A 59,968-nucleotide genomic window follows, 5' to 3' on the forward strand; every position below is an offset into this window, starting at 1 on the left:
AATGACAAAAATGACGAAAACGACAAAAATGACAAAAATGACAAAAATGACAAAAATGACAAAAATGACAAAAATGACAAAAATGACAAAAATGACAAAAATGACAAAAATGACAAAAATGACAAAAATGACAAAAATGACAAAAATGACAAAAATGACAAAAATGACAAAAATGACAAAAATGACAAAAATGACAAAAATGACAAAAATGACAAAAATGACAAAAATGACAAAAATGACAAAAATGACAAAAATGACAAAAATGACAAAAATGACAAAAATGACATAAATGACAAAAATGACAAAAATGACAAAAATGACAAAAATGACCAAAATGACAAAAATGACAAAAATGACAAAAATGACAAAAATGACAAAAATGACAAAAATGACAAAAATGACAAAAATGACAAAAATGACAAAAATGACAAAAATGACAAAAATGACAAAAATGACAAAAATGACAAAAATGACAAAAATGACAAAAATGACAAAAATGACAAAAATGACAAAAATGACAAAAATGACAAAAATGACAAAAATGACAAAAATGACAAAAATGACAAAAATGACAAAAATGACAAAAATGACAAAAATGACAAAAATGACAAAAATGACAAAAATGACAAAAATGACAAAAATGACAAAAATGACAAAAATGACAAAAATGACAAAATTGACAAAAATGACAAAAATGACAAAAATGACAAAAATGACAAAAATGACAAAAATGACAAAAATGACAAAAATGACAAAAATGACAAAAATGACAAAAATGACAAAAATGACAAAAATGACAAAAATGACAAAAATGACAAAAATGACAAAAATGACAAAAATGACAAAAATGACAAAAATGACAAAAATGACAAAAATGACAAAAATGACAAAAATGACAAAAATGACAAAAATGACAAAAATGACAAAAATGACAAAAATGACAAAAATGACAAAAATGACAAAAATGACAAAAATGACAAAAATGACAAAAATGACATAAATGACAAAAATGACAAAAATGACAAAAATGACAAAAATGACCAAAATGACAAAAAAATGACAAAAATGACAAAAATGACAAAAATGACAAAAATGACAAAAATGACAAAAATGACAAAAATGACAAAAATGACAAAAATGACAAAAATGACAAAAATGACAAAAATGACAAAAATGACAAAAATGACAAAAATGACAAAAATGACAAAAATGACAAAAATGACAAAAATGACAAAAATGACAAAAATGACAAAAATGACAAAAATGACAAAAATGACAAAAAAGGACAAAAATGACAAAAATGACAAAAATGACAAAAATGACAAAAATGACAAAAATAACAAAAATGACAAAAATGACAAAAATGACAAAAATGACAAAAATGACAAAAATGACAAAAATGACAAAAATGACAAAAATGACAAAAATGACAAAAATGACAAAAATGACAAAAATGACAGAAATGACAAAAATGACAAAAATGACAAAAATGACAAAAATGACAAAAATGACAAAAATTACAAAAATGACAAAAATGACAAAAATGACAAAAATGAAAAAAATGAGAAAAAATGACAAAAATGGCAAAAATGACAAAAATGACAAACTTTAATTTAACATCAAATTTTACTCACATCATGTATGTAGAATTTGAGCCTCAAATATGAATCTTCAACCAAAACCAAGACAAAGATTGTTTATTCTTAATGCGTCAAATTTTTATTCAAAAGAAAATTGGATTTTCTAATCTGATGAAAAATTGTATAAATGTTTCATTAAATACAGGAGAATTTCGTTAAATTTAAAAACAATTATTTTTTTTATTCATTTTGATTTTGTTTCATTTTGATTGAAGCAATTTAGATGCTTTTTAAGATGAAAAATTTGATCCCTTAGGATCGAATGAAGTTTGGAATCTTGAACCGGATATCGATCTTTTTCTTTATTTTTTAAAACTTCATGCTTTCTTGCATAATTTCTGATTTCGAACCACATCTTATTCATGACCCTGGATTTTTCAGTATCTCGCCCACAAATCATTTATACATATTATCGTCACAAAGTTTTGCTCATGTAAGCATTACTTTTTTTTGTTTATTTGTGACACTTTACGAACACTTTGGCATTCGTGTCAAATGTAAACATTACGTTTCTGAGTAGTTTCACTGAAAATTTCAAAAAAAAATCTAAATAAGAATAGATTTTTAGGAGTCAAATCATAATGTATAAGCAAAACAAGTTATAAATGAGAAAATCCAACTTCCAGGCACACCTAGGTACCCGAAAATGCTCTAAAAAGGCTTCAATTTAATTTGTGATCGATATTTCTGACAGTTTGGTAACGGTGCGATAAAATGTGATCCGTTCGTTTGTCATTGTTTGCAAACAGCTATTGGGAAACAAATCCTTCTCAAAATGTATTCGGCTCGTGGCAGGTGCCTTCATTTGCTCTAACGATTTTATTCGTGTTTTCGGTTTGGTGTTTTGGTGTTGGTTTTTATCGCAAGATTTTATCAAAAAATTTAAAAGCATAAACAATGCGATCCCTTAGCTATAACGTTTTGATTATATTTGTCGTAATCAATGCACTTTTTGGCTGTTTCGAGGCCAGATTTCTCCCATCGCCTTGCCCTGATACGTTCAGCTATCAGATTGATCCGAGAACCAATGCTGTTTACGGACTCATAGAGGTAAAAAATCTTCAGATGGGCAAAGTTGCCAAACTCATCGTTGATCTATCGATCGCCATGCATTTGCCTAAGGTACGTCGAATTTCTCCGTCATCTCTTAAATGTTCAAGAAATACTTTAAAACCAAGCTTCTCATTTCAGACGAATGTTGGATCGATCGCGCTGGTGAAGTCACGTGAGTCCACCTTCAACGATATCATCCAAGGTCTGCCGATCCAGTACCGGGTAAACTTTCCCGTTCAACATATTTTGCCGGCAGTGGTTTCGATTTCTCTGAACGGGCAAACCATCTGCAGCGGCTATCGAACGTCCCAGGGCCGAGTGATAACGACGATCAATCTCGAGCACACCCTGTACTCGCAGCTGCAGTCGCAGAAACTTTCCCAGGTTGCCGGAGAGTTTCTCTACCCGGATCTCGTGGCGGATGGTGGAGTCGAGATGGATCTATCGATGCCCTCGAAGTTTGCCCCGATACAGACCAGATTTGATGGCCCGAAAACGCTGCTGAGACCTCCGCTGTTCGCGACCTTCAAACCCTCGAGACCAGGGCTTGTTAGTCCCGTTCGAAGTACTGCCTCGCCACCGACTTCAAACTAGTGAGTATTCTTCTTCAAAATATCCAGGAATCAGAAATTCTACTGTTTCTGCTTTTCTAACAAAAAAAAAAAAAAACATATGTTTACACGTCAAAAAGATAAATTACAAACATAGCAAATATGATAAAGAAGACAACTCATATGTTATTATGTGTATAGCACTAATCCGAATAGCGACAGTTTTACTAGCGACACTTTTTACTAGCGAAATTTCTGTCATTTGCAATTTGTTATTCTTTTTTTCGGTCCAGTAGGCGATTTCAATATAGTACACAAACATTATTTATGTTATTTACTGTTCATTTTCCTTAGGCCATCAATCGCATGCTTCAGATCTACTAGGAAGCAATGCGTACTTATGATTTTTAACGTCGCGACGTATGGACGTATCGCTAGTAGGTAAAGCTGCTATGATTATTAGGGCTCATATTTTGGTTTTTATCTGCATGTATAATAATACAAAAAGCAATTTCCGTTTGTTTGCTGTGTTTGATTTCAAAAGGCTCAGCTTTCTTAAGACCTAGAGAGCAGAAATTTGGCATGGGTGCTCATTAGGACCAGAAATGATGAAATTTATTTTTAGATTTCGGATGAACTTTTTTTAAGGGGGTCGTCCATACAACACAAATAATGTTCTAGTGATATTGACGTTATAGAGTTCCTAAGATTGAGATAAAAATTACCTGTTCACTATTTTTGTAATATAGACGTTTTTGTACATTGGATTGGAACGGAAATTTGCGCATGTGGGCTTAAAGAGACGGCCACTTATATCTATGCAATGAAAAACGATTATTCTCAGTCACTGTTTTTGCGACAATTTTGTGAAAATGAAACAGGTAAATGTACGTATTGAAGAACGAGTCAAGGAAAGAAACAGTTACTTTGCTTTTTAGGGGGTGGGGTTTCAACTTTTTAACAAGAATACTCTTACTGTTAAGGTTTTTTTTTTATTCAGTGTAAGGAATATCGAGATTTTGTTTGTTTGAAAAACATCATTTCATTTTTTCACATTTTCATAGTTGCTAGCGAAACGAAGTTTGTACAGCAAATATTGAATAAAATGACGAAAATTTAAAAAAAAAAATGACATAAATTGAAAAGCTGAAACAGCATTAAAAAAGCTATCAAAATGAAAAACTATGAATATAATGAGTATAAAACAAAATGAAATCATAAAGAACAATAATGATTGACAATAATGAATTACAGAAAAATAAAAAAAATCGCCAGAGATGAAGAAAAAAACATGAAAAACAGACCAAAACGTTAACAATGATAAGCATAAAAGGCATTCACAAAGGCATAAACAAGTTAAAAAAAAAATATAAAATGATCAAAAGTGATAACAAGAGACAAAAATGGCGCAACAGAAAACAAAAAACAAAACAAACCAAACGATAAAAAAATGACGAAAAAGGCAAAAAGTAACTTAAAGATAAAAAAAATAACGAAATGTCAAAATTGGCTTAGTAGACATAAATGATAAAAATGGAAAGAATGATAAAAATGTTAAATATGACAAAAAATAAAAGATGAAAATGACAAAAAAAAAAGTAAAGACAAAAATTTAAAATGGTGGAAAAACAAATATGAAAAAAAACATTAGAATCAGAAAAACTACTTAAATTGAAAAATAACAAAAATTGCAATATGGTGGAAATGGTAAGAAAGAAATAGACACAGTTAAACGAAAAAAAATACAAACTAAAATGTTGAAACACACAATTTTGTAGAATATTTCAAATACATATTTCAACTAAGAAAGGAGATACTACATACTACAAAATATCCAAAATAATGACTTTTTTCAGTAAGTTATAACCTTAAGAGTTCGGACGAGTTCGTATAATTATTTGAGTGGGTTTTGTAGATCAAGTTATTGGCTTACCATTGATATATAAATTTAACATTAGTGTCGGATAGATTTTCTGCAAACTAGCAATCAATAATGCGCTTTTTCCTCTAGAAACACTTAAAATTCGACGAGAAAACCCTCAATTTTTCCTGGAAAAAGCTCATTTTTGATTGCTAGTTTGTAAAAAATCTATCCAAAACTAATGTTAAATTTATATATCAATGGGAAGCCAATAACTTGACCAACAAAACCCACTCAAAAAATTATACGAACTCGTCCGAACTCTTAAGGTTATAACTTACTGAAAAAAGGCATTATGTTACAGTGAGCGAAATAAGAATAGCACCACTATGTGTTTTGCTTGTAAAAATATGAATGATTGAAAATTACGAAAATGTTCTTCCACAGTTTGTTCTGAATTGCTTAACGGATAAATCAAGCATAAGTTTACTTTTTTTGAAAGTAGCAATTGGCGTTGAGGACCAAACATGTGAAAAAAGGGTGCGAAATAAGAATAGCACCACTTGAGTTTTTCAATAAAAACAAGATGATTTTTAAAAATTTACTGTGTAAAAGTGAATAATAAAGCTTCTACGAATTATTTGAATAGATAACTGCATTTTAATGGGTTTTCCAGAATTCCAAAGGGTTTCAAAGGTATTCAAAAGGGGTTTTAAGAGATGCTTTTCTAGCGTTAAGGAATTTGATATTTGAGCTGTAATTCTTTACCAAACTACTTACTTTCTTCATTTAAATGGCGTGAAATGATGAAACAAACATTCGGGATTAACTTTGAATCAGAAAAAAAATAGGTAGGAAATAAAAAACTTTTATTTTGTTAAGTAAACCACACTTTTTTCCAGTTTCAAGTCGTAGATGGCAGCACTATCTTGCAGTTAAAACCAAATTTAGTCTCGATATTGATTTTCCAGGTTTAGTTAGGCCCATATCCATCATTTTGAGGTATTTTCGCATCACAGCTTTGTGGAAGTTCACGCTGCAGAAAGCTTTTCCGGATTTGCAAAAGAATCACCAGCACAAAAATGTACAACCGCCAAAATTCCTGCTCATCTCAACTTCCGATTCAATTGCAAATAATACCAAGAATACTGTTAGCCGTCTGGTCCATCAAGTTCCATCGCAAAGTATAACTTTATTCTGATAACCGGTCCAAAAAAACCACTTTTAGTTACCTTTATGCAATTCTTATTTTTTTTTGGATTTAGTGATCTTAGAATTTCCGAAGCGTTCACAAGGTACATGTATTTATTTCTTGACCAAAATCATCCAGCACTCCTAGATTAATCCCGGATATTCGAAAATGGGCATGAATTTGGTTAAATGGCAAGATAGTGCTGCCATCTATGACTTAATACTTGAGAAATAGTGTTTGACTATTAAAAAACATTAGTATTTTTGAATTTCAACCTGCTTTTTGAATTTAAACTCAGCCCCAAATTTATGTTTCATCATTTTGCATCATACTATTGAATGTTAATGAAGAAATAAAGCAGTATGATAAAGTTTAATAGCTCAAATATCAAATTCCTTAAAGCTAAAGGAGGATCTCTTAAAACCCCCTTATAATACCTTTGAAAACCTTTGGAATTCTGGAAAACTCCTTAAAATGCAGTTATTTATTCAAATCATTCGTAGAAGCTTTATTATTCACTTTTAAACAGTAATTTTTTAAAAATAATCATGTTTTTATTGAAAAACTCAAGTGGTGCTATTCTTATTTCGCACCCCTTTTTCACATTTTTGGTCCTCAACGCCAATTGCTACTTCCAAAAAAAGTAAACTTATGCTTGATTTATCCGTTAAGCAATTCAGAACAAACCGTGGAAGAAAATTTTCGTAATTTTCAATCATTCATATTTTTACAAGCAAAACACATAGTGGTACTATTCTTAATATTCTTTATTTATAACATAACTTTGTCAAAAATCTAGCTATGTCAAAAAAATTACTGCAAAATGATGGCAGAAAAGCCATCTTGTAAGCATGATATAAGTTTTATAACAGTTGCTGTAAGTTTACGCTCTAGAATCATTGATAAAGGTATCTATTTTTAAGCGTTGTGACGTCACGAAAATTCTACTGATTTTAAATTTATGATTTACTGAAATTTCACATATTGTCAAAAATTGGAGGTCTCTTCAAACTTTTTGAGTGGAATTTAATGCAATTTTTAGATTGAAAATCGGTTTAGCAGGTTGTGAGTTGCACCCGGGTAAAGAATGCGTTGTGACGTCACGAAAATGTATTTCCTTTTTTTTCGAAAACGTTCAAGACATTTTACTTCAACACTATGATAGTATTTCTTCTATTCAAGTTCAACACAACAATGTGCTTCAATAAACGAATTATTTTATCAGGTTTTAAAAAAAAAATTTTTTTTTGCATTAACTTAGTTGTTTTTAAACATTTCTAATAAAACATATAAAACAGCGCTTAAAAACGCTTGATTCAAGAATAAACAAACTATCAAACAAATGAAAATCTCATCGATTTTGAAAAACATTATTTGTGAATCATAAAACAGGTAGTGATCTGTGATTTGAATAAAAATCTTGCAAAAGATCAAGTTCTTCATATATCTATGTTAGAATAAAAATCACCACTAGTAGCTCCTATTTCTTTCTGGCATTATGTTCAAACAAAATAAGTTCCATGAAATAAATGTAATGAGATTCAAAAAATCTTTTAACATGGTAAACTTTAAAGATTAACTTTTTTATTAAAAAACTAATAGATTTTCATAGAAAATTGATTAATAAAATCAATTAAATTATTTTAATAGAAAACTGCCCTTAATGAAATGTCTACCTCAAAGAATGTCACTAGAAAATCCAAATTGAACCCCATGTTCACATAAAATCTCACAAAAGAGACTTTGAACTGAATTACAAAATTAAATAAATTGAAATATGTACTAGCACATGGTCTCATGCAAAATTTGGGTCAGATTATTCTAAGGGAAGGGGTTGCGCAACGCACCTGAAGTTTGTATGGAATTATGAAGATTTTGTTCGGCATATAATATTCGGATAAAAAAAACCGTTTTTCGTCAATAATTTAGGTCTTTATCAACCAATTTTTCTTTCAATTTGAGTATTTTAAAGCTTTGATTATGACAAAGTTTTGTGAATGACTATAATTAAAACAAATCAGCCGATAGGGACTTCAGAAATGGGTGCATTACTTGGTTTGAATGTCCTTCCAAACCCAATTTCTCATAATTCCATACAAATTTTAGGCTCATTGTGCCCTTTATTTCCGTGGGCCAATCCCCAAATTTGGCACTGGACTTTGTGTTAGGCCTAGGATCTATTTAAGCTTGCAACTTAAATGATTTTCATTAGATGGCTGATTTAGGCACTCTAGTGTCGATTAACTATCTTTGAAAAGATCGAAGGCTTTGAATTTATCATTTATTTTCCTTTCCTTTGCAATTAAAGATTAAAAAGATTCAGAAACACATTTCAACGCTTTTACGAATAAATATTTCCTAGTTTTAGTTTTGTCTTAAATAATATTCACATGATCGCACAAAAAAACTTCGAATAAAATTGATGTGAGCAGTGTTGCAAACCTTATCTGCTTATATGGGCCTTTGAGATTTAATTCCTTTTAATTTTTGGGAATAGATGGATCGATTTCATCACCAAATCACATTATTTATTAAGTTTTTAAGCATTTTAAGTAAATTAAGCATTCATTTTAAGATTGTTCTTTGATTTATTTCATGTAGCTAACCATAAAATTTCGTGACGTCACAACGCTTTGCAAAACCCTGCTTTAAAAAAATGGTGCGTTGTGACGTCACGAAACTGAATCGCTCTAAAATAAATTGAAATCCAAATTTGAAAAAATCAAAAACAGCGATTTGTTGGTTGTAATGAATCGATACTTTCCTGAAATTTTCATAAAATTTGATCAAATAGAAGAGCAGAAAATTGCGGCGTTGTAAAAAAAACTGAAAAGTGGGAAAAGAGGCGCGTTGTGACGTCACGATTCCTTTGGCTTATATTTTGTTAAATATTTTGTCTATACAAATAATTTTGGTTTCAAATTGTAGAGAATTAAATTTTGACCTTATAATGTACAATTTTTAACAATGTGCGATATGACCTGTAAAACTTACATACAATATACCAAAAAATTGTTTTGCAAACGTTGTGACGTCACGCTGGAATGGGTCATGTATATATAAAAATGAATGTTTGTCTGTCTGTTCCTTATAGACTCGGAAATCACAGATCATCTTAAAATTTGGCATATGACCGTTTTCAGGACCGGGGATGGTTTCTATAAAAGTTTTAAAACCCCCCGACTTAAGGGAGAGGGGGAGGGGGGGGGGGGGGTTCTGATACAAAATTATCATATTATAAGGCACAACTTATTCAATTTTCAAGCAATATCCATCAAATTTTCTACAAAACAAATTGAACACCATAAAATGATTTATTGTATTGTTGAACATGTTTCGACACATTCAAATGATTTGTTATATGAAACCCGCTTGACATTTTTGAAGTAGGGGGGGAGGGGGGGGGGGTCCCATGTAAAATTCATATAAAACGTGAAAGAACTCGAACAATTTTTTAATTATTTTGATCAAATTTGACACGCATCCAAGTTTTAAATTTATTTAAATTCTTGTGAACGGGGGCTCCCATACAAAATGAACAAAAATATGACAAAACTCGAATTATTTTCAAGAGACCGTTGCTCATAAAAGTTTATACATGATGAGATAATTGATTGAATATTCAAAAACGGTTTGGTTTTGGCTCCCATATAAAAATACCGTAAATTATATCGATACCCGAAAAGTTATAAGATATTTGCATAAAACTTGCTACTTAATTAAATTTGACGTAATGACATGATTTTTCACAATGATTAACAAGTCATGATATAATTTGACAAATTATTGTACTATAAGAGCACTTCTTTCTAATAAAAAGGGAGGAGGACAACCTCCTATACAACTATGAAGTAATATATGACAAAACTAGAACAAATTTCATATGGATCCGATCAAATCCAATACACATGCGAGTCTTGATGTAATGAAATGATTTACCAATTTCAAATTCTCTTCCAACTTTTGTGGATGCTTCCATACATAACCAATAATGTACACACTAAGATTGCATTTATCCCGCTCGAGACCATGATTCTCCGTATCACAGGAACACTGCTCAATTTAAACGAAGTTCGAATGAGAACTCACCCGAATCGCGGGACGTCTCATCTCTTCTGAAATCCGAGACAAATTTGCTACGAGAGCACAGGAACTCTGACCAACCCCGTGAACTCAGGACAGTGTTCTCCTGAATCGCTGTAGACACATTTCTTGTCAAATTTCCCATCTCTTTCTATCTTGTTTAAAAAAAAACAATCGGATTTCTGTTTCTTTCTCACCAGTGCACAAAATAAAAACCCGCCAAAGGGTTCAGTTTGCCATTTTTCCTTGCGGTATCTGTTCGTTGCTGTTAATCAGAAATAGTGGACTCAAAGTGAAAATTTTCGTTGACTGCATGGTTGGGTCGGCATATTCGGGTGCAAGATTTTTCAACGCGTTTGCTGGCATGGACCGAATAAGGATAAGGCGCATCGGTAAGTTTCGATGTCAGGCGGCGTTTTACTTAAAGTAATAGAAATCTTTTCTTTTTGTTTTTCAGATTGACAGTCTTGTCTGTATTATAGTGAAAATACCACCTTACAAAATAGGACAAATGAAAAAAAAAATGGTAAAATGTGAGAAATAAATTTAAATACTTTAAACAATCATTGTGTTTTTTTTTTGTTTTCGTGGGGAAAATAAAAAATTTAGAACCAGGGGAAAACGAAAGCTAATTTCACTACAAACCACAGGAGGAACACGTTTCGAGCCCGTAGGAACATTTCAAATCTCCTGCAAATTACAGGAGAAAACCGTTTCGATCCTACAGGCGAGTTTGACAGTTGTTTTCCTGAGCGGTTTTTCTGTCCTGAAGTCGTCCTGTAATTTCAGCTGTTGAAAATGCAGGACGAAATCGTTCCGATCACAGGAGAAAAGATTAAGTTTGTAAGACTTTTCATAAATTGTCAAAATTTCAAGTGGTTTGCACCAAGTTGGTCGTGGTTTTTATTGATAGATATTGATTAAATATTTTTTTCTGTGTTCTAACATATTATCTACTTCAACAATCTCTAAGTAACTTCACTTTGTTTGGTGTACAAGTCAGATTTGATAACGAGATGATTCAATTGAGAAAAAAAATTATTCCCACTTTCACCTAGGGTGATTTGCCAATCGTTGTCCCCTAACCCATTGTTGCACAGCATGACTTAAATTGTCAATATTTCAGCTGTTTTTTCAACATTTCTTCAAAAATAATTCTGAATCATGCACACTTAATCTTTTCTCCTGTGATCGGAACGATTTCGTCCTGTATTTTCAACAGCTGAAATTACAGGACGACTTCAGGACAGAAAAACCGCTCAGGAAAACAACTGTCAAACTCGCCTGTAGGATCGAAACGGTTTTCTCCTGTAATTTGCAGGAGATTTGAAATGTTCCTACGGGCTCGAAACGTGTTCCTCCTGTGGTTTGTAGTGAAATTAGCTTTCGTTTTCCCCTGGTTCTAAATTTTTTATTTTCCCCATGAAAACAAAAAAAAAACACAATGATTGTTTAAAGTATTTAAATTTATTTCTCACATTTTACCATTTTTTTTTTTCATTTGTCCTATTTTGTAAGGTGGTATTTTCACTATAATACAGACAAGACTGTCAATCTGAAAAACAAAAAGAAAAGATTTCTATTACTTTAAGTAAAACGCCGCCTGACATCGAAACTTAGCGATGCGCCTTATCCTTATCCGGCCCATGCCAGCAAACGCGTTGAAAAATCTTGCACCCGAATATGCCGACCCAACCATGCAGTCAACGAAAATTTTCACTTTGAGTCCACTATTTCTGATTAACAGCAACGAACAGATACCGCAAGGAAAAATGGCAAACTGAACCCTTTGGCGGGTTTTTATTTTGTGCACTGGTGAGAAAGAAACAGAAATCCGATTGTTTTTTTTAAACAAGATAGAAAGAGATGGGAAATTTGACAAGAAATGTGTCTACAGCGATTCAGGAGAACACTGTCCTGAGTTCACGGGGTTGGTCAGAGTTCCTGTGCTCTCGTAGCAAATTTGTCTCGGATTTCAGAAGAGATGAGACGTCCCGCGATTCGGGTGAGTTCTCATTCGAACTTCGTTTAAATTGAGCAGTGTTCCTGTGATACGGAGAATCATGGTCTCGAGCGGGATAAATGCAATCTTAGTGTGTGTAATTCGGAATGTTTTCTGATGAAATGAGGCTTTTGTGATATTTTCTGCTGGTAAGTGTGTATCCTACGACAGTTTTAATTTTTCTTGTTTTTTTCGCGCGGTTTTTGTGCTCATTGTTAACAAAAACCTTAGCATTCCTTCTACGGCAAATAAGATTTTACGTCAGAACAAAACATTTTTCGTATCAGTTTTCTATACGAAACGTTTGTTAGACAATTTTAACACCATGATTTTGGAAAAAAAATTATGATCCATACTTAACCAGAAAATATGTTGGATCGTGCAACAATTGGTCCGCTCAATCTCCTCCTGCCCCACTGTTGTACATAATTCCGTTGCAAAATTTGTTTGGAAATTTCAAAATTATAAATTCGTATACCTCCAATAACTTTGTTTGGATGTTTTTACAGCTAAAAATAGCAATAAAAGTTTTTGAAACGATTGATTAAATCCTGAATTATAGCAACGTGTTTTGAATTAGTAAGGAGGCTTGTACGGAAAAATCCAAATTTTCATTCAAAAACCATCAGAGATGTACTGAAAGTTCAAAAAACATAATTTTGTATTTTTAAAATATTTCTTGGTTCTTGAAATACATTGCATGTGAACAAAAACTAAACCTTACTTGTACCCCAGAAATGATAATCGTTGCCATACAAAAAATTGAAAATAGGTAAATGTTTTTTAATTTTAGTGTTTTGCCAGCTAATTTGAAAGCTGGTTAACCGGATGAAAATAAGAATCGCATTATACTGCTTTGCATAGCCAATAAGTGTAATGATTTAAAACTTTCGCAAAAACATGTCGTGAAATTATTGAAAGCTTCAGAAAGCAAATCCTGCAATTTTTCAATACTTTTCAATAGATTACGATTTTTTATTGCGAAATGGTTATAACTTTTTTCATGAAATAATTAGCTCCTTCTCATGCTGGCAAACAATTAATCTTAAGAATGGGCAAAATCAAGAATTTAAAACAAAATTCATTTCAAACTTATTTGAATTTCTTGTATATGCGAAAAGTTCTTCTTGCATACAAATTGTCATACAAAATTGAACTCGTTCATTGACTACATGAAACTAAAACAACTCGAATTGTCTATTGGTATGACATGTTTTTTTCTGAATAAGTGGATATTTACGTTTAACTAGTAATTTTTGTAAATTCTGGGTTTAATTAATTATTTTCCACTCAGAATTATCACATTTTTTTGCACTCAATGTTGATTTTTAATATTTAATTCAATAATTCAATGACACTTTATATATCCATAAGTTTATTTTTTCTACCGTCAAATCTTAAAAATGAAGTTTTGAAATTATTAAACTCGTTGAAAAAACTTATGTATGTATGAAAGTCGGGCAATTGCATTGTCAGAAAAGTGTCAAAGTCAACTCAACTACATTGGCTTTGAGAGATTACCTTTTTATCAGAATTATTTAAAAATCCTTTATCCCGACCATCCACTCAACATTTTATGCAAAGAATCTAAAAGCTGTTCTGAAAAAATCTGTTTCTCTAATTTCGTGACGACAAATCTAAAAAAAAAATATTCCATGTCAACAACGATCCCCTTGATATTGATATTAATATTGTCAGAATATTGTACAGGAGGAAAACTACGACCCTTATTAATCCCAAAAACTAGAAGTCGAAGGTCGGAAGATCCGAAATATTATTTATCTGACGTGCAATTTTCTCAGGAATTCGAATCTGCCGTCGAGTTGCCGTCACTGGAGACATCTATGTCAAGCTTTATTTGACCCTTATCATCCAGAAAAATAAACAGTCATAGCTTTGTGAAACTTAATTTGACCCAAAACAGTTTTTCAGACTGAAAACTCTTGGGAAGTATTTCATGTGATGTGATTGTTTCCTCAAGATTGATGAAATGCAATAGAGGTTACATTAATTACAAATAAACCCACTTATATGAAAAAGATATTCAAATCAATTAATCAATTAAAAATTCTTATACAAAATTGTATATCATGAGCATAAATCAGTCAAACGATCGGAAATTTTGGGCGTGGTTGTGTCCATTTTCAAGTTTTAGATTGAGATTCATTATGTATTCGATCGACTTCCAAGTGAGTCCTGAAACATTTGTTTTATATAATCGCATCTTCTTCATAGAGGTAAAAGGGGGCAAAACAGATCACGTTCTCTAATCTTTTCACCTGTTAATAGCTACTGTTAAATACCTTTCACTTCATTCTATGGGATTTTAAAGACATAAAATTTTATGTTGAAAGGACACATAAAGAAAAAGGCTCAACACTGGGCAAATTAGGTTAAATAACACTCCACTCATATGGCTTCGGGTAAATTAAGAGGTGGATTTGAGTTTCTGAGAAAACACGGGTGATAAATGCTATTCCAGACACTCAAACCGGCGGCTTTGTGTTTTTTTGGGGCCGAATTGGAATTTGAAAGTGCATTGAACGGTTTATATGGAAGACCCCCCCCCCCCCCCCTCCTTCATAGGGGGCCGTCTAAAATTTAGATTGCATTTGAACTAGAAGTTCTCATAATAAGCTTCCGTAATAAATATCAGCCTATTCGATCTCATATTGATTGATTTTTTAAATGTGCAACCATTGGAAAAAATCGGACAACATTATACACGACACAAAATTTGCCTGTGCAACTATTGGGCACAGACAAGCTGTTTTAAATGATTTTTTAAATTTTCATGTCACTTTTTTCAAACACTTGAACTTTTGGATCTTGTTGACCAAGCCTGTATGAGTGCAATCGACAAAAAAAAATCGAGTGAATTTGGTTGATATGACTAAAATACAGAATAAACACCAAAATCATGTGCTTAGCTGTGCAACAATTGGCAAATCACCCTTCTTCTAATTTATTTTAAAGGACGGGAGACTGATCAGAAAAAAAATAAAAAAAGACATCGGAAACAAAAATGAAAAAAAAATTGTAGTAGGTTTTAGCTTAGCTTAGCTTAGCTTAGCTTGTTTGACTACTCATATCCACCTTAAATCATTGAACTCGAAATGCTATTTGATTGTTTCATAGGATTTTTATAAATTCATGCGCATTTCGAATTCCATGATCGCTGGCGTGGCTAAGCAGAACAAGTTCCACGTCGCCAATGGTTGCTATTCCGTGATTAATCGAGGCCATCAATTTTGCACAAAGTCCAAAAGAATGGTGCTTGGGATTAGCAGTTCATTCTCAATGTACAAAACTCACGCTCTCCGTTTTTTAAATGATTAATAACGGCGCCGGCCACGTCCTAGTAGTCAATGGGGGAAAAGGAATGAATGTTAGTTTGATACTCTTTAGGTTCAACTAGCAACTTCATGCTCCTGCATACTCCAAAAATAATTTTGAAATAGTCAGAACCAGACATAAGTAAGTATCACCAACTATGGAAACCGTCTGTACGTCTGCGAATCTATATTCAAGTATCAAAGGAAGGGGTTGTGTTAGTTAGAAAAAGGTAAAGATCAGGATCCATTTTGGTTAATGGTGCGATCGTATTTTCCTACACCTTCTATGCTCCTAGACATTTCATAAGGAAACTCCTACTTCTACGAGGCATTCGATAAAAGTTAAATAAATATATATTGAGTTAAGTATTGAAAGAAAATTATTACCATCCACATTTCATCCCTATCAAACTAGCTTTTTTCCCTAACAGTGATCCCTGTTAAATCAAAGAATTATCAAAAGGCTTTTATGGTTGAAAAAAAAAACAATATTTTGAACTGAATGTATTTTTCATGGTATGCCGACAAAAACTTCTCAAACTATTTTTCGTGATTAATACCATTTTGAAAATTTTTCAATTCTTTCTTCTCTTTGCCTCTTTTTGAGCTTCATTGCATGTACAAAATAATGTTCAATTTTTTGTTCATTTTTTTAAAAATAAAAAGTAGTTTTGCATCATGAATCAACTTAGAGAAACCTTATTTTGAAAACTTTAATTTGATACTGAGGTATCAACAATGTTAGTTTAAAATAAAATCGGGAAATCTTTAAGATACACTTAATTTAAATACGAATGTTGCATTGTTTCCAAAATAAAACTGAAAATTAAACAGCAATAAAAACAAAAGTGAAAAATGGAACGGGCTCACCAAAAATGTTATAAAAGATGCTAATTGTTGATCTGTCCTGAATTGTCCTCCTGGAAACACTGGTCCTTAAATCCACGAAGGAGTCCACTTTTTGAAGCTCCGAAGGTGATGGTGGTCACTGAACTGGTTCCATCCGTCTAGATTAACCTATCACTTGATCAATTTCAATCTTCCGGATTTTAAAATTTGTTAACACTTTTTCAGTTAAGCTTAGCAGGCCACAAAAAAAATCACTCCCACCGGGCGCTGGAATTTGAGTTTTTTTTTTCTCTCCTACCACATGTTTCTTTCTGTCACAAAACGCACAATCAGGGAACTTTTCAATAATAAGTGGAAAGTTTCCCTTTTTATCACTATTTGAAAAGAAATTCAACTGGATCCGCGATTCAAATCGACTGAAATTCGTATAATTTTCACAATTGCAGAACGTGCATTTTCTTCTCAGATCTACACCTGTACTGTTTCTTTATTAATTGTGACGATTTTCGAAAAAAAAATTGTAGTAGGTTTTAAGAGAAATACTCAAAGATTCAGAACAATCTAAGAAAATAGCAATGACAAATCTTGAAGGTCAATTCTTGAATTCTCACAACAAAATGATTGATTTCTAAATTATATGAATTAAAGTTCAATGACTTTTTTCATCAAATGAAATTCATAAACTCATATCTATACTGAGAAATCTTCTTTTTTGTGGAAATTCAAGAAATATGAAATTTAAGATTGAAAACAGAACTCAAGAAACAAAGCCAAATATTCAGATTTGAATATGAAACGAAAAAAAAACTTCAAAATCAAATTTACTTTTAAGGAACAAATATTATTTGGAAGGTGTTGCAAAGCACACCGGTTCAGCTAGTTCGTCTAGAAAATTTTTTTAATCTTAAGATGTCCCTACTAAAAAGGACATCACCTTTCACCGATAAGGCCGATAAAATTAAGAACAAAACATAAATAACAGTGATTAATGTCTTCGAAAATTTTAATTTTCAGCGCATGTGGTAAGCCGTCGAGTTCCTTCGCCCAGCGGCTGACCATCAATGGCGAGCTGGTTGACAAGGGACAGTTCCCGTGGAACGTTCCGCTATTCGATCGGGACCATCCGCACAGTCCCAAGTTTGTCTGCGGCAGCACGATCATCACCCGGCGGCATTTGATCACGGCTGCGCACTGTGTGTTCGATATTGACGATTTCATCCGGCCAGAACGGATTCTGGCGATACCGGGAATGTACAACATCGACAACTTCTTCGAGGAGAACGCCAAACTGGCCGACGTCGAAGCAATCATAGCGCACGACGAGTATGTCCCCGATGACGATCTGAACGATGCGGACGTGGCCGTGCTGAGGTTGGTGGACCCCTTGGAGTACTCGGACTATATCATTCCGATCTGTCCGTGGCAGGGTGAGAACGATCTCAACAAAATCGTCGGCCAAGAGGGGTATGTGGCTGGCTGGGGATTGGTCGATACGGGAAGTACCTCGGTTCCGACCTACATCCGTACGACGATCGTTGACCGCAGACAGTGCAACTTGAATCTGCTGCGAATGTATCCACGCAACGCGAGGCTTTTCTGTGCCGACGGTCGTGGATCGGCTCCGTGTAATGGAGATTCCGGCAGTGGATTGGTGCTGAAACGAGGAAATCAATACTTCCTGCGGGGTGTGGTATCGAAGGGTCTGATCGATCCTAACACGCTGAAATGTGACGCCAGCAAGTTCGCCATCTACACCGACATAGCTCTGTTTCGGTTCTGGCTCAAGAAGGTTACACGGTAGCCTTTTTGAGGGGAGGCCACAGAGCCGCTCAGGCGCCTACATAATTTTATGCATTTTACAGCGTTTCAGCGAAATTTTTAAAACTGAGTAATAAATTGTTGCAGGACCAGAAAAAAACTGTGTATTAATGTCTTAAATTTAAGAAAAATAGAGAAGACGAAAAAAGATGAAAGAGTATCAAGGCCGACATACATTACACAAATGGCGTGTGCAAATTTGATGATTCTACGATGACTGTTTGATTCTATGCTCGCTCATACGCAATACAAACAAATTTCGCACGAACACAAACGATCGCAGGTGAAAACAGCAACTAAAACAGAAAAAAAGCACTTCCACCCCGGCTGGGGCTGAGTAAATGGCCTGAAATTTGAACAGACAGTACCTTACACCATGCCACAGAGGTTGTTTGTACAAAAAAATTTCAATCCGTATGCGTTCAAACAGTTCCATACACGATGTAAATCGTATTCAGAGCACAGCGACAGGGTTTCGTCGAATTCCATGGCATTTGTACAAATTTAATTTATTTTACTTATTTGGTGTATATAGGGTAAATTGTAACGGACACTCTAAACTAGTTTCAATGAAAGTTTCACAAATTTTTATTTTTAACCGTGTATTGAAAGTTTTACACAAGAGAATGTGTTGCTTTTTCGAATTGCTTTTACAATACTAATAGCTGAGAAAAATAAAGTCTGTTTCAAATAGAATCTGGTCGGATAAAATTGATCATTTCTTCGCAAAGAAATAACGTACAACAAAAGTAAAAATGTAATTTTGTAGAGTTATGCAATTTATGTAATTGCACTTTAAGGAAAAAAAATACATCAAAATCATTCGTCAGCTTTTCGGATGAATTTTCGAACTTTTTTTGTGATACCACTCATCATTTTCTGCACAGTACTGCTGGTAACCTCATTCGCCATCTTGTTCCACCACTTTTCCATTTGAGCTGGTTTTTTCATGGTTCTGCCACATTTCTTCAGTTTGCCCTTAACTATTGCCCAATATTTCTCGATGGGACGAAAATCCGGACTGTTTGGTGGATTGATACTTTTTTCAACAAAATCGATCTTGTTCTCCTTATATCACTTAACGACATCCCGGCTGTAGTGGCAGCTTGCCAGGTCCGGCCAGAACTTCACTGGACCTTTGTGGGACCGAATGAATGGCAAACATCTCTTCTGGAGACATTCCATTTCCAACATTTCCATTCATTGTGTCCCCAGTGATGAAAATCTCAGTCTTCTTCCCACAACTACAGATCCCTTGCCAAATCATCAACTTACGAACAAATTTATCTGCGAAAACAAACTTGAATCTACCCGTAACATTCCCTTTACGCTTCGCAAGGTAAAATTTTATTACCGAGTATTTGTCAAAAATCCATTTTGACGAAAGTTTCGTCGTCCATCAAAATGCATCCGTTGTACTTGGTCAACACTTTTTCGTACAACTTTCTTGCCCTGGTTTTGGCAACCAAGTTTTGTTTCAGCGTCCTGTTGGGGTGTTTGCTTGCATGATACGACTGCAAGCCTTCTCGCAAACGAATTCGTCGTGCTGTACTGTGGTTCGTCTTGAACTTAATCGCCAAATCACGCAAGGAGATTCCAGGATTATTGTGAACTGATCGAATTACGTTTGCCCACAGCTTCCTGTCATATGTTCCACTTTTACGCCTGGTTTGTTTTGCTCGATCCACCGTAAGGGTCTTCCGGTAACGTTGCAGCACCGAATTTACAGTCGATTTTGGATATTTCAGGAATTTCGCAATCTTTACCCCTGACCACGTCGGTTTCTCTACGTGAGTGTGCAGAATTTTCTCTCGCCTTTCGCGTTCCATCGTCGATAACCTTTGACTGACTGCAATGTTGATGAAATTTTCACCACTTAGTAAACCAACCAACCGGATCAAAACATTGTCAATAGATTCGCGATGTGACAACTTGGGGCGCTGCAGTAAATGAAAAGGCCAGATTCTATGTGAAATAGACGTTATACTCGATCAGAAGGTACATTCTTCTTATTTCCGTTTATAAAAAAATATTTTTTCCAGGATTTTGATTGGCCCATGGTATGATCCAATGTGCAAAAATTCCAATTGGACTTCGAGAATGCCAAAACATGCAATAAATTGATAAGCACGTAAACTTCGAAGCAGCATCCTTTCAGCTCAGAGGGGCACATGTAATCAGTTTGAATCGCGCAATCGTCCCGATGGGGTTTCTGCTCCCAGTTAACAAAATGTACGTCGGCTTGAAGATTGCTTCCGTTCTGGCGGCTGTTCTCGGTGTGATCGCTGGGTCACCCTGTCCCAAAATATTCACCTATGAGCAACATCCCACCGGACAATACTATGGCTATCTTACGATTCCCAACCTGCGGACTGCTGGCTCGACGGCGCAATTGGCGGTTCAACTATCAACAGCAGCAAACCTGGTAAGTAGAAAATAAGCTCATTATAAGTAGCAAGTGAGAGTCTAATACATACACACAACCATAAAAAATTAAGTTTCTTAAAACTTATAAAGAATGTCAACAAATAGCATTATGCGTCAAAGCCTACTTCAACGCAGTTTTCCGACAGTCAGTTTTTGATGCATAAAAGATGAAAAGCACTGAAAATAATTTTCAATCATAGTATTGTTTATAACCCATCTTATTCTAAAAGCTATGATAAAGAATTCGAAAAAATGAGCATAAGCTGCAAAAACTGAACAAATGAAAACGATCATTCATCACAACAAAACAACCAGGGAATTCCTGTTTTTGGAATATGTAATCATTCTACATCGGCGCGTCATCGTAGAGATGTCTCACATCTTATCAGCTCAATGTGAGGAAAAATGTAGTATTTTTTTTACATTTGAATAAAACCAGCGCTGATGAGGCGTCGAACACGATTTGATAGTCGCAAGTAAATGTGTAGAAGAATTTCACTTCAAATCTGCATATGCAGAATTCACAGTTTTCATCCGATTGCCACCAAATCTTCAAAATGTAATGACAAACAAAAGAGAGCTTATCTTGGCATCATTCACTTATTTCATGCCATCCAATCAACCGAATGTTCGAACTTTGGTGTTAACCTCAACCATAATATGCTGCTAGACTTCAGACTTAAGTGTTTTCAGTGTAATAAGCCATTGCCAGGCTCTCTTCATTTTTCCGATATTTTTCACAACTTTAGGTCGTTTTATTTTTTTTCCACGATTTTCATCCTTAAGGATGATTCATCCCTTTTAGGTCTTTTTTATGTTTTGAAAAGGTTAATACCGATTGAAGATTGCGCAGTATCGCGCGCGTAGTATGAGAGTTATCGATTCCGGAAAACCGAAGGCAACTTACTCGACAACCAAGTCACCGATCAAATGTACCGGTGAAGATAAGAGTTGTAAAATAATTCGTTCGTACGTTTTTCCGCAGGGTTCCCGCTCCGGCAACTTGCAGCCGATGCGTCCGATGACCGAAATAATGACGCACATTGCCGAAGGATATGATGCAGAATTTATGATAAATTTTCCGAGCCAAAATCCGCTGCCCTATCTGTTGAGTGTCAGCGTCAATGGGTTACAAATTTGTCGTGGCTCCCCTGCTAAGGGATCTTACGTGACCACCTCTAATTTGTTTTACACTCTGAATATCTGGGTTCCCCCAGGTGTAAGCCATTCGATCTCGAACACTGGCATCGTAAATGGAGTAGAAGGGCACAGTGTACAGAGATTTAGCGAAAGCAGCAGGTGGACTGACGATGGATTCGGTGGCGTCTACTCGAGTTCGTACAATGTTACAAGAACAATCAGTTCTGGACCGCTGATTGAGATTAGTGAAGAAGAAACTGACGAGGACTCCTTCCGGAACGTAAGACCAACACCCCGAAGTACCACCAGGTAATTGAGTCTCAGTCATGCAATTTCAGCGTAACATCTCTAAGTTTGCTTTAAGTGGATCAAATTTACACGCAGTGTTTTTAATACATTGATTCATTTTTAAGTGTTCCCCGTCCTGTTCGCCCAACCTCAAGGGTTCGTACGACCGTACCAAACCTCAGGCCTACAAAAGGAACAACAACTACTACAACGCCGACGACGACAACATCAACAACAGCGAAACCGACTAGAGCTGTCGTCAAACAATAGTAAGTAGCTAAACATAAACAATATCTCTAAACAGACAACCTGAACTACGATTTTCGTTGTGAAATGAACTTTGCTGTTGTTGGAAGCATGAGACGGTTTCAGTGTCTTCTGAATAAAATGGGAGACATTGAGACTTTCTCAAGATAAACTGTTTCATAGTGTGGACGAGCCTTAAGTCTGTATTTAAATCTAGAGAAAAAAGTTTTCTTATTGTTGAACTCGAAGCAAAATTATGCAATTTCATATAACTTTATGTGGCAGACATGTTTTTTTATTAATTCATTTATTTGAAACGGCTCTCGTTATTGTATTTACAATACATAACTTTAAACTAACATAGTTGAGGAAACAAAAAAAGGAAATAGAAGAAAATTATACACGAAGATCAATAGCTTTAAGGAAAGAGTATAACTTAAACATGTAGTCTAGGTAAACTGCAGCAAACACATCCCTCACAGGAACGTTAGATGGTTTCCCTCGGGCCCGAAGGGAGTCAATTAAATCTGTTCTGGCGATAAGGTGGTCCTCACTCGATATCGTGGTAACCTTGGCCGCAATGACACAATTTTCTGCTAGTAAGATTCACACGATATAGTAACGCGTTTAAGGAACAATATTTGGACATGAGACGAGAAAACGTTCGGATAAAATCCCGACTCAAGTCAAACCTATTGAACCAGGGTTTGAGGCTTACCTTTGGGACAATCGAGTGGAGCCACCGACCCAACTCATCCTCGTCCCATTTACGCTGCCAGTTGACAAGGGAGTTTTTACGGACTATAAAATAAAATTCGCTGAAGGCGATTTGACGCTGATAAATGTGGCTGACATGTTTGTAGAAAAAAATCTTAGCTACCGTCAACTGGAGCGATTTGCAAAAATTTTCAACTTCAATGGCTTCTAAAAAACTCACGTCCACAGATAATCATACCCTTCATGCCTCAAAAGTTTTAAGGTTAGCGGGACATCAAACCAACGTAGTCAGAAAAATTATTGGTTTCTTCGGTTATTTTCAATGTTTTAAAAACATGCGGTTTTCATTATAAATAATTAGAAAACGGGGTAACTTGCAACAAACTTTGATTTTAATTAAAAATCTTATGAACACGTTTGTAAATAGGGTGATTTGCCAATCGTTGAATAGCTAAGCACATGATTTTGGTTTCTATGCAATATTTCGGTCCTATAAATAGAATTCGTTCATTTTTTTTGTCAAAGGTACTCATACAGGTTTGGTCAACAAGATCCAAAAGTTGAAATGCTCGAAAATAGTGACATCGAAATTTAAAAAATCAGTTAAAACATGCTGTTTTTGTCCAATAGTTGCACAGGCAAATCTGATGTCGTTCCTAATGTTGTCCGATTTTTTCCAATGGTTGCACATCTTAAAAGGCTTTCAAAGGCTCAGCCACCATGTAGTCTAAGTAGCTGATATTTGAAACGAAAGCTATTTATGAGAACTTCTAGTTCAAATGCAATCCAATTTGGAGATGGCCCCTTTTGAAGAAGGTCGTCCATAAGAACCGTCCGATGCCCACTGGGGAAATTTAGACCCATAATCCCGAAAAAAAAAATCGAAGCCAAGAGTTTCAGAGCCCGGAATAGTACCATCTTACGTGAAATTTTCTCAAAAACTCAAATCTGCCGTCAGACTAGACCGTACCTATCTGAGTAGAGTGTTATTTGACCTTGTTTGCCCAGTAATTAGCTATTTCTTTATATGTTCTTGCACCATGAAATTTTAAATCATTCCATAAAACGAACTAAAAGGTTTTGAACGCGTAATATATTTTAAAGGGACTATTTGTTGATGAAAGGATAAAAGGACAAGATCTATTTTGCCCCCCTTTACCCTCATGAAGAAGATGTATTTTTTTTAATAATTGCTTTTTATCTCACTAAGAAGTAGATTTATTTCAACATACTGAATATCAATTTAAAGCTTAGAAATGCTCTCAGCAACGCCCAAAGCTTCAAACCATTCGACTGATTTATGACTAAGAGTTTGCAGTTTTGTATAAGAAAAAATTATTTGATTAAAATATTTATTTAAAATATTTAAAATATTTATAACGCGAAAATGGGATAATTTGTAATGAATGTAACTCCTGTAGCATTTCATCAATCTTCATAAAACACTAACTGACCCGGAAAAACTTCGTTTCACCTTGAAATAAACCAACGTAATAAATATTTTATTTTCATTTACACGTCCTTAACTTCATCGTGCTCGCGAATCGGTTTTTATGAAATCGTAACAAAATTTTATGTCTTCTGTCCCACTTAAAATTGATTTTATTTTGTCCCCTGCCATAAAAAGTGAGATTCTTGAAACTATTATACCAACCATCGCTGACCCTAAAAAGCCCCGGATACCAAAATTCACTTCATTCCGGCCGACCGTTTATACATGGTGGCGTTACAAAGAAAACGCCTCCAAGAGAGATGTGAAGAAGAGATAATTTTGTATGGGGACCCCCCTTCCGTAAAAAGTGAGATTGTTAAAACTATTTTACAAACCATCTCTGATCCGAAAAACTTTTACTTCATTCCGACCGACCGTTTATACGTGATGGTGTTACAAAGAAAACGCCTTCATTTTTATATATAAGATGTACATCACATTGAAATGTTTCCCAATAACATTTCAGCTGAAAAACAGTTTTGATCAAATTCAGTTTCTCGAAGTTATGACTGTGTTTTTGAGTAGTGAGTCTATCCCGATGACAGATTTAAACTTCAAAGAAAACATTCCATGAGATGAAAAGGTATTTCAGATCTTCCAATCTGTAGATGCAGCAGACAGTCTCAAATTGTGAGAAAAATTGGTTATGCAGAACAATCTTTAAATTATTTGCATGAAATTTTGAGTTAACGGTAGAGACGAAGAGCTTCAAAATAAATCTGATGTAAAAGTGGTCCCTCAAAACCAAGGCAGTTTAATTGCTTTGAGGCTACTTTTAAATTTTTCATGTAATTTAATAAACTCAATACTTCCAATTGAAGATTTTACGATAAGCAAAATATAGTTTTTGAACTATGAAGAAATATTCGTCATGATTAATTTTAAAATAAAAGAATTTGTAAAATATCATTGGTTTTTTTTAAATCGTATTGAAAGTGTCTTTTAGTAAAGTTAAGTTATTGTAAATGTTATGAAAATAATATGAAAATTCTGAGGGAAAAACGGTTGAGCAGAGCACGGAAATCACTAAAATCACTTCTTAAACGTAGTTTTCAACTTATTTAGCAGAAAAAGAAAACATGTCATATTAAGGTAGGGTTGCCATCCGTCCCGCAAAAGCGGGACATGTCCCGCTTTTTTGGTAAATGTCCCGCCGTCCCGCTTTTTACTCGAAATGTCCCGCTTTTTTCAACAAAGTTTTGAAATACAAAAACAAGTTTGCCTACGGTTTTTTAATTGCTTTATCAAAACTGCACATCAAACAAATAAGATGCTTGCTTTTTCTTTGATTCCTTACTTCTTTGGAAATGTTTTTTTTATGCTATTCTTATCAATATCAGATTTCAATCTATCAAACAAGACATTGCATTTAAAGTTGTAAGCAAAACTGTTTTTTATTTATTTGTTATACATTTTTTCTTTTTCATGCTCTATTTAAGTATGTGACAATGTCACATTGTGACACGACACGTCATACTATTTTCCTATTTTTGAAACTGGTAGAAATCAGTGTTAAAAAGCATTACCTCCATTCAGAATAACGTTTATACAATTCAGTGTTGAAAAGGGAAAATTTGAACACTGAAAACAGTATTGAAATGCTACATTTCAGCACTGAATTCAGTGTCGAAAAGTACACTCCATGACCTATTTTCAATCGTTGGCATGGTCGACCACATATTGTTATTTGTTGAGATGCGCTTCTTGTTGGTTAATAAAAGAATTTTTAAGGAACATTTTCGAATTTGCATGAAATTGTTTCTGCAACTCGTTGCAAAACTCGAGTGCTGAAAAAATAAACACTTTTTGCAACTTGACGAAACTTATAGCTTTTCAGTATTTAAAAAAAATGATACAAAAAAGATCTTATTTTGGGAAACGCTAGTGGTAGATTAACGACTACATAATGACACACTGATTTCACACTTGAATGGTTTATTTGATTTTCATAATTTTGAAATTTTCTCAAAATCCCTGAATCTTTTCAGTGAACAAAAATTAAACTAATTAATAAATTGAAACTCTTTTTGCAAACCATAAATTTCAAGCTTAAGAACATTCCATAAAAAATCAGTGAATACCTACATTGTACATAAAAATTAAATATGTTTCAAACAAAATTGATTTATTAGTTAAAAATGTAAGCTGAATGGGAGCCTTATTCAAGCATTTGTTTAGTCATGACATTCAATCGCAAGTATGGTAAGAATCAAGAAAATATCTTGACATTTAAAAAACGAAAACACCCTTTATAATTCTGATAATTTTTTTATCATTGGTTTAATTTTGGTTTCAATCAATGTTGTTTCAACATCTTTGTGTCATTCGCACTTTTTTCCCAACGGAAGGGTATTAAAAGCGTCAACTTTATTGGATGTTTTTTTCCTGGATTTGAAAGCATAGACTCGGAATGCAGATGTTGTATCAACTGAACTATGATCCAATTACCGATTAGTAGAATTTTATACTCAAAAAAAAGGAACCGCACAAAAAAACCATACTTACGTTCATGTGAACATACATTTCTTGATTTTATCAAACGAATTTTTATAATGTCCCGCTTTTTTCGGCTGTGTCCCGCTTTTTTTTCTCAAAATGTCCCGCTTTTTTTTAAAAGCATCTGGCAAGCCTATATTAAGGGGCTGTATTACGTAACGCAATCCTTGAACATTTTCGATCCCCTTCCTACCTACGTTACGCATCCGTATGAGATTTTATAACCAAAATCAACAAATAGTAACAAGCTATTCACGTTACCTCCAACAAAACCCCCCCCCCCCCCCCCCCCCTTTGAAGTGTTACCTTTTAAATGGATCTAATACGAATTTTATCAGAAGCATGTAAGAAGTCAATTATTGCAAGCGTAGGTATTAGTTATGCAGCCAGCTAGAGAATGAAGTGATGTACAATAATTGGACAAGAGAAGATTGAGCGGACCAATTGTTGCACAATCCGATATTTTCTCTATTTCTATAGGGATCGTGATTTTTTTTTTTTAAATCATGGCTTTAAAATAGTCCAACAAACGATTCATAAAGAAAACCGATACGAAAAAAGTTTTGTTCTGACGTAAAACCTTATTTGCCATTGAAGGAATCTTAAGGTTTTGGTTAACAATTTGCACAAAAACCCCGCGAAAAAAACAAGAAAAAGTAAAACTGCCTTTATTTGCCTAATTTTCAGCAGAAAATATCGTAAAAAGCCTCATTTTATAAGTAAACATTCCAATAATCATGATTCAGTATTATTTTTGGGTAAAATTTGAAAGACGGCTGAAATATTGACAATTTAAGTCATCCTGTGCAACGATGGGGTAGAGGACAACGATTGGCAAATCACCCTATATAGTTTTTGATAAATTGTTAATGCCATAAAAGCCATTACGCACAAAAACATCAATTGCATTGATACTGTTGAAACTAATTTCAAATTTTTTCTGAACATAAGGTTATTGCATACATTTAGGGGTAAAAAATACTTCTAAAATTTCTACTAGTTGAAAACGTAAAAATAAATGTTGACATGAATGAAATTTCAAAGTTCACAAATGCGATTTGCAAAACAATCATATTCCAGCATATGGAAACGAGATTTACAAGGTTTCTCTTTGATTTGCATTTTGTTAGTTCTTACCCCAGGCAGGTAACTGAATTATAAAAATATTTATTGAAAAAAATTAGGTGATTGTTCTAAAAATATTTTTACACCAACAGTGTTTGAATAGTAAACCAGTTAAAAGTTTGTTAGAGTTATATCATTAAGCCAATCCTTAAGCATCGAAAAATATTAAAATTTGTGCATAAATTGATGGTTTTTGAAAATTTAGAATAAAAATGAAAACCTTAAAATACTAGCTTAAGATGTGAGAAACTATGTCATCATCATTTTGTATTCGTTAAAAGATAACTCGATTACGTTTTATAAAATTAAAAGTTATATCAGTGCTGGGTTATACAAATGTTGCATTTAACCCCGTTGTTGCTTGATTCTCCGCCGTTTGACGGTATATCTTTTGAAAACTGTGCTCCGCCAGCCTGAGCGTCTTATGAACCGGAGCCAAAATAATTTCAAAACATTCAACCAGTCCAATCAACCGAGACAATTAAAAATTAAAGAGAGAATTATTTAATGCAACGAATACCAAATTAAAACTGGTGAATTTATTCTATTAAATTCAGGTTTTTTGAATAATATGAAAATATTCAGTACATTCAATTTCAATCTGCGAATGTATAACGCTTTATGCAGGAAGATGTTTCCAAAAAATAATTTTCGTAATCAGTGGGGCTGAGATAACAAAAATCTGTTGAGAAGATCTTTGAAGAATCTGAACGTCGTTTTTAGCATAGGTAGGGTCAAGTGGGGTAATTATGAACACGGGGTAATTCCGAACAAGTGCCATACGCGGCGCTGGTGTGGGGGATGAATGAACACAAAAAGTTCCAAAAGTGGTAGTTTAACATCCGATTGATAGCTTTAAGCTGTTTCCGATCTATTTTGAAATCCTAATGATATCATTTCAGATGTTTTAAAAAAGCATTACCTCGTGAAACGGAAATCGTTTCGGACAATGTTTATTGTTTTGAATATCTGATCATAGGAAATCCAGCTGGAATCTTGTTATCACATGTTTTACATCCAGTTTATGATGCTCTGTCTAGATTTTGAAGAAATTTTGAAAAAAATTATTCGCACTGATTCACAGATGAGTGTTCATATTTACCCCATAGATTTCGTCCTATGGGGTAATTATGAACACACATTTCCTGACATTTCTTTGGCTTTTTGATGGTCAAATGTTTTATCATCTACTTAGGGGGCCATCAATTTATTACCCAAGCATTTCCAGACCCCCTTCCCCCTCCTCCCCTTGTAAGAAATTTCTCACAAAACTACCCCCCCCCCCTTCCCCTTCTGTATGATCTTAACACAGGACCGTGAAGAAATCTTAGCCAGGAAACATCATCACTCGGCATTCTATATTCAAGGAACTTACTGGACCAATTTTTATAAATTTCATAATTAAATTAAGTCCGCAATGTGTTAAGTTTTGAATTTTTGAGAAATTGATTGTTTTTCTTCCCAAAATAAGATTCGGATTTAGAAGAAAAGCTATGCCAGTTCTTTTCAGCCTTTGAAAAAAAGTTTTGAACACAATTTTATCTTAACTTAATAAAACTTCAAGAGTGAAAAAAGTTTATAAAACAGAAATTTTGAAAAAAGCTAAATCAGCATTCAAACGAGTCTTAATTTTGTATAAAAAATAATGCGAAAAACAAATTAATTGAAATACATTGCACGGAAGGTTGTATGCAACCAAAATTGCATACTATATCGTTGCAAAAAACCTATGAATCAAGTAATTTTTTATCGAATAATTCAATTACATCAAGAAAACAAATGATGAAATAACTCTCATCTTCTAAAATTTGTTTTTTGGTCATGTAATCTTTCAGATATTAGATTTTTTATCGTAATTTACATAAATTACTTCAAACTTTATTTTTCCCCCCTTCGGGTTTTTTGGAAATTTCGAGGGGGGGGTGACAAAAGAAGAAATTGATATTTGATTCAGCCTGATTGAAGTTATAAATCCAACCTAAATCTGAAAGTTTCGTTATTTCAATTGCAATTGATTAGAACTTGTCATGAAATATAGTATAAGCTACAAGAAATGAACCCTTTATTCATTTTTTTTTTTAATTTTAAATTATACAATAAGTTTTAAAATATTGAGTGCATGAAGCAAGACTACAATTTTTTACTTTTTTTACTAAATCATTCGTTTCAAATTTGTAACTATTTCTTTCGATTCAGTTCCAATAAATTTTAAAATTTAAGAGAGCTTAAAATTTAAGAGAAACCAAAAAAAATTAAGAAAGCAGCATACCTAAGAATTTTATTTTAATGATTTTGATTTAGAATAAAATTTATATTTAGAAATTGAAGCAACAAAGGTTTATATTAATATTTTTTTTTCGAATCACAGTTCAGCAATATATTTCAGAAAAATAATAAAATATTCAGTTTAAAATTCATAGCTATTGTTAACACTTTCTCAAATAAATGTTTGGATTTCCAAAGGTATTGTTGCATAATGAGAATCACTAAAACTCTGGTGGGAGTTTTGCGGTGATATATAGATACTCAAGAAAAATATTGTAGATAACTTTAGATTTTTTTCACATTTTTTCTATAAAAAAATTTTTATTTGTAAAATTACATTTATATCGAAAGATTCTTCGAAGAGTTCTTAAATTGATAACTTTTGAACTGCTCAATATAAAAATGATGAAAATTATCTTTTTATCTACAATTGTTCGCAGTGAACATTAAAGATTCGCAGATTGTTTTACAATAGGATGTATAAACTGTTTAAACGAATATCAAAATAAGTATTTAGAGAAAGTTTGAAAAACTTCTCTTATTTCAAATTTTTAAAATACAAACCTCTAGTTCAGTTAAATGAAATTTGATGGGAAGAGAAGCAGTGTGCATCATGATCGTGTAATATTGTTTTTTTTTTTTTAAATTTTGAAGAAGTGTATCTAATCAAGTTCATCAATTAATTAGATGATTAATCACTTAGATAAAAAAAATCGTTTGAATCATTACAAATTTTATGCTGAAATAGAATATTTCAAGAACCCAATTTCAGCCTATATTTTTATCTAAATGTTCAACTCCACATTTTTTGGATGAATAGAATTTAAGAGCTAAGTTTGATTTATATTGGTGCCTTAAATTATTTTCAAATAGGTTAAAAATTATTTAAGTTAACTCTGCTCTTTTCTGACAAAACTTTTAAACATTGCAATTAAAATTCGAAATAAGGGTTCAGAATTTCTTTCCCAAGAACGCAAGTTATTTTACCGTGGTTGAATTAAAAGGAATCTTTCGATTGCTTTGATTCAGTTGAATCATTCCACCAAGTAGGCTCATACCACAACAGAAGTTATTTTGACTTCTGTGAAAAAAAAAATTGAAGTTTTCTATTTGTTTACTGTTTCCAATTCTATAAAATAATAGACTTTTAACGAATGTTCAAAGAAGTAATGACTACATTGAATTTAAGATATTTCTCAAAGTAGAAACCTAATCGTTTTTCAGTTTTCAGGATATTTGTTAAATGAATTAAAATCTTTGTTTTTAAAAAGTTTCTTTAATAATGTCAGAAATACTTGTTTTTTCCGAATTATTTAAAACTCTAGACATTTTTAGATCATTCATCAACATGAAAGTATTCTTCATTAACAGAATAGTATGATAAACAAATTCAGAATCCATTTTTTCATGTTAACTTGTAAGCACTTGTAAGTTCATCAGTTATCAATATGATTGATTTCACTCAACTGATTTATTTTAAAGCTTTAAACTCCATATCACCAAAACGAGAGGTGATAAACAAAATCTAGTTGAAGATTTGAGTTCAACGCACCAAAAAATATACTAAATCAATTATTGAAACGTAGACACCAAAATGCTGTCTCTTAATTTTTTTTTGGTAAGACCTTTTTTTTTAGAAAAACTTTTTCAAATGTTAAAAATTAATCTTTTCATCTTCACATTTATTTTTATGTATGAAGAGTTTAACCACCGTGATTTTGTTTGTTTATTTAATTTATCGACCTTATCGGTGGAAATTAAATGAACATATGTAACTAAGAAAATTCTTGTCAAATTGAAAGTTAGAAGAAATGTGAAAGACATGAATATTGAAATTGAAAATGAGAGAGGAGAATTTTATAAAAAAGCATTTCAATCACATGTCATCAATTCTTTCCTCGTGGATAAAAAAATAAACGGCCTTTAAGAGCCAGTTCGAATAATCCGAATCATTGAACAAATCGAGTCTTCAACGTTTAGAATAAAACTCAGCAGTGATGTTATGATTTTTCAGTAGGTACACAAAATAATGATCAAATTTTTTTTTTCAATATTCTTCTGTGCAGCTCCTGCGGTTTACCAGTGCTGAGCCGACTGCAGCATATGTCGATCGGTGGTACGGACGCCAAGCGAGGCCATTATCCGTGGATGGCTCCGCTATTCGATCAGGACGACGTGGATGATCCGAAATTCATTTGCGGTAGCTCCATCATCAACAAGAAGTACCTCATCACAGCAGCGCACTGTGTGATGGATCAAATGGACGATTTTCTACCACCGGAACGGATCCTCGCCATCCCCGGAATGCACAACCTGGACGATTTTATGGACCCTAACGTTGTGTTTAGTAGCCTGCAAAGCATCACGGTGAACGACGGCTACGTATCCGACGATCTGAACGATGCGGACGTAGCTCTGCTGCGGCTGAAAAATGAGCTCAAATTTACGGACTACATTATTCCGGTGTGTGTTTGGAATCAGGAAAGTGATCTGGACAAGGTTGTCGGCCTCGAGGGAACAACTGCTGGATGGGGGTTGACTGAAAATGGGCAAACGAAAACGCCAACCTCCATCAATTCATTCATAGTCAGTCGGCAGGACTGCAATCAAAATCTAGACCGTGCCTACGCATACAATGCCAAAATATTCTGCGCCGATGGTCGTGGAACGGTGCCGTGCCGCGGCGATTCCGGAAGTGGCATGGTCATCAAACGAGGCAATCAGTTCTTCCTGCGGGGAGTTGTTTCGAAGGGATTGCTCGACCGGGACACGCTGAAGTGCGATACGACCAAGCACGCCGTATACACCGATATTGCCAAGTTTCGCCACTGGATGAAACTTAACATAGAAAACTGATCATGTGTTATGGCATTGTAAATAATTTATTTAGACAAATAGGAAACGTATCTTGTAGAACAAAATAAAGTCATTCATTGGTGTTGTAGTTTTATTGGTTATATACTAAGTGTTAGAGCTAGAAGGTTGTGAATTCCGAATAGGTATTTGTCTATTGAATCAGTAAGCTAGCTGACACTTATGATTTTTTAGGGAAACTTTCTGACGCCTGCTGACTAGTCTTACATCTTGGGCTGAGGTCATGCAGTGGAATTAAAAAGGCCGAGTTTAATAACGAGTTTAACGTGTAAACTTTATTATTAACTTAAAAAAGAAAAGAACGATTTTAACTCTTGGAGTTCACTTGTAAGAATGGCGGCTTCGCCTCAATATGCATTCGTTGCATGACAAAAGAAAAGCAAAAGATAGAAGTGGGCGACAAACACATACAGGGATGGGGGAGTGATCTTTGCATACTCAACATTACAGAGGTCTTCCTTTTCACATGTTGCATTAGATTTCGTACAGTCGATTTCTTAACTGCTACACCTTGAATTTCCGTGGTCAACCTTTTCCCAAACACTGCGCATTTTGCCAACTGTAAAGCGTGCGCCGAAAACAAAGTAGGCATATCTATCGTTGTACACTCCACCCACACCTGTGCCTACAAAAATAAGGATTTAATTTTTTTTTCACACACTTTCGATCATTCCACCCTTTACAATAACTTTCTGAGACATAGCCATGATACTGTGGTACAAGGAATATTTAAAGAAGGTAGTGTCGAGGCAGCCCTGCTTTAGTATTAGTACACACTGCGACGTCACAATCACAAAAAATCTGTTAATTTACTAGGAAATTTGTCTTTTTCGGTAATTTGAAGAATTTGCTGGAAATGTTCCACTTTTAATACCTGTTATTCTAGAAGGATTCTTGTTCTTCAAGCTTGGTACGAAAAAAGTTGGATTTTCAAGTAATTTTTGTATGAAATAGACCATCGAAGTTCGAAAAATTGGTGGATTTTCCCTACTCAAATTTGCAAAACTTTAAAATTAGTTCTCAGGTATCAGGTATCAGAATGGGGGTAGGCTTAATAGCGGCACGTTATCCAAACATACGGGAAAATTGTACCTAGCCTTTTTTTTATCCAAGATTTCATCATTTACCTGAGAAACCTGAAAAACCTATAAAAGGAAGAAATAAATTCAATCTATTTAAGATGGCATAAAGCCTTTCCACTAGGGATTATTAGCATTAAAGCTCTTTTCTACATTCGGTAAGGAATGATAGAATGTTTTTTAAGTTTAATTTCTTAAACTCAGATTCGCTTAAAGCGTAAGATCCCAGAGTACGAAAACGTAGTCTGGCAAATGAGGGACAGTTACATATAAGATGGAAGGGATCTTCCACATCTGATTCACAACTAACACATACTGGAGATTCAGCACGCTGAATGTTGTGCATGTGATAGTTGAGTTTACAATGACCGGAGAGTGCTCTGATCAAGATGCTGCAATGAGATTTATTTAAAGTTAATAAGTAACTTGATATGATTGGAGATGGTTTTTCTAAAAATAATTTAGTTTGACGACAAGTGTCCAACTCTTCCCAGTATCGTTCATGCTGGTTAGAGGACCAAGTTTGAATTTGGTTTCTGAACCAACATGGTGATATTGGGACAGCCGGCTCTGGTCCGTAAAATTCCTTTTCCGACCCAGCTCTAGCGAGTTCGTCGGCGCATTCGTTTCCAAAAATTCCCTTATGTCCGGGTACCCATAGAAGGTTTAATCCATTGCCTTCAGCAAGTTCTTCGATTGCTTTCCGGCATGCGATAACCAGTTTTGATCTAGAACTGGAAGCACTGAGTGATTTGATAGCTGCTTGGCTATCTGAACAGAAATAAATTGTTCTGAACATAATTTTCTTTTGAAGTGCAATTTGCACTCCATACATAATAGCATATAGCTCAGCCTGAAAGACTGTACAATATTTTCCTAGAGGTTGAGCATATTCTATGTTCAACTCGTGACAGTAAATTCCTGCACCTGCACGGCCGTTTGATAATGAACCGTCAGTATAGAATACAATATGAGAGGACATTTGGTCCTCTACGAAACCTGATAACCATTCTTGAGGAGAAGGAAATTTGACTTTAAACCCCATGTAGGGAAAACTACTCGAGAGTGTTAAATCGTTTGGCGCTAGATTAAACTTGTTTAATCTAACGAATTCAGGCCACACATTTGTATGACTCGATGATCTTTCGATATTTCCTGACAGCCAGAGACCAACTGCCTGTAGACGAAAAGCACATGAGAAGGCTTCCTGTTTTAGGAACAAGTGTAGAGGTTTGATTGAAAACAGAGCTTCTAGTGCTGCAGTAGGAGTTGTAGTGAACGATCCGGACATCCCTAAGAGACACATTCTTTGAAGGTGATTTAGTTTAGTCCGAACTGTTGCAACTTCTCCTTTCTGCCACCACACTAGACACCCATAGGCCAGAATTGGTCTTACTATTGTGGAGTAAATCCAGTGAATATGTTTGGGTTTGAGTCCCCAGTTTTTCCCGATTGCACGTCGGCATTGTCCGAAGGCCATGCATGCTTTTTTGATTCTGAATTCGATGTGATCTGACCAGTTTAATTTGGAGTCAAGAATGACACCCAAATATTTAACTTGATCAGACACGGTGATTTCGGAACCATAAAACAGCAGAGGGCGCACCCCGCGGGTGATACGTTTTTTAGTAAATAATACAATATTAGTTTTTAGAGGATTAACTGTCAGTTCTACATGAGAACACCATCGCTCAACAGAGCGCAGAGCTTGTTGCATTATATCAAATATTGTGCTTATGCACAAACCTCTTACCAGCAGAAGATAATCATCTGCGAATCCATAGGTTGGTATTCCACGGTCATTGAGTTTTCTCAACAAGCCGTCTGCAACTAGGTTCCACAAAAGAGGTGATAGTACACCTCCCTGTGGGCAACCACGTGTGCTAACTTTTGTTATTGAAGCCTGTCTTAAAGACGAATGAAGATTCCTGTTACTTAACATTGCGCTAATCCAGTTAGTTATAACACTAGGCACTCCATGAAGTAGTGCCGCATCCATTATTGATGTAAACGAGACATTATCAAATGCTCCTTCTATGTCTAGAAATGCTCCTAGACATGATTCTTTTTGTGAAAAACTATTTTCAATATTGTGTACTACGTTGTGCAGAAGAGTTAATGTTGATTTTCCTGTTTGGTATGCATGTTGTGTCGCATTAAGCGGATGTTGGACAAGGCATTCTTGCCTGATATGATGATCAATTAAACGTTCAAGTGCTTTTAATAGAAATGAACTTAGACTAATAGGACGAAAGCTTTTGGCTTCGTCGTATGATGATCGTCCCCCTTTAGGGATGAATTTCACGGCTATCTGCCGCCAAAGTTTAGGAATATATCCATGAGCAAAACTGCTTATCATTATTATTCTTAATATGTGTTTGAAATGATCGAATCCTTTTTGAAGCAAAACTGGAAATAAACCGTCACTTCCAGGAGATTTGTATTGAGCAAAACCATCGATTGCCCATTTGATCGATTCTGTAGTAACTATTTTCCGAGCAAAATGCAAGGAATCTAGACTTCCAGAAAAGAACTCAGGCTCTATCGAAGAATCTTGATCAACACATCCTGGAAAGTGAGTATTGAATAGACAACTTAATGTTTCTTCGTCGTTTGATGTATAATCACCACTAGGGGTTTTAAGGTATGAAACCTGATAATCTTTTGATTTGGCTAAGACTTTATTTAACCTACTTGCTTCGTGCAAGCTTGAAATGTTTGTGCAGTAGCTCTGCCAACTTGAGCGTTCGGCAGCTCTTGTTGCTTTCCGGTAAGCTCTGCGAGCCAACTTGAAAGCATCAAAACCTTCCGTGCGCCTTCGGTTCCAAGAGCGTCTGCAGTTTTTTCGTAATTTACTAAGATTTGAGTTCCACCATGGTGTACTGTTTTTGTTGAATTTCAACGTTCGTAAAGGACACGCTTCTTCATAAGAATTTAAAATAATTTCGGTGGTTTTTGCAACCACTTCATCTAACTCAGAAGGAGTAGTAATTTCAGGTGTATATCCATGAAATTTAGTAGCAAGATGCTCCAAATATAGGTCCCAATTAGTTGTTCTTGGGTTTCTGAATGTAATTGTTTCTAAAAACTCACCTGAGTGTTCAAAATAGATAAACCTGTGGTCAGAAATCGATTCTTCGTTAGGCACATGCCAATTTGAAATTTCCTGAGAAATTGTTCTAGAACAAAGTGTGATGTCAATCACCTCTTCTCTGTCACACCTAACAAAAGTTGGTTTATTTCCTACATTTAGAATTTCTAAATCAGTGCTGCTTAAATATTCCATTAAATTTAAGCCTCTCAGATTGATATCTGAGCTACCCCATACAAAATGATGGGCATTGGCATCACAGCCAATTACAAGAGGTATATTTTGTGATTCACAGAATGAAATGACATTTTTTAAATCATCCGTAGGGGATGATTGTTCATATGGTGAGTATGCTGAACAGTAGACGTATTTTCTATCAGGCAACGAAACCTGAACGACGCAAATATCTCTTGTTGTTAGATTGGGTATAAGTGTTGCATTTAAAGAATTGTTTATCAATATACATGCACGTGGCATTATTCGGGCATTAGTCATTCCAATTACACTGAACACAGTAAAGTTTGGTTTGAGCAAATTCCCTAAGTAAAAAGTTCCATTTCGGAAATAGGGTTCTTGGACCAAGGCGATTGATGCAGTTCCATTAAGGATTAAACGACATAAGTTAAGTGTAGCGGTTCTTTTGTGCTGCAGATTTATCTGTGCAACCTTAATAGAAAGCATTTCTATCAAAGAATTCCACACATAATTCCATCACACACAAGAACCTCTGCACCTTCATATCGACGCATGAAGCGGGGTATCCCATACAGGATGAAAATTTTAAAATCGTGTGTATAATCTGAATCCCACGAGTTGCCAGGAAAAATACGGCCCTTTGCACCAGTGCCTGGCTATAGTGCAGACCTTAACAACGTTCTGCTTAAGATAGGATTATTATACACCCTCCTACCCCCACTTTGGGGCCCGCAGGCACAGAACCACCTTGAAGCGGGTGTTTACAAAATTTAGGAGAATACAACTTGTGCATGCGCATTAATAGCAATAAGCACAATTGGTGAATCCTCCCTGAAGAAACTTGGCTTGGAACCAAGCCAAGGTTCCCCCCTCCCAATGTGATAGTCGCATTTGAAGAATGACTAACGCATATGGGAAGTACTGGATAAGTCGCCTTTTACGACGTGGACCAGTATCCCAGTGGTAGTATTCTATAAGCCGCCACCACACAGCCATAAAATTAGTTCTAATTCTTCCATGAAAATGATCAAGTCAGTGCAGTTTAAGATCCTTATTACAAAAAAGTTATCAAAAAACAAACTTTTTTTTAAAAACACAATTATTTATTTGCGTTTTAGTAAATCGAGTTAACAATAATCAATTGATGTTAATTGTTCTACATAAGAATTGAATATGGTAAACCGATTGGATAAAAATCATGACAATCAGTTGAACACTCAATAACTATCAGCTAGACCTTTTTAAAGTAGATTTTATCTTCGTTTTTGAACGTTTTAGCTTCAAGATGACATTGCGTTCATTGTTAAAACGAGAAATAAAACATAATGCAATCTTTAAAGGACCAGAAAATTTCATAACATAGTGAAATAGAGGTCTTACAACACAATCAAAATGAAATTGGAATTCATTTTCATTCTAAAACATGTTTTTCTTTGAAATTTCTGCCATTCGCATATAAATTTTCGATACATTCGATTTTGTGACGTCACAAAAAAAATCCAATATGGCTCTCGACACTACCTTATTTAAATATTCCTTGACTGTGGTATTAATATTAAGACCCTCCTCTCAACGATGAAGGCTCCTACACGGTAAAAAATTGTGTGTTTATTTCAAAAACGTTGTCATGATAATTTTACCATTTCTGTGTTATAATAGTATTTCCAACCACGACATAGTAAAACATTATTAAGTGCGCATGAAACATTAATGCAATTACTCTTGTGAATTTCGATAAAATTTTTAGAAACGTCGCTGGTGAACTGGCAACAAAACACATACATCATAAAATTTAACAAAACACGTGAACAACCAAAACCATCGAGTTCTTAGGTGGGAAAAATAATTTTGGGAACGGATTAAGGTCCTTCTTCTGGTCGAGAGCTTCTCAAAAGCAAAACATCATACTCAGCACGTTTTAACATTAATTTGATGGGTGTACAGCGACAGCCATTCGTGGATCGCACGCCACCTCCCGTCAGAAAAAATCCTTAGATTTTTGTATTCTACGCGGTCGTCTCTTGGTTACCTCTCGCGGACTTTTAGTTGGGCGCCATTTGTTACGGATAGAGAAGCAGCGGCTAGCCCAGCCAAGGCAAGGTACTTTAAGAGTACGGAACCTCAGGGCCGGCTGGCTACTGGGTAACCAAGGACTTTACGGATAGAATACAGAAAATAGGAAATTCCATGTTTCTATGTTTGCTTTTATTAACGTTTTTATGTGGCGTGTTGTCTGTGTGTATAAACAATGTTCTGTGTTTTGTGTGGCGTGTAAACTCTCACTAACCGTGGGTTTGCTGCTGCTGTTGCTGTTCTGTCGCGACGTCGCAGTTCCGGAAATCCAGTTCCGGAAGCAGGAGGGCCGTCAATATATTGGCGTATTGACGGGGTGCCGAAACCGTCGGCGCCAGCGGGCGTTGCTGGACTCGGTCGTTGCAGGCGTCTTCCTTCTTTGGCTTTTATTCGGCCTGCCCACGAGAGTGTCCCGTATCCGGACAGACCGAGAAGGGAAGTTCTCCTTGGTGTTTAGGGGTCCTCAGACCCCAAGAACGTTATAGCTGGTCCTTTACGTTGAGGCGCGAGACCACAAGGGATCTGCGGACCGAACCGTGAAGAGGTCAAACCGGTATTCGGGTGAATTCCGTGTCCATTCACAAACACTATAAGGTACACCGGGGTAAGTGTGGACGGGTTTTCGTATAGTTCAACTTTAAAAAATCATAAAAAAATCAGCAGTGGAGCAATTTTGATAAATTGACGATCAATGTGATGCAGAACATGTTTTTTACCCCGCTTTATGGGGTAAGTGTGGACGGTAGATTTTCCCTTTAATTTCTCAGGAAATTTTCAAAAAAAAATGTGTTTTCTTGGTTGAATACGTTACTTTATTGCTTGAACCGTCCAAAATTTTGAAAAAAGTTCATGATACTATAATTAAAGTGTGTAATTTATGTTACAACACACGAGATCCGATTTCATCAAAAACACAGAACAAATAAGTACTTTACTCAAATTTTCATGATCCGAATGCTTAATATAGCTAAATAATACAACTCATAAAGGATGAAGGACAGAAAATTGAAAAAAATGTGTAAACATCAAGTCTTTCTAAAGCCGTCCACACTTACCCCAGGTAGGGGTTGGAGACAAAATTTTAGTTTTTTGTAAATAAACTCTTTTTTCTTAATTTTTAACCGCCGTTTCTTTTCCTAACTGGTTGTTTGGAATGTAAGGATTGTTTCAATGTAGAGTTTTTCATCGAGAGCCAGCTAGTTTAGGAGAAATTTGCAATTGAAAAAGATGCACATCAACTCGACATCGTAGTTGAAAATAGAAAATTCCGAAAAAGTCGCTGTAAACAACCGTTATTGTCAGAATCGTATCTTTTTCACAGTTATTGGATAGATTACAAGTAAATTGAACATTCTGCATTAAAAGTTTGAAAAAATAGTGCACAGTATTGTTTTTATAGCCATCGTCCACACTTACCCCGCGTCCACACTTACCCCGCGTCCACACTTACCCCGGTGTACCTTATAGAAACTTGACTACACTCACGGACGCCTGGTACAGAAGAGAGCGATTTTTCCGGAAGCAAGCTTCCTTTTCGCCTTCCATGTTCTCTTTTTCTTTCCTGCTTTAACTCCTCTGTTTATTGACAGCAGCCAGCAGTAAAATGTAGCCTACTGTGGTGCTATCTTGGTGTCAGACAGAACAAGGAACATGAATTTTCTAGAGCTAAACATTCAAAACTACAAACGAAGACAAAAATCAAACGATTTGTAATTAACCGGTTACACAGTATATTTCTGTCAATTTTTGAATGTAAAATTTTGTTTTCCCATACTTATTTCCATACAATATTAAAACTCGTTGCGCTAATTCAGGACTGGATGGATCGCTTCCGAAATTTTTATTACTATTTCTGTCAGCAAAACCAACTAAAAAAAGTGATGGGAGATGTAAAAATTTAAGTGAGTAGGCGATGATATCTTGACATCGCACGCGTTTGTTTTCGCTTCGTCCGATAAAATTTTAATTTTCAAGTAAAGAATAAATTTAAACTTAAATAGATAGTGCTTTTTGTTGTGAAATTGCAACGGTTATTCACCCGAAAAAGATAAATTTCGTTAGAGTGCCAACAAAAGAGCATCGAAAATTGGACGGGACTGGACTCGATGATTTTGAGCTTGAAATGAATCCGTTTATCCTGCCTTGGTGAGCCCGTTCTGATCTATATAATAATTTGTATATTAGAATTATCTTATATCTTCAGTCAGCTTATTTATTATTCGTTTTAAATTCCTCAATCGATTTCCTCCTTATAATGTTGACTTAGCATCACGAACTTTACCGGATTTGTGGATTTTGAGCACAGGAACTTAATCATTTCTACACGTTATATTGAAATCTTTTGTAAATTGATTCTTTCAAACGTTGTGGAAGTATCTTGAAATGCTGATTCATTTGTAAAGTGGTTTAATTTTCTACGCCAATCAGAGTATGTACACTGTACAGATATGACGTGCTTATAAAAATTTCCACAATCTTATTGCTGATACTAACTTTTTAGATAAGAAAACCAATGTCCTAAATCTATCATTAAGAAATGGAAATTTTTTGAAAACAAAACTTTTTAAACGATCCGTACGAATTTTACATTGCAAATGTGTGAGTGCATTTTTGTTTTTTATGTGTTAGATTTAGAATTTTCATCAAAGTAATTTTTACATACAATTCGAAAGATTCATTCGCTCGTTTCTTGGCAGGATATAAATATTTAAAATTTTAACCCTTTAATGCATGACTTTTTTTAAATGAGAATTGCAATTATTGATTCAGTGAAATCATAACATTTTAATTCGAATAACAAAACTCAACAGGTTTGAAGTCGTTATTTTGAGTATTTTAGGAGGGGTTTCTGTGATTGTTTGAGACTCCCCCTCCTTGAAATAGGAAGTGGAAAAGAGAGGGGGAATTAATTAATTGACTGTAAGCTAAAGTGAAGTTCTGTGATTGATTGGGATAGCTCCCTGTTTCTACTTTTGTTTTACAAATTTCCAGCTTGTACCCAGTTACAGAAATTCACATTGCAGGTAACTAAGCCAAATTGCTTAGTTTTTCAACCGTTAACACTATTTTAACTGATCATTAACCCCTCATATTATCCACAGAGTAGACGGAAAGATACGAAGGCAAAATAGCTTATCTACAGCAACACAATTGTAATATTCTATTCTCTATTTGTTATTGCGGTCAGTATAATGTTGGTAAGTATCGTAAATTCCTAATTCCGTAACAGCATTTGATGTATCAATTTTTCATACATACTTTTCCAAATGGCATAAATAAATATATATCCGTATTCAAAATATTATATGGAGCGTTTGGTAGGGATCTCCACGCTTCATTCCTCCCCTGTATCCTGTATCTTTCGCGGTTTTCATCACAAGGTTGGCCTGGCCGTAGTAATATCTGCAATGCATAGCAATATGTAACAGATAATACGCTGAAAAAAAAATGAAAGACGCAAGTCTTCCATTTTCCAGGATGCCTACATGTTTTGGCCATATTGATGTAAGAAGAAGAAAAAGGAGAAGAAGGTGTAAAAATTTAAGAATTTGAAATTTCCATACAAAGCTTGCAGGAGTATTTGTGCTGCATACATTCAGGGGTAAAAAATACTACAATAAAATCTACTAGCTGAAATCATAAAAATTAATAATTGGATGGATGAAATTTTAAAATAAACAAACGCGTGATGGAAAACAATCACATTTCAGCATATGGAAACGAGTTTTAATAGGTGAATCTTGTATTTGTATTTTCATGCATTTAAGCACAGACTAATAACTAAATATTTAGGTATTTTGAGTATTTGAAAAAAAAAAATGGTGATTGTCCGAAAAATATTTCGTCTCCAACAGTGTCAGCCAATCCGTCATACTGGGTAGGGTTTTTACGGCATCGAAAAATGTTAAAATATGTACATGTATTAGGTACTCGATTTTTTAAATTTTCTATGAGAATCGAAAACTTTAAAAAACTATTTCACGATGTGAGAAACTACGTCATCATCATTTTGTTATCATTAAATGATAGCTTTATAACATTATATTAAAATGAAAATTAAATAAGTGTTGTGTTATACAAATGCTGCACCTTACCCTGCTGTTGCATGATGCCCCGTTTGACGGACTTCAAATTGGAGAACTATTTTTGATATACTCACACAAAAATAGATGTAATTTACAAAAAAAAATCTGTAAAGAAGAAGGCGATTAATCACTGAGTATTTCAGTCGCAAAAATAGATATGTACATATGAAGGAAACGTTAGACTTATTTTCTCTTGCTAGCTGGAAAGCCCACAGAGGACTACGTAGTCGTTGTAGAATAGATACTTTAACAGCTTGTTTATGGACTGGATTTCACCATTTTCCTGAACTGACGACAGCGGGAGCCGTAGAATTTTTATCAGTCATCGAGAACGGTGTGCATTTTGCTACTCAGTAATGTTCAGTATCCCGGAGACATTCAACTATTACACATCAACGACCACAATGTTCAGGTTCGCGACTCTAGTAGTGCTTTTCGTTGTGGTGGGTGGCTTAAGTGCAGCGTTGCAATCCCCATGTCCTCGCATAATCACTTATCAGCGATCTGAGGATTCGGGAGATTGGTTCGGTTATCTCACCATTCCACAGCTTCGTGGTGTTAAAATAGCCGATATTAAAGTTGTTCTATTAACCTCAGCTATTTTGGTAAGTATGGAAGCATGTCGTTTTGACGGGAAAACCCCTTTATAAGTCGCATTACATGTCATAAAAATCTAAAACTGTTAGACACACCCTACGATTGGCAACAAGGATATAATAACTGTTAGAATATTTCTACGACATTTTTGTCACCTCATAGTACCAAAACGTTTCTCACAATGCTCACTATTCTTTTGAGTTAACTTTCATTCCTCGAAGATCCATGATTTTTTACATGTAATCAAATTCATAAATAATTATTTTACTTTTCCGAATGCTGCTAGGAACAAGATGAAACTGGGCATCTGTCTTTATTTCGTTCCGAGGACAAAACCATGCGCCGCATCGAATATGGTGATTCTGCTGAATTTAAGCTGCATTTTCCACGCCAGAATCCCCAGCCATACGTTAAACATATCGACGTCAATGGTGTGGTGATTTGCGAAGGACCTAGAGCGCCCTCTTTGTTCGATACCCAATCCAACATATTCTACACGCTGAGAATTTGGACACCGAGAGTAAGACAACAGGTCAGGCCCTCTCTTTTCAATGAACCACGCCATATCATCCGAACATTCAACCGAACCGAAAGCTTTTCTCCCGGGAGGTTTCCGATAGATATTCCTTCATTTTTCAAAAATTTCGGAACGGGTGACACTCGACTGGAAACATTGGCTGATGAAGAAGATAAAATCTATGATTCGGGAGATGAATCAATAAGCGTCGTTCAGCCTCCAACCCAGAGCACGACGACCGAAAAACCGCTCAACGCGGAAATAACGTCCAACGCATGCTACAAAGATTTGTAAGTACATACCTGGCTTTAGACTCATTGAAAACACAAATTATTAATCAACACCAACAAGATATGAGTTTCCAAACTTACAAAACTAAACTGGGAGTCCTATTTGACGCATTTTTGTCATTTATATCATTTTGTCATTTAAATCATTTTGTCATTTTTGTCATTTTTGTCATGATGGTCATTTTTGTCATTTATGTCATTTTTGTCATTTTTGTCATTTTGTGCTTTTTGTCATTTTTGTCATTTTTGTATTTTTTTTGTCATTTTTGGCTTTTTTGTCTTTTAAGTAATTTTTGTCATTTTGGTCATTTTTGTCATTTTCATCATTTTTTTCATTTTTGTCATTTTTGTCATTTTTGTCATTTTTGTCATTTTTGTCAATTTTGTCATTTTTGTCATTTTTGTCATTTTTGTCATTTTTGTCATTTTTGTCATTTTTGTCATTTTGTCATTTTTGTAATTTTTGTCCTTTTGCCATTTTTGTCATTTTTGTCATTTTTGTTATTTTCGTAATTTTTGTCATTTTTGTCATTTTTGTTATTTTCGTAATTTTTGTCATTTTTGTCATTTTTGTCATTTTTGTCATTTCTGTCATTTTTATCATTTTTGTCTTTTTTTTCGTTTTTGTCATTTTTGTCATTTTTGTCATTTTTGTCATTTTTGTCATTTTTGTCATTTTTGTCATTTTTGTCATTTTTGACATTTTTGTCATTTTTGTCATTTTTGTCATTTTTGTCATTTTTGTCATTTTTGTCATTTTTGTCATTTTTGTCATTTTTGTCATTTTTGTCATTTTTGTCATTTCTGTCATTTTTGTCATTTTTGTCATTTTTGTCATTTTTGTCATTTTTGTCATTTTTGTCATTTTTGTCATTTTTGTCATTTTTGTCATTTTTGTCATTTTTGTCATTTTTGTCATTTTTGTCATTTTTGTCATTTTTGTCATTTTTGTCATTTTTGTCATTTTTGTCATTTTTGTCATTTTTGTCATTTTTGTCATTTTTGTCATTTTTGTCATTTTTGTCATTTTTGTCATTTTTGTCATTTTTGTCATTTTTGTCATTTTTGTCATTTTTGTCATTTTTGTCATTTTTGTCATTTTTGTCATTTTTGTCATTTTTGTCATTTTTGTCATTTTTGTCATTTTTGTCATTTTTGTCATTTTTGTCATATTCGTCATATTCGTCTTTTTGTCTTTTTTGTCATTTTTGTCATTTATGTAATTCATGTCATTTTTGTCACTTTTGTCATTTTTGTCATTTCCGTCATTCTTGTCATTTTCGTCATTCTTGTCATTTTTTGTCATTTTTGTCATGTTTGTCATTTTTGTCATTTTTGTCATTTTTGTCTTTTTTGTCATTTTTGTCATTTTTGTCATTTTTGTCATTTTTGTCATTTTTGTCATTTTTGTCATTTTTGTCATTTTTGTCACTTTTGTCATTTTTTTCACTTTTGTCAATTTTGTCATTTTCGTCATTTTTGTCATTTTTGTCATTTTTGTCTTTTTTTCATTTTTGTCATTTTTGTCATTTTTGTTATTTCGTCATTTCGTCATTTTTGTCACTTCTGTAACTTTTGTCATTTTTGTCATTTTTGTCATTTCTGTCAATTTTGTCATCTTTGTCATTTTTTTTCTTTTTTGTCATTTTCGTCATTTTTGTCATTTTTGTCATTTTTGTCATTTTTGTCATTTTTGTCATTTTTGTCATTTTTGTCATTTTTGTCATTTTTGTCATTTTTGTCATTTTTGTCATTTTCGTCATTTTTGTCATTTTTGTCATTTTTGTCATTTTTGTCATTTTTGTCATTTTTGTCATTTTTGTCATTTTTGTCATTTTTGTCATTTTTGTCATTTTTGTCATTTTTGTCATTTTTGTCATTTTTGTCATTTTTGTCATTTTTGTCATTTTTGTCATTTCTGTCATTTTTGTCATTTTTGTCATTTTTGTCATTTTTGTCATTTTTGTCATTTCTGTCATTTTTGTCATTTTTGTCATTTTTGTCATTTTTGTCATTTTTGTCATTTTTGTCATTTTTGTCATTTTTGTCATTTTTGTCATTTTTGTCATTTTTGTCATTTTTGTCATTTTTGTCATTTTTGTCATTTTTGTCATTTTTGTCATTTTTGTCATTTTTGTCATTTTTGTCATTTTTGTCATTTTTGTCATTTTTGTCATTTTTGTCATTTTTGTCATTTTTGTCATTTTTGTCATTTTTGTCATTTTTGTCATTTTAGTCATTTTTGTCATTTTTGTCATTTTTGTCATTTTTGTCATTTTTGTCATTTTTGTCATTTTTGTCATTTTTGTCATTTTTGTCATTTTTGTCATTTTTGTCATTTTTGTCATTTTTGTCATTTTTGTCATTTTTGTCATTTTTGTCATTTTTGTCATTTTTGTCATTTTTGTCATTTTTGTCATTTTTGTCATTTTTGTCATTTTTGTCATTTTTGTCATTTTTGTCATTTTTGTCATTTTTGTCATTTTTGTCATTTTTGTCATTTTTGTCATTTTTGTCATTTTTGTCATTTTTGTCATTTTTGTCATTTTTGTCATTTTTGTCATTTTTGTCATTTTTGTCATTTTTGTCATTTTTGTCATTTTTGTCATTTTTGTCATTTTTGTCATTTTTGTCATTTTTGTCATTTTTGTCATTTTTGTCATTTTTGTCATTTTTGTCATTTTTGTCATTTTTGTCATTTTTGTCATTTTTGTCATTTTTGTCATTTTTGTCATGTTTGTCATTTTTGTCATTTTTGTCATTTTTGTCATTTTTGTCATTTTTGTCATTTTTGTCATTTTTGTCATTTTTGTCATTTTTGTCATTTTTGTCATTTTTGTCATTTTTGTCATTTTTGTCATTTTTGTCATTTTTGTCATTTTTGTCATTTTTGTCATTTTTGTCATTTTTGTCATTTTTGTCATTTTTGTCATTTTTGTCATTTTTGTCATTTTTGTCATTTTTGTCATTTTTGTCATTTTTGTCATTTTTGTCATTTTTGTCATTTTTGTCATTTTTGTCATTTTTGTCATTTTTGTCATTTTTGTCATTTTTGTCAGTTTTGTCATTTTTGTCATTTTTGTCATTTTTGTCATTTTTGTCATTTTTGTCATTTTTGTCATTTTTGTCATTTTTGTCATTTTTGTCATTTTTGTCATTTTTGTCATTTTTGTCATTTTTGTCATTTTTGTCATTTTTGTCATTTTTGTCATTTTTGTCATTTTTGTCATTTTTGTCATTTTTGTCATTTTTGTCATTTTTGTCATTTTTGTCATTTTTGTCATTTTTGTCATTTTTGTCATTTTTGTCATTTTTGTCATTTTTGTCATTTTTGTCATTTTTGTCATTTTTGTCATTTTTGTCATTTTTGTCATTTTTGTCATTTTTGTCATTTTTGTCATTTTTGTCATTTTTGTCATTTTTGTCATTTTTGTCATTTTTGTCATTTTTGTCATTTTTGTCATTTTTGTCATTTTTGTCATTTTTGTCATTTTTGTCATTTTTGTCATTTTTGTCATTTTTGTCATTTTTGTCATTTTTGTCATTTTTGTCATTTTTGTCATTTTTGTCAATTTTGTCATTTTAGTCATTTTTGTAATTTTTGTAATTTTTGTCATTTTTGTAATTTTTGTCATTTTTGTCATTTTTGACATTTTTGTCGTTTTTGTCATTTTTGTCATTTTTGTCATTTTTGTCAATTTTGTCATTTTTGTCATTTTTGTCATTTTTGTCATTTTTGTCATTTTTATCATTTTTGTCATTTTTGTCATTTTTGTCATTTTTGTAATTTTTGTCATTTTTGTCATTTTTGTCATTTTTGTCATTTTTGTCATTTTTGTCATTTTTGTCATTTTTGTCATTTTTGTCATTTTTTGTCATTTTTGTCATTTTTGTCATTTTTATCATTTTTGTCATTTTTGTAATTTTTGTCATTTTTGTCATTTTTGTAATTTTTGTCATTTTTGTCATTTTTGTCAGTTTTGTCATTTTTGTCATTTTTGTCATTTTTGTCATTTTTGTCATTTTTGTCATTTTTGTCATTTTTGTCATTTTTGTCATTTTTGTCATTTTTGTCATTTTTGTCATTTTTGTCATTTTTGTCATTTTTGTCATTTTTGTCATTTTTGTCATTTTTGTCATTTTTGTCATTTTTGTCATTTTTGTCATTTTTGTCATTTTTGTCATTTTTGTCATTTTTGTCATTTTTGTCATTTTTGTCATTTTTGTCATTTTTGTCATTTTTGTCATTTTTGTCATTTTTGTCATTTTTGTCATTTTTGTCATTTTTGTCATTTTTGTCATTTTTGTCAATTTTGTCATTTTTGTCATTTTTGTCATTTTTGTCATTTTTGTCATTTTTGTCATTTTTGTCATTTTTGTCATTTTTGTCATTTTTGTCATTTTTGTCATTTTTGTCATTTTTGTCATTTTTGTCATTTTTGTCATTTTTGTCATTTTTGTCATTTTTGTCATTTTTGTCATTTTTGTCATTTTTGTCATTTTTGTCATTTTTGTCATTTTTGTCATTTTTGTCATTTTTGTCATTTTTGTCATTTTTGTCATTTTTGTCATTTTTGTCATTTTTGTCATTTTTGTCATTTTTGTCATTTTTGTCATTTTTGTCATTTTTGTCATTTTTGTCATTTTTGTCATTTTTGTCATTTTTGTCATTTTTGTCATTTTTGTCATTTTTGTCATTTTTGTCATTTTTGTCATTTTTGTCATTTTTGTCATTTTTGTCATTTTTGTCATTTTTGTCATTTTTGTCATTTTTGTCATTTTTTGTCATTTTTGTCATTTTTGTCATTTTTGTCATTTTTGTCATTTTTGTCATTTTTGTCATTTTTTGTCATTTTTGTCATTTTTGTCATTTTTGTCATTTTTGTCATTTTTGTCATTTTTGTCATTTTTGTCATTTTTGTCATTTTTGTCATTTTTGTCATTTTTGTCATTTTTGTCATTTTTGTCATTTTTGTCATTTTTGTCATTTTTGTCATTTTTGTCATTTTTGTCATTTTTGTCATTTTTGTCATTTTTGTCATTTTTGTCATTTTTGTCATTTTTGTCATTTTTGTTTTTTTTTTTGTTTTTTTTTTGTCATTTTTGTCATTTTTGTCATTTTTGTCATTTTTGTCATTTTTGTCATTTTTGTCATTTTTGTCATTTTTGTCATTTTTGTCATTTTTGTCATTTTTGTCATTTTTGTCATTTTTGTCATTTTTGTCATTTTTGTCATTTTTGTCATTTTTGTCATTTTTGTCATTTTTGTCATTTTTGTCATTTTTGTCATTTTTGTCATTTTTGTCATTTTTGTCATTTTTGTCATTTTTGTCATTTTTGTCATTTTTGTCATTTTTGTCATTTTTGTCATTTTTGTCATTTTTGTCATTTTTGTCATTTTTGTCATTTTTGTCATTTTTGTCATTTTTGTCATTTTTGTCATTTTTGTCATTTTTGTCATTTTTGTCATTTTTGTCATTTTTGTCATTTTTGTCATTTTTGTCATTTTTGTCATTTTTGTCATATTTGTCATTTTTGTCATTTTTGTTATTTATGTCATATTTGTAATTTTTGTCATTTTTGTCATTTTTGTCATTTTTGTCATTTTTGTCATTTTTGTCATTTTTGTCATTTTTGTCATTTTTGTCATTTTTGTCATTTTTGTCATTTTTGTCATTTTTGTCATTTTTGTCATTTTTGTCATTTTTGTCATTTTTGTCATTTTTGTCATTTTTGTCATTTTTGTCATTTTTGTCATTTTTGTCATTTTTGTCATTTTTGTCATTTTTGTCATTTTTGTCATTTTTGTCATTTTTGTCATTTTTGTCATTTCGTCATTTTTGGCATTTTTGTGATTTTTGTCACTTCTGTCTTTTTTGTGATTTTTGTCATTTTTGTGATTTTTGTCACTTCTGTCTTTTTTGTGATTTTTGTCATTGTTGTCATTATTTTCATTTGTGAAAATTTTCCGTTCATGTCATTTTTGTCAACTTTTTTAAACATTTCTCATTTTAGTCATTTTTGTCACAATTTTCGTGATTTTTATAATTTTTGTCAACAGAATTTCCATTTTTGTCATGTTAATTTTTTTTTGTTATTAATGTCATTTTTTTCGTTTTTTAATGATGGTATTTTTTTCATGTTTGTAATTTTCAAATTTTTGCCGTTTAAGTTTATTTAGTATAGATTTTTTAATGGTATTATTTTCAATCTCTGTAATTTATGTTCGAAACTCGTTTCAAGTGTTATATTTCATTTAAATTTGTTTTTTTTTTTCATTTGTTTGATAGTTATTTCTTCTGGGTATAGTTTAAGAGTACTAAAATTCTACTTTTTAAAGAAGGGAAAGAAGGGAGATGAATTAAAAATTTAGGAGTTTAAAAAATAATTAAATTTATAATTTTGTGGCCGCCCGAATAAATCTCAAGTTTTTTCAGCACTTGTGGTCTGACTGCCATCAAAGGACTGACGAACCTTGCCATTGGAGGTAAAAATTTGGAGAAAGGCCAACTGCCCTGGACGGTTCCGCTGTTCGATCAGGAGGATCACGACAATCCGGTATTTATCTGCGGCAGTACGATCATCAACCGAAGATTCCTGATAACGGCTGCCCATTGCGTGTATGGTATCCACGATTTTCTTCCAGCCGAGAGGATTCTTCCGGTTCCGGGAATGTACAACATCGATAACTTTCTGGAGAAAGACGCGCATTTGGTCCAGGTAGAGTTCGTAATTCCACATGGCAATTACTTGCACGATGAACCGCTTAACGATGCCGATGTTGCCCTGCTTAAGCTGAAGGAAGAACTTTGCCTTTCGGAACACATAATTCCCGTGTGCATCTGGCGAGGAGAAGACGATCTGGGTAAAATCTTGAACCAGGAATCAATCGTAGCCGGATGGGGTCTCACAGAGAGAGGTCAAACTAAGGTGCCGACCTTTATCAGGAGCTACATCGTCGAACGAAAGCAATGCTACACCAATCTGGAGCGATCGTATCCGTTCAATGCGAAAATCTTTTGCGCAGATGGACGTGGATCGGTTCCATGCCGGGGCGATTCGGGCAGTGGACTGGTGATCAAGCAGGGCAACCAGTACTTCCTGAGAGGGGTGGTTTCGAAAGGCACCGTCGATCGGAACACCTTGAAATGTGATCCGCAAAAGTATGCCGTCTACACGGATGTAGCACGCTTCCGGGCTTGGATGAGGAAGAAAATGCTAAACCATCTGTAAGAATGGATCCAGGACATTGGAACGAGCTTCAAAAGAACATCTGCGGTCCTAGCGTAGATAAACAGTGATTTAGTGAACGACATGAATAAGATTTTTCAATAACTTAAAGACAAAAAAAATCTCAAAATGAAAACATTTTTCATACCGGATCATAGAGATCTACAATTACCGGAAATTACCCAAAATAAATCTGTTATATTGATTTGCCTGATAGACAAATTTGTTCATTGAGAAATTCGAAAACCATAATTCTTCATACTGAGATCATCATTTGTTTTAATTTTTAATTTTCATAGTATTACGTCTCACGACATTACTTGATTCTAAGATCAATTGTTTCTAAATAATTATCAGTTTTCTAAATTCAACATAACTTCAATCATTTTTATCATTTACAGAAAATCGGTCGTTTTCGCTATTATTAGCACAGTTCATGATTTTTATTGATTTTGTAGTTTTTGCCATTCCTGCAAACAAAAATATTCCATTTTCGTCATTTCTTCCAATTTTCATATCTTTGTTTAAAATGTTAGTGTGATATTGTTCATACCTTCTTGTTATTCTTGTGTTTCCTTCATTTTTATCATTCCTTCAATTGCAATCATTTATGTCATTTGTTTTTCGTTCTTTTTTTTTCATCACTATTATCATCGATTTTTTTTAAAATTTTCATATTTATATTTGAATTTGTCTATTCTTCAATTTTATTTCTAAAATGCTTTGTAAGGTTTGTATTTTAGTAGTTCTGTCAATTTTGTTATATAAATCATTTTTGTTATTTCTGTTAATTTTATCATTTTTGTTATTTTCGTCATTGATAAATGGTGACCATTTCAGCTATGTAGTCTAAACTATGGCCATAAGCTTAACCCTTCGTTTCATAAAGTACCTAACATATTTGCAACAATTAATGTATGAAAAAATTGAAAAATCGTACTTTATTTTAATATTTTTTCTTGACGTACATATTATTTCCAACTGTTTAAAATCATTTTTAAGGAAAAATAAAAATTCATGAAACGAAGGGTTAAGAGCAAATTTTCGTTATAAAATTTAGGTTTCCCACCATGCAATTTGCGGGAGGTTGATTAATTACTTATGTTGGTGCTTTTTTTAAGCTATTCAAACAAAAGAAACATATGATGCGTACACAAGTTAACAACATATGGAAGTATATGCTTACGCAGAGCGAGAACGATGACAGTTGGATTGAGACTTTTATCTCAACACACATCAGAGATATTGAGGGTGGCCCACTGTACTTCTCTCTCCCCTATTTCAAGTTCTGTATTTTTTTTTCATTGCTGTCATTTACGACAATGTTTTTGTTCAATCAAATTTAATATTTTTATCATTTTTCACTTTTTGTCATTTGTGATAACTTTGTAATTTTTGTCATTTTGTTATATTTCCATTTGAACTATTTTTTCCGTATTGATATTTTTTCCATTCTTGTTTTTTTCTGTTATTTTTTGGCCTTTTTTCATTCATTTTTGTCGTTTTCTTTTGATTGTTGTTTTGTAAAAATGGTTACTTTTAAATTTTGTTTATGTTTTAATTTCTCTCTATCGTTATTATTGTCATATTTGTTATTCTTGTCGCTTAGGTATTAGATACCCCGTTCGTTTTTGGCGACATTAGATTTTGGCAACATTTAATTTTTTCAACATTCGATTTTTTATTTATTTATTTAGTCATTACAGACATTTAGAGAAGTTTACACATAACAAAAAGAGACTATCTAATTCTACTTTTGAACACAGCCTAAGAAATATTAAAATCAAAGTTACTAACTATTTCATTGAAACGAGCACAACATGTATCCAAAGGGTTGTTTTGTCCGTGTTGGGTTCGTCTAGTAGTAAGTCTGAGGAATTCCTGCGTCCGAGTTGATCTTACAGGGGCGTTAAACGGAAGTAACTACAACAATTCTGGACAGTCCACATTATTATGTAGAATATCGAAGATAAAAAGCCGTTGTAGGAGAATGCGCCTTGATTCCATCGTCAGTAGATTCAGCAACAAGCAGCGCTGTTCGTACGGCGGGAGGTTTAAGGCGTCATTCTATGGTATCTGGCGCAAAGCGTATCTGAGGTAGCGTCGTTGTACTCTTTCGATCCGGTTTGCCTGTACAACCTGGTATGGAGCCCAGATTTGCACTCCGCACTCTACAATGCTGCGTACAAGAGCACAATAAAGTGCTTTCAGGCTGTAGTAGTCGTTGAAAAATTGCGTGTTTCGTCGAATGAAGCCAAGAACCGCAAAACCCTTAGCTGTTGTAGTCGAGATATGCTGAGAGAAAGTGAGCTTGATGTCCAAAATTATGCCAAGGTCCTAGACGATGAAGTTTCGGCTTAAGGTAGTCGATGACATTTTGTACTCGAAGTTCAAAGGTTGACGTTTACGAGTGAAAGATATGACATTACATTTGGAAATATTAGGAGCCATACCATTCTGATGACACCACATTAGAATTGAATCGATGTTTTTTTTTGAAGAGCACAGTCAACTAGTGAAGCTATGGTACACGGTAAATTTAGATTATTCAGAGACTGATTCATTTCGGTTCCGGGGTCGCACCATGTATGAAGATGAAAACAACTGAGTTGAAATCCATCAAAATTCTGAGTTGTTTTCATCTATTGACTTTCAAAGCCTGGAACTTAGCGAAGACGCATACGCTTTCGAACAAAATAGATGAAAACAACTCAGAGAGTTCCAAAAACCATTGTTGATTGTTTGGATGCGATGGTCGGAAACAGTTGACGAAATAATCAAGGTGAGTTTTAATTACATTTTCTATTAGAAATTAAGTGGTGTCGAAAGGAAATACAAAATTGAACAATTTTATCTTTTCTTCCAGTAATCTCTAAGGAAGCCATCACTCACAACTGTAAGTATAATTTCCTCATAATTTTGAAGTGCAAATCATTTTCACCTATGGTGTTTTTTTTTCTTGTCTTTTCAGATCAGCTGGTAAACGGTGGATAATGTGCAACACGAGACCCCATAGTGGTCATATCACCTCTTATTCACAACTCCTATCTCTACCTCCCCGCGGTGCCGGCTGGGGTGCGAGTAACCTAAGCGGAGATCGGGTACCCAACCCCGGTGGATGCTTTGGTCGCATGCAGACTGAGAAGGTGGCCGCAGGCGTCTGTTCCCCAGGTCAGGGGCGGCGTGCAACAACAACCGAGCGCTTGTTCTCCAGGTCAGGGGCGGCTCAAACAGCGTCTGTCTTGCAGCAAGCGGCTGAATTTATGAAATGCGGCTCCCGCCAGCTAAGTCCAAGATGGCAGCCCCATCGCGGGATAGGGACTTTAGGCTAACAACCTACTGCTCCCGATTTGAAATTGTTACGGAATCCGAAAGAAATGACCGACCTGGAACTTTGGCGACGACTTTTAGCATGAAAACACGGACACGAATTGGAACTTGGAATGTTTTAACCCTTGCCCAACAAGGCAAACTGGAACAACTTGCTAGAGAGGCTAGCCGCCTCAAGCTTGAAATTCTGGGACTGAGCGAAGTCCGTTGGCCTAATACTGGAGAACACAAGACACAATCCGGGCAAGTCCTGCTTTACTCTGGCATACGAGGAGAACATGCTACTCGGGAACGAGGAGTTGGTTTCCTGTTAAGCCCGCAGGCCTACGCGGCCCTCATTAGATGGGAACCGATAAACGAAAGAATAATCGTAGCCAGATTCAGAACACGGGTTAGAAACCTTACAATGGTCCAGTGTTATGCGCCAACTGACGTTGCCGACTTGCAGGAGAAAGAGCAGTTTTACAGTCAACTGAACAGCGTGGTTGAGAGAATTCCGAAGGGTGACATTCAAATCCATTTGGGCGGCTTTAACGCAAAGATTGGCTCCGACAATCAGGACCTTGAGCGCATCATGGGGCGCCATGGCCTAGGACAGATGAGCGAAAACGGAGAGCTGTTTGTAGAATTTTGTGGCAACAACAACATGGTGATCGGTGGATCGCTCTTCCCCCATCGACCAGCACATAAGGTCACTTGGGTATCCCGAGATGGCCGAACAGAAAATCAAATTGACCACATCTGCATCAGCCGAAAATGGAGAAGGAGCCTTCTTGATGTCCGCAACAAGCGAAGCGCAGACATTGCATCTGACCATCACCTCGTCCTTGGCGAGATACGACTGAGAGTTGCACGTGTCCAAAGGCGCGAGGAGAAAGTGGGGTGTCGATACGACGTCCGCCGGTTGGAGAATCCAGAGGTGAAAAGGGCATACGTTGAACAGCTAGAATCCCGAGCCTCGGAGCTGCCGACAGACGGAACAGTCGAAGAACAGTGGTGTGGAATCAAGAATGCCTTTATCACGACGAGCCATGGTACTCTTGGTAAAGTGTGTGGAAGAAGGAGTGAATGGATGTCGGATGAAACTTGGAGGATGGTCGACGATCGGAGAAAGGCGAAAGTCGGAATTGAGCAGGCATGTACCGGGTCAGCCAAAGCAGCCGCCCGCTTACGATATGCGGAGCTGGAAAAGGCAGTTAAACGAGCTTGTAGACGAGACAAGAGAGCCTGGACAAACTCCCTAGCCGAAGAGGGAGAAAGAGCCGCCGCCAATGGAGATATCCGATTACTTTATGACATTTCTCGCCGCCTCAGTGGTGCAAGGACTAATGCAAGAATGCCGTTGAAAGACCGAGCAGGTCAGTTATTGACCGATCGAACAGATCAGCTCAAACGATGGACTGAGCACTTCGAACAACTCTTCCGAGTCACGAATAGCGATGGCCAACAGAATCTGCAGCTCGAAGCGCCAACAGTAAGTCGCATAAATGGCGTCAACTCGGAAGCGCCTTTGCTGGCTGAAATAGAAGCAGCAATTAACCCTTTAATGCATGACTTTTTTTAAATGAGAATTGCAGTTATTGATTCAGTGAAATAATAACATTGTAATTCGAATAATACAACTCAACAGGTTTGAAGTCGTTTTTTTGAGTATTATAATAGTTATGGCCCATCAAAGTTGAAAAATATTTTTTGAAATTCTTAATTCATTTCAATACGATTTTGCAAATTTCATCCAAATCTTGTCAATTGGGTGTAGGAAAGTGTTTGTGATTGATTGGGGTTAAAAAATGTAAAAGAATTTGCAAATCTGAATAAATATCAGCAATTTTCCAAAAACTACTTTTTTCAAAAAAATAAATAAATATGAATTTTGCCTTTTTTCCGCATACTTTGTTCGATACCTCACGAAAATATTGAAATACCGTAATAAAAATACCATGAGCTAATTCCTTTTAATCTCTAGAACATTTTTTGTCCATATATCTTTCAAAAATATCCACGCGTTTCCAAGATATTTGGCTTTAGATTAGTGTTGTTTTAAAACAACACTATGCATTAAAGGGTTAAAAACATGAAATCCAACAAAGCACCTGGGATCGATTGCATCCCTGCTGAAATGCTGAAAGCCGACCCTGCCCTATCAGCACAAATGTTGCACCGTCTTTTCGCTGACATCTGGGATACTGCAACATTCCCGGCCGACTGGATGCAGGGTATCCTCGTAAAGGTCCCGAAGAAAGGAGACCTGACAGAGTGCGGTAACTGGCGAGGCATAACGTTGATCTGTACAACCCTCAAAGTACTCTGCAAAGTGATTCTGAACAGGATCCAGGAGAAAATAGACGCTACACTCCGACGGCAACAAGCTGGATTCCGATCTCGACGATCATGTGTGGACCACATCACAACGCTACGAATCATACTGGAACAAATCAACGAATTCCAGGACTCTCTTCTGCTGGTGTTCGTTGATTTCGAAAAAGCATTCGACCGACTTAACCATGAAAACATCTGGGCGGCTCTAAGGCGACGAGGGGTCCCAGAGAAACTAGTCCATCTCATCGAAGCACAGTATGAGGCATTTTCGTGCAAGGTCTTGCACGACGGTGTCTTGTCCGAACCAATCCCGGTAACTGCTGGAGTGAGACAAGGATGTATTCTATCACCGCTACTTTTTCTAATCGTAATGGATGAGATTCTGATTGGATCGATTGACTGTGCACCGAACCGAGGATTGCCGTGGAATCCTTCAACAATGGAGCAACTGAACGACCTTGACCTGGCTGACGATATTGTTTTGCTCGCCCAAACACAACCGGATATGCAGAGCAAACTCGACGACCTCACCGAAAGTTCCAAGGCAGCAGGTCTCAAAGTCAATGTCGGAAAGACCAAGTCGATGGAGATCAACACAGGAAATCCCTCCAGTTTCATGGTAGCTGGGCAACAAGTTGAGAAAGTGGAGTGCTTCCAGTATCTTGGTAGCCAGATTACGCCTGATGGTGGTACCAGGAAAGACATCGAAACACGGATCAGAAAGGCCCGATTTGCGTTTGCGAGTCTCCGAAACATCTGGCGGTCACGCCAGATCTCTCTACGAACAAAAATCCGAATCTTCAACTCAAACGTCAAATCCGTATTGCTGTACGGGTGCGAAACTTGGTGCACATATGCGGTAACGACGCGAAAACTGCAAGTATTTGTAAACCGCTGCCTGCGGAATATCATCCGCGCTTGGTGGCCTGGCAACTGGATCTCGAATGAGGAACTACATCGCCGGTGTCATCAAAAGGCGCTAGAAATCGTGATTCGGGAACGTAAGTGGAGATGGATTGGGCACACGCTGCGAAGAGATGAAAACGAGATTTGCAGAGAGGCGCTAGATTGGAATCCAGAAGGTCATCGAAGAAGAGGCAGACCCAGAAATTCGTGGCGGCGAAGCCTAGCCGCTGAAATCCGAACTGTCGACGAGAATCTTGACTGGGACCAGGTGAAGACGCTGGCTCCGGATCGTCAACAGTGGAGGTCTTTTACCACGGCCCTATGCACCGGAGGATCGGCGCGGGATCATTAAGTAAGTAAGTTTCAGATCAGCTCAAATTAGACAGAGTGTGCCAAGTGGGACAGCACGAAGTTCCACCGGCTGGATGCGGTCAAATGACTCGGTGGCACTAACTTTTTTGTGGTAAAAATAAAACCAACCGTATAAAAATGCACGCATCCATCTTCTAAACACACCGTACCATCGTCTTTTTCTTTTTGCAATCAGAAATTCCATTCAAAACTGCTTTGAAATTTTTGGATTTTTTCATTCAGTCGATCCATGAACAAGCCTAAACCACCCTGAACAAAAACAACTCAGAATTCGCGAAAACACCTACAATTCATTTATGAGTTTTACCGCTCTAATCAAAATTTGAGTTTTCCCAGTTTTGGCGCATTTTGAATTATTTTCCTTCAAATCTGAGCCAAGGAGAAATAGAGTGTACTGAAAATTTTTAGATCGTCAGCGTACAACAACTTC

At 34.4% G+C, this 59,968-nt stretch overlaps 3 protein-coding genes across 4 annotated transcripts; all 3 read left to right on the forward strand.

Moving 5' to 3' along the window:
* Positions 1 to 2,369: 2,369 nt before the first annotated feature.
* LOC129757231 (chymotrypsin-like protease CTRL-1) lies at positions 2,370 to 18,466 on the forward strand. Of its 2 annotated transcripts, XM_055754382.1 has the most exons (4): positions 2,384 to 2,435; positions 2,612 to 2,762; positions 2,832 to 3,286; positions 17,581 to 18,466. In XM_055754382.1, exons 1-4 carry the CDS (start codon positions 2,416 to 2,418, stop codon positions 18,365 to 18,367), a joined length of 1,413 nt encoding a protein of 470 aa, XP_055610357.1. In that variant the 5' UTR covers positions 2,384 to 2,415; the 3' UTR covers positions 18,368 to 18,466. The 2 variants fall into 2 exon arrangements, with proteins under 2 accessions (XP_055610356.1, XP_055610357.1); XM_055754381.1 differs by having other exon boundaries at positions 2,370 to 2,762.
* Positions 18,467 to 20,536: 2,070 nt separating this feature from the next.
* LOC129755206 (melanization protease 1-like) lies at positions 20,537 to 33,537 on the forward strand. The gene is made up of 4 exons (XM_055751582.1): positions 20,537 to 20,809; positions 21,797 to 22,260; positions 22,365 to 22,508; positions 32,647 to 33,537. The coding sequence occupies exons 1-4, from the start codon at positions 20,588 to 20,590 to the stop codon at positions 33,434 to 33,436; spliced, it is 1,620 nt and encodes a 539-aa protein (XP_055607557.1). The 5' UTR covers positions 20,537 to 20,587; the 3' UTR covers positions 33,437 to 33,537.
* A 10,781-nt stretch (positions 33,538 to 44,318) lies between these two features.
* On the forward strand, positions 44,319 to 52,813 carry LOC129755906 (coagulation factor IX-like). Its single transcript, XM_055752607.1, has 3 exons — positions 44,319 to 44,582; positions 44,861 to 45,381; positions 51,819 to 52,813. The coding sequence occupies exons 1-3, from the start codon at positions 44,334 to 44,336 to the stop codon at positions 52,612 to 52,614; spliced, it is 1,566 nt and encodes a 521-aa protein (XP_055608582.1). The 5' UTR covers positions 44,319 to 44,333; the 3' UTR covers positions 52,615 to 52,813.
* The last annotated feature ends 7,155 nt before the right edge of the window (positions 52,814 to 59,968 follow it).

The sequence above is a fragment of the Uranotaenia lowii genome, chromosome 3 (assembly GCF_029784155.1).
Source record: "Uranotaenia lowii strain MFRU-FL chromosome 3, ASM2978415v1, whole genome shotgun sequence".
NCBI lineage: Eukaryota > Metazoa > Arthropoda > Insecta > Diptera > Culicidae > Uranotaenia > Uranotaenia lowii.

Coding starts and splice junctions, on each gene's coding strand:
- LOC129757231 (XM_055754381.1), top strand. CDS start 2,538: ATGCGATCCCTTAGCTATAACGTTTTGATTATATTTGTCGTAATCAAT. Junction 2,763..2,831: donor TCGCCATGCATTTGCCTAAG/GTACGTCGAATT, acceptor TTCTCATTTCAG/ACGAATGTTGGATCGATCGC. Junction 3,287..17,580: donor TCGCCACCGACTTCAAACTA/GTGAGTATTCTT, acceptor TTTAATTTTCAG/CGCATGTGGTAAGCCGTCGA.
- LOC129755206 (XM_055751582.1), top strand. CDS start 20,588: ATGGGGTTTCTGCTCCCAGTTAACAAAATGTACGTCGGCTTGAAGATT. Junction 20,810..21,796: donor TATCAACAGCAGCAAACCTG/GTAAGTAGAAAA, acceptor GTTTTTCCGCAG/GGTTCCCGCTCCGGCAACTT. Junction 22,509..32,646: donor AGAGCTGTCGTCAAACAATA/GTAAGTAGCTAA, acceptor TCTTCTGTGCAG/CTCCTGCGGTTTACCAGTGC.
- LOC129755906 (XM_055752607.1), top strand. CDS start 44,334: ATGTTCAGTATCCCGGAGACATTCAACTATTACACATCAACGACCACA. Junction 44,583..44,860: donor TATTAACCTCAGCTATTTTG/GTAAGTATGGAA, acceptor GAATGCTGCTAG/GAACAAGATGAAACTGGGCA. Junction 45,382..51,818: donor AACGCATGCTACAAAGATTT/GTAAGTACATAC, acceptor AAGTTTTTTCAG/CACTTGTGGTCTGACTGCCA.